This window comes from Chaetodon auriga, chromosome 9 (genome assembly GCF_051107435.1).
Source record: "Chaetodon auriga isolate fChaAug3 chromosome 9, fChaAug3.hap1, whole genome shotgun sequence".
Classification (NCBI taxonomy): domain Eukaryota; kingdom Metazoa; phylum Chordata; class Actinopteri; order Chaetodontiformes; family Chaetodontidae; genus Chaetodon; species Chaetodon auriga.
This window is the reverse complement of record NC_135082.1, coordinates 6,740,763-6,812,010: the sequence shown is the minus strand read 5'-3', so window position 1 is coordinate 6,812,010 and position 71,248 is coordinate 6,740,763. Positions and strand designations below refer to the sequence as shown.

The window sequence follows — 71,248 nt, the reverse complement described above, 5'->3', positions numbered from 1 at the left end:
ATAGGTCACTGGGGGAAGGGTGAGAGGGCAGAGCAACCGCTTACCTGTTGGTGATTGCACAGCACTTCGCTCAGGAGGTCACGTTTCTCTGCTTGTCTAATAGAATCTACAGTAAGTCCGATGATCCTGATGTGTAAGACAAATGTAGTGTGTTGATGCACAGTGTGGTTTTAAAGATATTGTACATTTGATTGTATTTTGCAATCGCAGTTAGAAAAATTCCAAACTCTGATCTCTTTGACCCCCGACCTTTACTATCTCATTGATCTTGTCCATGGATAAGTTCATTGATTGTTTACATTGTGTCTCTGAGTGAATCAGACCAGCTGTCTTGCCACAACCGGCCTATCAGAGCCCTCCCTGGAGCCAGTCAGGCCTTTGATTGGTGGACGGGCTGCGGTCACACATCACTGTGTAACAGAATCTGTGTGAGTGTTTTGTGCCAGTGGTATATCAGCGCGTCCTCCTCAGTAAAGCAGAGCGTGGCTGTTGCTGTAGCAGCAGTGACAACAGGGTCACTGTTGTTGGATGTTGGGCTGAAAAGGGAACGCCACAGTCCCACCTGGCTGCCGTCTGTTACAGGTGAGAGGGGAGAATAGGCTCTGCTGAGGTGGAGACACGTGGTCGTGTCGTCATCTGTCCAGCAGTTATTGACACCTGTTGACACCAGACCTCGTCCTGTACGGGCTTTTCCAGTGTCGAGGTTGGCGCTGTTCTTTGTCAGTCATTTTTGAAGCGTATTTATGGTAAACTTGCATTTACCCTTTGAGGCACCTCAGTGACTGGCAGCGGGGATTTGTGGCAATCACATGTCATTGAACAAATCCTCTTCTGACTGTAATGATTCTTCTGAATTGCCTAAAACAGAAATGGCTTTAAGAACATTTGCCTTTTAAATCATAGTCTGCGTAGGCTGTTTGTGAAGGTCATGAAATGTAATGAAATCTCTTGAGTCTGTGCAGTGTAATGCTGCACCTATGAGCTGTATTGTAATGCTTTGTACCATTTAAGGAGTGTTGTTTGTATTTTTACTTGCAGCCTTTTAAAAGCAGATTGCAAACTAGTATTTTTAAGGGGAGTCTCCCGATACTGTGATCACAGGAAGAACTTAAAGCTGGACTATGATGTGATCATACAGTCTTCATCTTAGAAGTGAGAAGTTGACCTCCGAAGCTAAAAACACACCTTTGTCACCTTTGTTCAGTACACTCGGGTTTGACTAGTACAGCCTTGCTTGGTCTGGTATGACCACTATCTTCTGGTGGCTAATGTCTGGTGATGTTAGCAAACTTAATCACTTCGGTAAACTAGCAACATGACTATTGGGCGACTGCTACACTTTTAACATTTATAATTATCTCATAATTGTGGCCGCTGTTCTGGAAAAGTTGCATAGGCTCACTTTAATTGCAAGTAATCACTGAAAAAATGACCTTTTAAAAATGTAACACACACAGGTTTAGTCAGACAAATAAGACAGAAGCATCAGAGTCCCCTTTCGTTAGCTTTGTCATTGCAAACAATTTAAATGCTAGCACTCCCCTGTGGCTATGGATGACTGATTGTATCTTCTGAAAATTTTTGTTGAATCCGATCTTGATATGATCAGTGTTGACTCTCCGTTTGTTGTGTCAACATAGAATCTGGGTGTAAGGTCATTGTATTTATCCTTAAGGTTCGCACGGAGGTTGTGTGCTCCCTGTGTTCCCCCACCCCAGACCCTGTTTCTAATCTGTGTATTCTTATAACAGCTGCTCCAGTCTGTCACCTCATCTGTGTGGGTGTGTGCTTGTGTGATTGTTACAACACTGACAACCTTACTCCACCTGTTAAACACAAACACACACACCCACACACCATGGGAACCTGGCACACCTGCTAGACTTGTCCACAGAGAATGGTTAAATATGTGATATATGATCTCATTAAACTGCAGTAGGAGCCACAGCTGAACAAGTTCACCTGCTGTTGTACTACAGTTTAGGCAGCAATACTGAGTGCTCCGTGCTTTATATCCATGCCTATTTTGCCATAGAGAAGGCTCGAGTGAGCAGTGGTTTCAATAAAACCAGACGGCCTGGACATCTTGGTGGCATCGTGTCAGGAGTTACACACTAACCTGAAGAGGTCACACTTATTGTGAAAGAAGTCCATTGCTTACACTGACTTTATGTAATGGATTGATGTGGCTGAGGCAACTCGTTTTGAACTCTGGTGGTTCCTTGAACTGTCCTTAACTTAAAGACCAACCTTCAATTGTTGCTCATTTAGTCATGAATATACTGTAGTTGTAGAGAAATACTGCAAGTTTGTAGGGGCACTCGGTCTTCTGCTGAAGGTGATTGCAGTGATAACTGGATCCATCCATTGTGTTGGGTTGTCAGCATAGGCCTCAAAGAGAGACATCTGAAACCTGAGCAGATGAACCTGATGTTTTTTGCATGAACAGATGCGTTCTTGCTAGGATAAGTGAGAAAGAGAGAAAATGTGTGTTTTCAGTTATGTCAGTAGCATGGCTGTGGGGATGGCAGTGAAGGTCAGTCCACCTCTTTGGTCCAGACTGAAATGTCCCAACAAGTATTTGATAGATTGCCTTGACATTTTGCAAAGACATTCACGGTGATCCATCGACCTTTCCTCTAGGACCACCAGGAGGTCGACACTTGTGGTTTAAAGTGGAATGTCTTCATAACTGTGGAATGACAAACGTTCATGTTCCGGAGAGGATATATTCTAAGGACTTTGATGATGCTTTGACTTTTCATCGAGCAGAACCACCAGCTCAAAATTCCAGTTTGCCAACACTCTGGTTTATGGCCACATACCTGCAATGCTAATAACATTCCCTTCAGCCTCAGCTGTGCTCTGTGTTTAGTGCTAATTAGCCCTAATCATTTTAGCATGCAGCTAGCAGTAGGCTAAGCTCGTAACCTTAGCTGCTAAACCTCAGTATGTTAGCATTGTCTCAGTGAGCATGCTACAGTGTCATATCCTTAATAACTGCTGTTGTCACAGTCCAAACACAGAGATGAGGGATGTGATTGGTTATTGTTTCAAAAGAACAAACCTCCAAAAACTACAGATTAAGAATACTTTTTAAAAAGTAAACAAACATATGAGCGATCTTCTCTTGCTCTCTCTAGGTCCCGTCCTGGCCAGCATCCCTCCACACACTCCGTCCTGTAACACGCGCACACTCTTAACCTCGCTTCAGGCGACGTTCATCTAACACACACACTCACACACACACAAACAGGTTCACTTCACACAAACACCTCTTTTACCACACCGGCAGCAACATGCTGAGCCAGGACTTCTTGCAGAAGCTGAGGTTGCCAGATCTGGATGATGTCAGCGAGTACATCAGGAGTGTCTCCACCCCCATGTTGGTCAGCATGGGGGCAGTGGCTGCCGCAACAACTTACTACCTGGCAACACGGCCCAAGGCCCTCCCACCCGTGTGCGACCTCCGCATGCAGTCCGTTGAGGTTCCGGTAAGTTTCAGGGCGAGGTCTGTCTGTCAGACTTAAGTATCTGAAGTACTTGAGTTGACTTCATGGTCTGTAGGGTCTGAAAACTGCATTCATATAAAGACCAATTTCACTGTGACAGTATCCTGCCTTGGTTTTTAAAAAGCACTAACAGCCAGTGTTTCTACTTCCTATTCTGCAGTATTATGCAGTATTTTGTATATTTAATATTATCTATACACAGTGAAATGCACTAAAAGATAACTAGAACATAAATTAAAGACTAACACCGCTGCTTGAATTACAATAGGATCAATGGTAGCTCTGCTCTCTTTTATCAGGGTGGAGAGTTTGCACGCCGATCAGTCCTTCTGAACGGAGACGGTCACTTAACACATATTTACGACGACGCCAGAACGATGTATGAGTTCTTCCTCAGAGGGGCCCGAGTCTCCAGTAAGTCACACATTCATCATGATGATTTTGAAATGTGGAGTTACTGTAGAGCCTCTCAGTGTTGCTGTTGATCAAGAAGTAGACATGTGCTTTAAACTTGACACCCTGCCACTGCAGTAAACTGTCCCTTAGGTCAGCAGCAGATCAGAAACTACAGCCTGTATGTGTGATGAGAAAGTTAATTCAGATAGAAACAGGACTGTTTACTTTAAATTCTCTCTCGCAACTTTCTGTTGTTCTTATACCACCCCCCACCCCCCCACCCCCGCCCAATCACTCTGCTTTCATCCTCAAGATAATGGCCCCTGTCTGGGCTCCAGGAAACCAAAACAGCCCTATGAATGGATGTCCTACAGAGAGGTAAGTCTCACCATGAGCAGCTCCCCCTGTAAAAACATTATGGCCTGCAGCGGTAGAGCTAAAAATGCAAACAGTTGTTGACATTCAGTGGTGGTCCTGGAGTTTGACCAACACCAGGGATTAATAATCAGAGTGTGTGTGTGTGTGTGTGTGTGTGTGTGTGTGTGTGTGTGTGTGTGTGTGTTAGGTAATGGAGCGAACAGAGAATCTGGGTTCAGCATTTCTTCATAAAGGACACTCAAAGACCGCCGACTCCCACATTGGCATCTTCTCTCAGAACAGACCCGAGGTACAGATGCACACTCTTTACCCATAATGCACGATTGCCACAATTTCTGTTTGAATTGTATTTCTTTCTTTACTCATGAGTGAAATCTGAACACGCAGACAAACATTATATTTTTATATTCAGTGTGACTCACACTTTCTGAGGATATCATTATGTCAGATGTCCATTGTGAATAAACATCCAGAAATCAGAAAGTGGACAGAACAGATGTTCCTCGTGGCTCCAGACCTTTCCTGAGAATCATCACATTTTGAAGTTTGCTTCAGTATCTAAAAACACTGACACTACCCATACATAAACAGATATTTACCCTGTGTTGAAAACCTGTATACTGTATATACTGTCTGTAAACTCAGAGTGACAGAAATTTGGTCAAAAATAACATCAGCCCTGACATTCTCCTGGTAATAACTGCACCATTTCACAGCAGCAGTGGACGTACAGTGTCTGTATAACCTTACCAGTGTTGGTAATGGATTATCCTTTAATGCTTGTTTATGTGTGTAGTGGACCATCAGTGAGCTGGCATGTTACACATATTCTCTGGTGTCAGTCCCTCTGTATGACACATTGGGAACAGAGGCCATTGGCTACATTATAGACAAAGGTAACGCACAGCAACAACGTAAACACATGCCTACACTTACAGTGACAGGGCTGCAGGCGACCTGATCTGTGTCTCCATGTTGTTTCTGCAGCTGCCATCTCGACCATAGTGTGTGACGTAGCGGACAAAGTAAACCTGGTGCTGGACTGTGTTAAAGACAAGGGGCACTCGGTGAAAACCATCGTGCTCATGGAGACCCCCAGTGCCGAGCTGGTCAGCAGGGGCCAGCAGGCTGGAATCCACATCCTCAGCCTGCAGGAGATGGAGGTCAGCAGGCAGCTTGTGTCCACACCACTGTTTTTCTTTTAGTCCTGAATCAGGTCTTTGCCTTTTTGTGTACGTTCAGGCATTTTTTGTTTCGTTCTTTTTTAGGTTGGAAACATTCTGTGTTTTTGTTCGCTTCACAGTTTTTGCTTTCTTCCCCTCCCTTTGCTCTAACCTTCCATTTTTTTTATGTTACTCTTCTTTATTTTTTACCTCGTTTTTGCTGTCCTCTCTTGTTTTGTGCTTACTTCCTGTTTTATTGCTATGTTGTGATATTGATTTGCTTCTTTCCAGATTTAGATTTCCTTATGTCCTCTGTTTCTTCTGTTTCTTGCTTTCTTGTCATTGTCTTTGTCACTTTATAGCCTCCGTAATGACTTTCTGAATGTGCTCTTCTTGTCGTGCAGGCTCTGGGGAAAGCCCACCATCACCAACCAGTGGTAAGTAAACACTGGCCTGTTAAAGGACCTCTTACGGTTAATACTTCAAACGTTTGGTTTGACTGTTGTCACTCCCATCCCTCCAGCCTCCACGACCTGAGGACCTGGCTATCATCTGCTTCACCAGCGGAACAACAGGTGATACACACACACACGGAGTAAAGTGCACCCAGTATAATTTCCATGAGTATCTGAAATATACACGCCAAATATATACGTATATACTTTAACTCAGAGGCTGTGTGTGTGTATACTTTCAGGAAACCCAAAGGGAGCTATGCTGACACATGGGAATCTTGTGTCTAATTGCTCAGCCTTCATCAAAATTACAGAGGTGAGGTGCTGATGGAAAACTTGAGCTACGAGTCACAGTGAAACAACAGTTTGGGGTTTCCTCCTCTACTTCCTCCTCTCCTTCTCTACCTCCTCCGTTCCTCCTCTACCTCCACCTTTCCTTCTTTACCTTCTTTCCTTTTCTACCCCCTCCTCTCCTTCTCCCAATCATCTTTCCTTTTCTACCTCCTCCTCTCACTCTGTATCTTTCCATCTTCCTTTTCCTTCTGCCTCTGCCTTTCTTCTCCTCCCTCACTTGCATTGTTAGATCAGGGAGTGGAGGGCGAGGGAGGAATTAAATGAAACCTCAAGTACATTCTTTTGGAAATATAAACACCGCTCTTTCATTGCTGTTTAGATACTGCTTTGCTTAACAACTTGACAGCTGACACAGGAACGCAGGCTTAGAACATGAAATGTTTTTTTTTTTTTTATTTCACTTATAACCTTGCTGTAACTGACAATACTATTTTTACTACTGTACTTTAACAGCTAATATTGCCAACATGACTTCAGCAGATTTACTGAGGAATACATCAAAAGCGACGCCAGAAATTACAACATGAAATCAAAAAAGGAGCATATATTGTTGAGATAATGATCAGTTTCTGTTTAATGAAATTCAATGGCAGGATAGGCAGCAAAGGGGAGAGAGAGAGAGGGATGTTAGAGCAAGTTGACTTTGATTTAGCTTTATTGGTTTTAATGGATGAGGGGGCAGAGAGCAGGAAAGGAGGAATGGACGTCCGGTCTGTTGTACTGACAGTTCAAACCCTCCACTGATTCAGGATCCAGACGTAGAACCACACGTGAAGAGGAAGAGAGAATAGTAAAGCTGTGTTTGTTGGCAGAGTGAGGGGCTGTGGTTAAGTCTTTCCTCTTCTCTCCAGTCTTACGCTCAGACCACCGCAGACGATGTCATGCTGTCTTTTCTGCCTCTGGCCCACATGTTTGAAAGGGTGGTGGAGGTACAAACATTAACACTGACCGCTGTCCCTTCGTGTCTGTTTGTGTCCATCGTGTGCGTTTGTGTCCCTGTCTGTCTGCACGTGTTTTAGGTTCACTGTCCGTTGTGTCCCAGTGATGTCCATATTTCCTTCCTGCCCTTGGCTCATATGTTTGAGAGAGTAGTACAGGTATTGTATGCTCCCTTAGCTCCCACAGTCACCCTTTGTTGTAGACCCATCAGTATTCCTACAAACCCTTTGTGTCCACCTCGCTTTCGTTTCACATGAAGCAGCTCTGGTCATCTGCTAACTGTCCCCCTCTGACAGGGAGTGATGCTGGTGCACGGAGCCAAGATTGGCTTTTTCCAGGGAGACATTCGTTGGCTGACAGATGACCTGAACACCCTGAAACCTACCGTGTTCCCTGTGGTACCCCGACTCCTGAACAGAATGTATGATAAGGTAGGTGGGCACGATGATGATAGCCACATAATCGTGATTGTTAATGCGGAGCTGAGGCAGTGTGCATGCCTCTGAAACTGTGACGTCCACGCTGGATGAATGCAGCATAGACATTAAGGATGATGATGATGGTGTTCCTAATAATTACTGTGAGCCTTCGTGTGTGCCTCTGCAGATCTTTGGGCAGGCCAACAACTCTCTGAAGCGCTGGCTGCTGGGATTTGCCTACAAGAGGAAGGAGGCAGAGATCATGAAAGGCATCGTGAGGAGAGACAGCATCTGGGATCGACTGATCTTCAGGAAGGTCCAGGTACACAGAGCCAGCAGTGTTTTACATTATTTACAGAATTTGTTGGGGATGCAACTGATAGAGCTGTCAAGTATTAATGTAGTGTGCTGCCCTCTACAGGCCAGCCTCGGTGGTCGCGTGCGCCTCATGATAACAGGAGCTGCTCCCATCTCTCCCACTGTCCTCTCCTTCCTCAGAGCTGCAATAGGCTGTCAGGTAAATCGAGCATGCTCACATTGACCTTAACTCTTGTTTCATATGTTATCCTCTCTCTCTTCTGCCACCTTTAACTGGAATTGTCCCCCAGTCATCCACACTGATAATGTGGTGGTAATGATAATGATCGAAGTGTCTCCTCTGTGTCAGTTCTATGAAGGCTATGGACAGACAGAGTGCACTGCTGGATGCACCTTGACCATGCCCGGGGACTGGAATGCAGGTAATAAATAACAAAGCTGCTTAACTTAACAATTTTACCACACGTATTTTCTTGTTTGTAACTTTTGGTATGTAGCCTTGTTAAATTGATGGACTGACTGATTACTGAGCTTCACAAGAAGTTAACTTGAGCTCATGTCAACAGGTCACGTCGGAGCGCCTCTGCCCTGTAACTTAGTTAAACTGGTGGACGTGCCTGAGATGAACTACCTGGCTGTAAACGGGGAGGGAGAGGTGAAACACAAAGACAAACAGACGTCATGATTTTGAAATTCCAGATAATGTATTTGATTCATGGCTGTGTATGTCCTTGGGTTTCCAGGTGTGTGTGAAGGGTCCTAACGTGTTCCAGGGCTATCTGAAGGAGCCCGAGAAGACTGTGGAGGCTATTGATGCAGATGGATGGCTTCACACTGGAGACATTGGAAAATGGCTTCCGGTAGGTTCAGTTTTGTTGTTTGATTTCAACCTCACGCATATTGTCCCTCTCGACGTCACACATTTATTTCAGTCACCGGTTTAGTTCATCACATTCAGCGAGATTCTGTCAGCCTGGAGGCGATTTGTGAATACAGGGGGACAAACATGAATTTCTGTGTGCATGCGTGTTCACAGAATGGCACTCTGAAGATCGTGGACAGGAAGAAGCACATCTTTAAGCTGGCGCAGGGCGAGTACATCGCCCCTGAAAAGATAGAGAATGTCTACACAAGGTGTGATGCAGTGGCCCAGGTCTATGTGCACGGAGACAGTCTGCAGGTATGTGGAGGAAATTCTGAGTGTGTGTTCCAGATGTGTATGTGGAATTTTATCCTGTTTAACTGCCATCAAGCAAATGAGGCCCCTTTGTTGGAATGCCAGTGACTTTATTAGATGTGTTGTGTTCGTCTCAAGGCATGCCTGGTAGCAGTGGTGGTTCCTGACCCTGACTTCCTGTCTAGCTGGACCAAGAGGACCTTGGGACTGGAGGGCAGCTACCAGGAATTGTGTGGCAGAGCGGTAATGTTTTTCAGAGTTTAATTACAGAACACAATGCCTTCAGACTGCACATTTGCTGTTTCCTGAGCCCACACTGCAAAGCCATTTCCCTCCCTTTGATCCATGTACACCAGGAAATGCTTCTGCAGGTGTTTGTGCATGCATGGAAAGACTGTGGTATAATTTGGGAAGGATCACCTGATGAAAAAATCTAACATTTCTAATCTATTCTATGATGAATTTAAAAGAACACATTTACAACATGACTAGTGGCGTTGATGACTGAAGGGAACGTGGCTAAACTGACTGTAAATGTTGCCTCGAACGACTCACTAAGAGCTCAAACTGAGTGAGGATTACAAGGGAGTTGAGCCAAACACCCACTGAACGTTGATTTATCAAAAAACAATAGCGTGTGAAAGAGCTTATTAGCTCATCAGTCTGAGGTACCTCCCTGTTCTCTTCTGTACAGGAAGTCAAGGCAGCCATCATGGAAGACATGGTCCGAGTGGGCAGAGAAGGAGGCCTCAAGTCCTTTGAGCAGGTACAACTTTAACTTTGTAGTGTTCTAACAAACTTTGTTCAGGCATGGGACGCTGTTTTCCTGGAAGTGAAACATTATCATCTTCTCTAACCTGCCAATGCACTCGTGTCCTTTAGGTGAAGGCCATCTGCATCCACACTGAGCTGTTCTCCATCGAGAACGGTCTGCTCACTCCTACACTGAAGGCCAAGAGGAATGAAATGCGACAGCATTTCAGACCTCAGATAGACGAGCTGTACGCTGGGATTAAAATTTAGAAGGACGGGAGGAGAGCAAAATGAAGGAACAGACACAAGAGCTGTACCAAAGGTGTTTTTGGATGAAGAGAAAAGGAAGAGACAGAGGGCGTAACAAGCTGAAGCACACAAAGGGAAGCAAATGAGGAAGTCCTCTCAGACCACAAGGATCATCAACCTGTTTAATCCTCATGAACAGTAGCAGTAGATACAGAAGGAACGTGAGGTGAACTTGATTTTAATGAAACTTGATTCAGAGAATTTTGAACAAAATCAGTGACCTTCAGGATCTATGGCACAGAATGCAAAACCTCTGAGGGGTCCAGAGTAGATTTTATGCTTAAAATGAATTTTGCGTATATTATGTACAGTACAAATGATGTGACAATGTGTTGATTCTAATCAGCTGTTTTGTAATATTAGCTTCATGAAGGGCATTTTAAAGGGAAATATGGAAATGCATCTCTGTAGCATCAAATATCTCAGGACTTCAGTGTGAAGAGCCACTCACTGTACCTCCTACTCACACACACTCTCACACACACACATACACATACATACACTTTAAGGATAAAGAGGGAAGACACCGGTGACACAGGTTGACTAAGAGTTAAATTTGTATCTGGAGCCATATTAATCACCCAAACATGTTCATACACCGTAACTTCAACTTTTTGGTGACTTTAAGGATTTTTTTTTTGTCACATATGTTTTTATTTTATGATGTTACTTGAGTTTGCTCAGTAGAAAGTTAAAATCCACAATGGATAAGGGCATTGTTTCTGTGGTTAAATGTTTTTATGAATAAGCTTGGGTCCAGTGAGGATGCTGGGAATCAGCAGAGAGAGCCATATTAGTCCAAACAAAGCTAGCTGTACATGGGGAATTCAGGTACTACAGAACAATCAGGGCATAGGGAGACTATGTCAGGTGTTTTAATTTATTCATGATGCTAACAGGAAGAGATTTGTTGTAGAAATCAGTTGTTTTTAAATTATTATCTAATAATAGGATGATGCAGCACAGCCTGAATGAAATCCTATTCAGGGTTTATGGTTTTAATTTCACAGAAGGACTTTTGGGGTCTTGTTTTAGTTGTTTTGTAAAAAATGTTATTAAAAATCATCAAAAGAGCTGTGTGATCTCATGTCTTTTGCTTTATTTGGGCGGAATCCTGGAGAAACGTTTAGCAATGTGCTTCAGCTTCAGTGAGTACCATTGTTTAACACCAGGGATAGAATATTTGGTATTCATGAGGCTAAGACAAATTTGACCCTAATATTATTTATTTAGTGTGGATTTTATTGTTTGTATGCACAGGAGTAAGATAAAATAAAAAACATCATCCATTTTTCTTGCTTAGGTGTAGAAGCTGGAATTGTTTGTGTTGGGTATTTTTAACTTATTAATTACAGTGTTCTTTATAAAGTTACGTACGCTTCTTTTTGTATACATATATAGAATGTGTTATTTATACATGTTGTTTACATTTGTTATGTACTTTTGGTAAGCGTTTTTTTTTTGTTTTTTGTTTTTTTTTTTACAAGGAAACAGAGCAAAACCTAACTTAGGTCCCCTGCCTCGCAAGGGTTAACGAATCGCGAACCCTTTCGCTTTCCGTAGGACCAACATTTAAGCGAAACTACTCGGGTATTTATGTATTTATTTATTTTTAGCAATCTTTCAGTGCAAATGTTTATTTTGAGTATAATGTGGCCATACTATATTGCAGTAAATCATTGTCTGAAATTAGTAATTATATTTAAAGAAGCTACTTGTAAGCTGTAACCTTTTCGCTGTAAATAAGTACCATCTCCACCCCTGTGTATGTGGATTGGTACAGTCCCAAAACTTGAAGCGTTTTGCGGGAAGCTGCTTCAGTTCTGAGCTCCGGACTGTTTACAAACTGACAAGCCATAGTTGCTCAAAATGAGGTGAGAAGCAATGTTACTAGTTAACGCTATTCGTTTAAAAGATAGCGAACATCCGAGCCGTATCTCTGTTACTCTGTCTTGTATTCTGGTAAAGTCACAAATTTCATTTGACGCTGGCTCAAAATCTTTGGAAATAACGTCCCCCTGCTTGTGTAACGATACTGGCTAATGTAATTGTAGCTAACCTTAACTTACACATTCAATATGAATAACAGTATAAGGTTAAATGATAATATACAGCTGGAGATGCTTTACAACTTGTTAAAGTGATTGGTACGGTTCGCATTGAGTAGCAAATGTTAATTTGGAAGAAAATGTGTGTGAAAAAAGCGGGCAGGCGAGCGGAAAAAATAATGGGCTTGCTCCTCTGAAGTGTTCTTTGATGGTGACAAAAAATAGCCAAATGGTAGAGGAGCTGTTACTTAGTCCAAAACTACTCTGTGACATTTGGAAGGAAATTAGCTTTGCAGTAAATACATGAATGTGCTATATTACTGAATAGAGTTTGGTTTGAGTTTAGCCACATAACAGCTGTGAGATTTGAGGTCAGCATCAAGCACTAGCCCGATGTTTTGATGGGGTGTCTGTGCCTCTTCAGCACCACAGTCATTTGGTGGGTGGTGTCACCTGGTGAAACAAGAAGTTGGGAGCCTGATGATGGATCACTGGGTCTGTCCTCTTTGTCTCCACAGTACCAAAAAGAGAAGAGGAGCCAAAATGCGCAAAGTACCACAAGATGAGAGCCAAGTGAGTCAGTCAATGGTCACTATAGTGTTTGCACTGATGAAAATTTGTTCTAATATTTTTTTTTTTAAAGGGATGAAAATCTATCAGCCCAAGAGGAGGGAATTTCCATGCAACACATTCATGTATATGTCTGGAATTGTGTTCCTACACATTGCTGTAAAATTAGCTCAATGGACACTAAATGATGGAATTTGTTTGTTGTCCTTGTTCAAATCCAGAAAGGTTCAGATCAGGTGGATGCTCCAGACCTGTCTGCTATAGAGAGAGCGAGCTTCCTGGAGGGACTGCAGCTCTGTCACGGTGAGTGTTTACACTGTAATGCTCTGTCTTTACCCACATCAGTCTCATTGTGTCTCTGATAGAACAGTAAAACATTCAAATTTAACACCTTAAAATAATCTAATGGCTTTTTCAAAAAGTGCTTCTGAAAGCCAAAGACACACACCCCAATAGGGTTGCTGAATCTTTACTGATGCAGCTGTATTCTGAAATTTCCCCTCGCGGGACAAATAAAGGAATATTGATTGATTGATTGATTGAACTATATGTTGTAAATGGAGGGTAGCACTATTCTAATATTTAATTGAATCAGTAAAATACCATGATACTATTAGAAATGTATTGATGATGCATTTGCCGTGTGTTTTCCATTCTCTTCCTAATCGTGTGTCACTGTTTTGACAAACTAAGCTCAGTCTGCATTATGTTACTGCAGCACTTGTTCAAGCAGATTTCATTGTCACTGGCAAACAGTTTTCTTTGTCTTCATTTTTGTATCTTTCAATGTTTTATTCTTTTTATTGATTTTTTATGTAGCTTGGCCTAGCATAGTGTCAAACCACCAGTCTTATGCTGACCAGAGAACTCTTGTGTGTCTTAGATAACCCTCTACACAGTACCGCCATGGAGGAAGATTTAAATGTCTTACAGGAAGAACAGACAAACAAAGGAAAAGCTGGGAGAAAAGACGTTGCTCAGACACTGAAGACTACTGTTAAACATAGTGGAGCTGCTGTGAAGAGGAAGGAGATGGAGAGGGGTGAAGAGAATGAGAAGAAGAGGGGGAGGAGAAGTGCTGGAGAGAAGGTCAAAGCCAGGTGAGGTCAAAGGAATGTGTTTGCTACTGTTACTTTCCCCTTTGATACCACTGCAGCCAGAGGAAAGCTGGTCTCTGTGAACTCCAACTGTTCTGTCTGTGTTGAACAGGCCTGAGACGGAAGGAGAAACTAAGAGAAAGAAGGGGGCACCTCAGGGGAAAAGAGGAGAGTTAGATGTGGAGAAGAAGAAATCGGACCCAAGCGCTGTCCTCCTGAAAAACAACCCATCGACTCCACCAGCCAGCAGGCTCAAACATTTGGTTGGGAAGAAACCATCCAAGAGGAGGAGTGCCGGACAGACGTCTGCAGCGAGGTGAGAGAGGTTGCTCTCCAGTCTAAGATGATATGTCATTCATCATGAGGTCATTGTGAATGCTTATCTCTGTGAAGACACGACGCAATAAAAAGTAATGGAAACACATTTCTTTTTTTGAACTTTTTTGAGAAGCATTGTTTAACATTTTGCTGCTTGTACATGATGGGTTTTTTTTAGAAATACATAGGTGAAAGACAAATTATGACAATTTTATCAGCACGGCCCAACATAACACACCACTTCACAATTGGCTTTGGAGACCCACACCAGAAACAGTTGCTGATGGGCTCTCAAGGATCAGGAAATGGTCACTGAAAAGTCTTGAATAAAAACAGATGAAAGCTGAGGAGAGGCTGTTTCCCTTCTTTGAAAGACAAACACAAGTGTAAAAATGTATATGTGCAAAATACAACAATTGCATTACAACCCATCAAAAGGAGTATTAATGTAAAATATCCAGTATAAGAGTTGTGATGAAATGCATCATGTTAGGGGAGTTTGGCAGCGCTTAGGGAAAAAAGTCAGTTGATAGGAGAGCTATTATGGTGCATAATAGTCTGGCTGTGGTTGCAAAGCCCTGCATTGTTTTATTCTGTTTGTTAATATCTCAGCCCTAAGTGCATCCTCTTTGCTGATGGACTTGACTGTAATGATGTATTGATGTTTGTGTCTTTCTGTCTTTTCATTTTTTTTCATCCCTCTCTGTCAACAAGGCCGGGGAAGAATCAGCAGATGAAGACAGACAAGAAGAGAAAGAGTGAATCAGGAAGCGGAATGTCAAGTGACCAACAGTCACATGTAAGAAACTGAATAATGTTGTCTCCAGTTACAGAGATAATGGCAGGTATACCACAGTGTCATGATGAAAGCAAAGAGACTGTACATATGCTGATTCATTGTTATGCTGTGTTTTTTCTCTTCCAGGAGGAATCTGATACTGGCATGACCCAGCAGAAACGCAAGAGAGTCCAGTCTCCTGATGAGGAGATGGTGGACGAGGACATGAGTTCGGTATGGACTAACTTCAGCAGACTGCTGTAGCTGGGAGCAAAGCATCCACAAGAATGTGGCCTAAATTGTGACTTTCACTTAATTTGTATTGACCTTTTTCTTTATGTCATCTATTCAGAATCAAAGTCCAAAGAAGGCCAAGGTGTATAGTTTGGACAAAACCAGCAAGTCTTCATCCATTAGGTCTAAATCCAGAAAGTCTTCATCAGGTAAGGGAAAAGAGCACGAGGCAAGCATCAGTTGAGACTTCTGGCTGAACTGCAAACTTAATCATCACTGTATCCTTCAAAATGAAATTTCAGATTTCATGTTTCAACCACTTTTAAAGGAATATTTTGACATTTTGGCAAATTTGCTGCTGCTTTTTTACAGATAGGTAAAACATCAATATTACTCTCATGTCTGTGCTACAATACGAAGTCAGGAGACAGTTTGGTTAGCTTAGCATAAAGACTGGATACAAGGGGAAACAGTATAAAAAATATATGTGTATGCATGTATGTATATAGTCAGTCAGGCTAGCTGCTTCCCCCCTTTCCAGTCTTTATGCTAACTATCTCCTGGTGTAAACTCCTGCATTTCTTAGGTTGTTTTAACATATTTTTTACTGTTCTTCACAAAACTTGAACCATGAAAACCTACTTCTTCCACCTGAAGGCAGTGCATCTGCAGAGGCAGACAAGATCAACGCCGATACAGAGAGGAGGAGGAGACGTGGTCGTCGGGGAGAAACACAGTTCGACGTGGTTCTGGATTCCTTCCTTGACTTCTGTCAACAGTACAGGTAAACCAAGCCAGTAACACTTGTACTGAGGGTGCAAATCATATACTTAAGTAATGACTTAGTCCTCATAATAGGTCATCATTAAGGATTGTGAATTCAAAGTTACTTCATATTCGCTCCTTCACTCACTCCTGTTTTTTTAAATCAAACTGGTCATTGAATGCATGTAACATTTACATAGTAAATGAGCATCAGTCAGCTCACCCTTACATATCATATCACCATGTAATAACTACTTACAGTCACAGTTTTGATCAGTGTGAGGTGGTTACGGTGTTTGTGTATGTGTTTATTTTTCAGCGAGTCTGTGGAGTCTAACGCTGTCAAACAGTCCATCGAATCTTTCTCCTCCAATGTGAAAGAGCAACTCTTGGAAAAGGTCAGACTTTCCAAATTCTGTTCAATTTGTGAGGAGCTGAAGAAGTGGAAGCAAAAGAGCAGCTGGAGTCTGTAGTTTGTGAGATGTTTTCACTTGACATTTAGAGGTTTGGGCTTATTTTGTTCACCTGGAAAAAAGTATCACCACAAACTCAACTAAAGCAATAGGCCTCTGAGAGAATAGTCCACGATTCCAACCACATTTTTAGACCATTTTGTTGTTCACACAAGAATTTGTTAAACAGATTTGACTATACAGGAGAAACTGTTACAAAGAAATTATAGTTGTTAAGTGTTTCTCCTAAAAATAAGCCCCTGAGACACTGGAGTGAAATAAATCAAGTCCATAGTAAATGTGATCATACATATTATAATGTATTCATCAAAATGATATTAATATCAAACATGCATGTTCTCTGGTGTGTTTTCTCTTCCAGATCTCTTCTCACAAGGAGTTCAGGGCTCTAAAAAAAGAAAATGCCAAGGTAACTATGGAAACCAGCTTTTAGCCATGCCGGCGGTGTGACTCGAGGCATGGCTGTGTTGGTTGGTCAGTGTGCCACTAATAACATTCGCATTATCCTGCACTTTGTGTTTAGCACTAAGAAGCAAATGTTAGCTTGCTAACCTGCTAAACAATAGCGTTGAACATGTAAACACAGTACCTGTTAATCAGCCTCACAGAGCCACGAGCATGGCCATAGACTGTTGGTCTTGTTACAGATGAAAGGTTTGACGGCAGCGTGTATTAATTGGGCCTTCTGTTTTATTGGTGTTTGTGTCTGTGTGTTTCAGGTGGCATCTTTGATCCGGACAAAGACACAGAGACTGTTGGATGCTAAATATGAGCTAACGAGGTGAGAGGCAGCTCAGAGGAACAAACTTATCAGCCTTTAATTCCACAAACTCGTGTTACTGTAAAGGTGTAGTGTCGGTAAACTAAAAGGCACAACAGCTGTCTTTTCATTGTAAAAAACCCCATCATTATTACTCCTCATTACTTACAACTTCCTATTAGTGTTGTTTACATCCAAGTCCTCATGATATGTTTGGCCAGGGCTGAGAGGAAGGCATGGTTACTGCAAAAGGAGAAAGCTGAACTCAAAGTCAGATTAGCTGATCTGAGACGAGGCCGAGCCTTTCTGCACGACATCAGTGAGCTCAACAGGCAGTACCTGGAATTCCGACACAAGCACCCCAGAGAGCAAGAGACGGTATCAACACACACACACACACACACACACACACACACACACACACACACACACACACTGATGATGTTAATACTGAAATAGAAATGATGACCTGAATACTGTCTGGTTATTTGTGTGTGTCAGCTTTACCAATACAGTCTTTAACTTACTGGAGTTTTACTGGACAGCTGATGCTTTTGAAGACTTTCAAAAAAGCTCTGATGGTCACACACCCACCTTTCCTCTCCCCCTTCCATCCAGTATGGGGCGTCTAGCTTGCCAGCTCTACTATTGGAGACCAAATATATCCAACCTGCAGTGCATCAACTGGGAGGGAAAAGGGACCTGAAAAAAGACTGAAGAAGAATGGGAAGTGCAAAGAGTAAATATTATGAGCAATAGTAAGACTGCTGGAAGTGTTTTAAATACTGTCAACATAATAAATTCCAAAAATAACGTTTCTTTTTGTGTTTTTTGTGTTTGACATAAGAATATAGAAAATTGTATTTGAAGGTGATGTTGTATGCTTTCCTGAGTGTGAGTAAACTGTAAAGTAATTATAAAACACATGTATTATGTATTTGTTAAAAAGTGTTTTCAGTCTTTAAATTCTTCTAACGTGTACTCACACGCCGAGGTATTGATAGTGACAGTTTTACAAGCCAATCAACTGCTCCTTTAGGACAAGGTGCGCCCGACCGCTTTCGGGTTCTCCCGCCCACATAGAGAGCGGCGTTCCTGATTGGCTGAGAGTTTCTGGCCAGTGTATTATACAGTTTGACGTTCCCTTGTAGTATCCGGACGAAGGGCTGGAACCGTACATATCCACCACTGTGTCATAGATAAAGGTACGTTTATTTTGAATTTATTATTATTATTATTCACACGTGAGTTGAGACGAAATATGACTGTCATGTCAGTTGCAGGTACCAGGACGTGACAACCAGCGGTCGTTTGCTTTAGGTTACTAGTGTTGTTAACTATCAGCTGACAGATGGGTTTTCACATATCAGTCAGAAGTTGGAGGTACTTATGACTTCAGTCAGAGTTTAAAACTTTAATATGTTTGGCCCAAAATTATTTACCCAGTCTGTCATGACATATATTACCCGTTTCTTGGATGTTGTCAGCTCGTATTCGCAAGTCACAGTAGCTTTATCGTTACTTCCTGAAGGAGGATACTACACTTGGATTCGTTTTGAATACATGGCGGGATGTAAGATACTTGAACATTACAGCTCAGTGCGCCGAGCTTTGAACATATGTTCCCATTATTCTCCTCCACAGAAAACAGCGTTTATTAACGTGTTATGTAATTAAACTTCAAAAACTAAATGTAAAACTCTCTATATGATAGAAACTGTGACTTGTGTCTATTCAGAACACTTCAGGGGTCATTTTCCCTTTTTCCGGACATGTCGGCTGATAAGAAAAGCCGTAAATAATTTCCTGTTTTGTCAATGGAGTTTCGCTATGAGCCGCGTCCTGTGTTGGATGTTCGTTACACTCGAACGTTTTGTTTATTATGGGATTTATACTGATACATTAAAGCTATGTTATGATGTAATATTGCTATAATATTATATATTATGGGATATATATGTATGCTCAGCTCCCTTCCTTCATCAATGAGCCTAACCACACTGAGCACAGTGTGTACTGGGAGGAAGACGCAGTCTGGTTCCTGTGGTCAGGTTGAAACCGTCAGGGGTTCACTGGGTTCCGGTTAAGACGGCATCCTGTGCCCTAAAAGACTCAGAGTTTTTGCGTTCTGCTGACTCACTATCAGTGGATCACCTCAAATGTTCTTTAAAAATCGTTAAATGTAAATCATACAGTGCATTTAAAGGGTTAGTTCACCTAAATTACCAAATAATGATAAAACGCTGAATGAAACTGTTCTGGTTATTCTGGGTAAACACCACACACCTAACTGTCAGTAGTTTACACAGGAATTACTATTCTTCTACCAAAGAAAAAGTCCCTGTGTTGGATGAGGTACAACTTGTGGTGAGTGAGAAAATGTTTGAATGATGATGTGAAGAAACCCTATAAAGGACGAGCTAAGTCCCAATAAATATAGCAGTGTTTTCTAGAAGAGAAGAGATCGACCACCTCGCCCGAAACAAAGGCCACCACCCTTAAAATACAATTACAGTCGTGAATTGTGAAGTTGCTTTGGCCGGTATGAGAAAAGATTATTTTTAAATAGAATTGAAAGTGATGAACCCTGCACAAGCTTTGCCAGACTGCAAGAATACCAGGAACTGGAGGAGAAAGGTAGATGTAAATCTACAAACTGGTTGGTGTTTTTTCTGCTGCTCACACCACTCTGTCCTGTGCATTCTTATCTGCAGGAAGATGGCTGAGTTTCCTGGTGATGGCGACGTGCAGGGGCAGGGGGATACAGTGGATGCCTTAAAATTTTTTTCAAAGAAGTAAGTACTGTCAACTGATGACTATTTAACTGACCTATGGTATACAGCTGAACCTGTGTGTTCTGTCCACTGAGAATAAGGCCATTACAGGCCCTGCACACCTGCACAGGTGTTTGCACTTATCTGGCTGATTAGACATTTTTTTGAAGGAGGGCAGAGCTATGCTGTGCATTATATGAGGTCACTGGACTCTGCACCAATAAGAAAGATAAAGGTGTAGTGTGCACCTGAAAACAGATTAAACTCAAGTGTAAAACTCCCAAGTTTCATCTTTTACTTGTTTTCTAATTCACCATCTAGTTAGAAATTTGAGTTAATTTTAGGCCTGAACACCGAATTTCTTCATTTATGAGAAAGATTTTTCTTTCCACACTCTGTCATTTCCCCCATTAACTTTCATTATGGACACAGTTAAAGTCAGAGAGGAGAGTCTGTCCATGGTTTCCATTAAGTCACATGTGAGGCTCATAATACCTCATAATACCTGATCAGGTTTGATATAAGTTACATCATTTCAATGTCCCTGAACCATTTAGCCTGATTATTACTATACTATACTGTTACATACTGGATATTTTCCAGTGTTCAAGAGACGCCATAATCATATTCTGGGAAATGAAATAATGATTTCACATTCAGAATATCAGTAAATACAGATGCAAATAATGAATAAATAATATAAAGCTGTTCTGCCAGTAGAACTGGTTCCTGTGCATCTGAGCAGGACTCAGTACACAGTATAAATACAGAAAGCAGGTTGCATTCATGTGCTGCCGTCACCAGAAACTGATGACCACATATTCTCAAAAAGCTGAATGGCCACCCAAGTAGATGCAACAGATGTGGAAATGCTAAATTACACAAGAAAGATAGAAAAGAAAGAAAAATCTGCCACACGCTTTGGTTCAGGTTATGTATACATTTATAATACCACTACTACTGCTTTGACACATCACCCTGTGTCATGAGATACTCCAAAAACCATCAGGTCTTCTACATGTGTGATGTGTGCGATTGTGTGGAGACTGTGGTTTAACAAGCCCCTCAGGTTGAGTTGCCACTGTGCTGTTTAAGTGTGATGATGCTAAACAAGTTCCTCGAGTTTCACATAATTTCTAAGTGTGTGTGCATGTATGTGTGTGTGAACAATCAGGTCGAATGCAGGGCCCACAGGCAGTGGTAAGATTGCAGAGGAAATGGACTCTGCCCCCGTCAGCGACAGTAAAGCAGACCCTTACCGCTATAAGATGGACTACCCCTGCCTCGGAACCTGTCTGATTATCAACAACAAGAACTTTCACAGAAGCACACGTAAACACACCCGTTCAACAAGACACACACACACGCACACACAAACAAAATATATTCTCGTGAGTGTCACCCAGTTGTAGCAGATGTCTAAAACCATTAGTTATGCATGAGTTCTACAGTAATTGGCCGCAGGTGATAAAAAGGACAAGAGCTCCAAGCAGATAATGTTCTCCACATTTCGTACATTCCTGCTCCTAGTGTTTGGTGTGGTGAGTGTGTAGCTGCACCAGTGGAGAGGTGGTATGCTTGCAGAGGAGAAGCTCTGAATAACACCTGTGACAGATGAAGTCGAGCTTTTATTCTGAAAGACAGTTTGACAAGTCACAGTAGGCAAATCAGAGGTGTGAATATTAGATTAGACGAGTCTAGCTGCTAAACTCTCTGCTCTCTTGGGTCTACATAATAAAGCCCCAGTATTAGTTGTGCAAAGTTTCACAAACAGGATGTGTGAGTTCACTTTATGTAGCATGAATGTTAGGCTCAGTGCTCAGGAGCTCACGTCCCTGCTCTTTGGCCTATGACATAGATTGAAAGTCTGCTACATGTCCGCTTGTGTTTGTGTTTCTCTCCAGAGATGAGTGCTCGTAATGGGACGGATGTTGATGCCGCCAATGCTGTGAAGACCTTCTCCAGTCTGGGTTATAAGATTAAATTTGTCAATGATCAGACTGTGGAACAGATGAAACGACTGATGTTAAGCGGTAACAGAAACTCCAGTTTTTCATTCATTCATTCACAAAGAAGAACCCTTTCCATCCTCTCACACTTTCATGTTGAATCAGTTTGTCAGCTGACTGAACAAACACTGTGTTCACCGTCATGTTAGCGTCTCATTTAAATGGTCCGGTGTTGTTACTCAGTGATTATTAGGTGAAATTTGCCTCATTTGCTCACCACAGCAGCAACCACTAGATGGCAGTGTCTCGGAGTGTTTCCCTTTCAATTCCTGAACACACTCATTAACTTTAATGAGTTTTGGGAAGTGTTGAATAGTCATCCATGCTAGACTTGTAGATTCTTGCAGTGTGAGAACTAAAACTGCAAATGCTAAAATACCAGCACTGCCCTCAGGATGCTATGTTGCCCAACATTTAACATGAGAGAAGAAAATGTGTCTAGACTGGTCATGTCACTCTGTCTTGTTGTCTATACTTGTGTGTGTCTCTAGTATCCCAGGAGGACCACAGCAGAAGTGCATCATTTGTGTGTGTGTTGCTAAGTCACGGAGATGAGGGGGTGATATATGGAACTGACGGCCCAGAGGAGTTTGAAAACCTGACTAGATACTTTAAAGGAGATCGCTGCAAGAGTCTGGTGGGGAAACCGAAACTCTTTTTCATACAGGTTATTACACATATGCACGCTACCACATTCACACACACACACACACACACACACACACACACACACACACACACACACTGGACTCATATGTGCAAGGTTTGTTAGAGTGTTTGCAAACGGACTCTCAGTCAGACTCAGAGTCAGGTTCATTGCCAAGTGGGTTTTCTCATACAAAGAATTTGCCTTGGTGTTTTAGTTCATAGCAATAAAGTCAGAGAAAATTAGGCCTGAAAATTAGAGAATGTGCAAAACATTGACTCAACAGGAAAATGTTGATGGGGTGCCAAGGTTTGAATAAAAGAAATTCTGGTCTCACTGTGACACCATCAGAGATGTGGCTCCAGTGAAATGTGTCTCTCTTGAGGTAGAATGGACTTTAACAACAACCACTGCTGGTTGTTAAAGTGGCTTTTATACCACCTTTCCTGTCTACAGTCTCCGTACAGCCATGAAACACTATCACAGTCAATGCTCGTACATATACCTGCATTTTCTGTCTTTTTCAGGCGTGCCGTGGCTCAGACCTGGATGGCGGAATCCTCATCGAGACTGACAGTGTAGCAGAGCAAACATCGGAGAGGATTCCAGTGGAAGCAGATTTCCTGTATGCTTATTCCACAGCTCCAGGTGACTGATAGCCTTTCCACAAAGCTGCATTACATTCATGAAATGAGACATGGATAACGGCCTATAAATCTGACACCCACTGTGTCACCGTGCACCTTTTCCTCAGAGCATTAACACGGTAAATTGTCCTGCAGGCTACTACTCATGGAGAAACACATCCAACGGCTCCTGGTTCATGCAGTCTTTGTGTGAGATGCTGCAGCGTTTCAGCGGAGAGCTGGAGCTGATGCAGATCATGACCCGAGTCAACCGCAAGGTGGCGCTCTGCTTTGAGTCTTCTTCCAGCCTACCTGGATTCAGTGGGAAGAAGCAGATCCCCTGTATTGTGTCAATGTTGACGAAAGACTGCTACTTTCCTGCCCCGGCCAAGTGCTAAAGTTTTGGGATTTATTGCATAATTCATGTGAAACAAGACAATGTTAGTTTTAATCTGACTACCAAGAGAACCCAAATATCAAAGAGTCTTGGGACCATTTCCAGGGATGCATTTTCAGTAAGCCTGTTAGCGTGGACTTTACTGCATATGGAGTTACTACACAAACCTATTACTGTTTATTTCTAGCATAAACAGTTAGTTTACCACATACAACTTCTCTGTTTTTTACCATAAATAATAAATGCACACACACAAATAGATCACTGTGACTGTGACCTTAGAGTTTTTAAAGCTTGTGAGTCTCCAGTCTGAGTCTCATCCAAAGTATTCGACCATGAAAAGGCTTTTGGAACTGATCACTGTCTCTGATAGTGTGTATGTAGCTGTGTGATGATTGTAAATCTACCAATAAAATAATATTACAGCTAACATAATAAATATGAATACTGATGTGCAGTTTCCAGAACATGTCTTTCCTTTTTCATGTGATCGTGGATCTAGGTGTTATAGTTCTTCATTTTTTATACTTCTACATTATATATATTCAAAGTACAAGTTCATTTGTGAAACATGGTGTGCTCTGAAGTTCGCCTGCACACTGCCTCAACCTGTTTGCCAGAGCCATGATTCCAGCCAATCACGGAAATAAAGCAGGCCATTTCTGATTGGCTGTTTTTGTCTCCAATCCGATCATGAGAGTTATCAGTCGCTAAGAGAATGGCAGCTTGATCAAGCTGTTGTGGAGGTTATTGTTGTGCACTGTAGGGGGATGACAGCAAACACAGAAATGGATTTATTGGGCAAATATTTTTTTTGTTCGCTCAAATTATTCTTTGCAATGTTTCTACAACACATAATTCATGTGCTCAGGAAAAGTTTTTCAGAATGTCCCATCGCAACTCAGGAGTTGACACAAATGTAACTCCATCAGGTCATGCAAGATAGGTTAAAAAAAACTTATGATTTACTGTTTCACAACTGTTTCTTTGCCAAAGGCTATAAGTCTCTGCCAGTCTGCTGCTGCTTCAGAGATGCTGGAGGCAGTGTGAGAAAATGTGTTTTTGTCCATGGAGCTCCTGAATCTGACAGTGATAATGGCTGAACGACCTGTTGTTGCATAATTATGACAATCTCCGATAAGCCTCAGATAGTTGGGTCAAGCAACAGAAACTGCATTCTTTTCAGGTTTGTATGTAAGCCCTCACTTAATGTGAGCAACTCTTCTTCCCACTGAACAAACATTTTTGAAAACATACAGGTCCCTTAGCCTCTTCTTTTTTTTTCTTATAGTAACCTGAAGCTTACTTTTACTGACTTGTGGAGAATTTCTGCACCAGAAGGTGGCAGCATAATCAAAGTTGCATTGAACTGAAGCCTTTTTTTTTTTTTCATGTTGCCTCTTTCAGGGCTGCTTTCCTGGTCAGCATTTAGTCCACTGACAAACAGCGGCCTGGAGTTTAAAGAGTCTATAATGGCTTACTATTCACAGTGCGTCAAAGGTTTGACTGTCATTGAGCCTGCTCTTTTTTTTTCTATAAAAAAAAAAAAAGATGGCTTAATTTCAAGATCACTAAAACATCAACTCACCGCTTCAGAGTTTGTGTTTGCACATCAGCACTGATAAAGGCTGTAATTGGGCCTGTTATGAACTTTGCTTTGGAGCGTGGTCGAAAACTCTTTATGAATGATTAACAGTTGGCGAGGATTGTTTTGCAAGTCAGTGACAGCATGTGAACATGCCTCCACAAGAGGAAGCCAGAGAAACATTCAGTGTTGCTGTGGCAGCCTTAAATGAATCAGCAGTAGCAGATCTTTCAAGTTCACGCACTCTTCCAGGAACTGAAATTCCGTATAATTTAACCCCTCGATGCACAGATCGGACCATTTGGAAGTGCTGAAATACAGATAAATAAGGTTTTCTTTGTGGTTTTTGTCTGTGCAGTCACTCTTGTTTCTGTGTGTCTCAATGATTTGAACAAGGGTTAAACCTCCTATATGTATGCTACACACCGTCTTTCTTTTACCTGTATATATTCCCTCCTGTATTCATGTCTGCTTTTGTTTTTGGCCCATCAGTCTTGCGGTTAAAGAACGTATTTCTCTATCATACCTTCCCTAGTCTCAGCTGCAATGTGTGTGCGGGAGATTAAACGTCCCACCTGCTGTTATTTAGACAGTGCAGACTCTCACTTTATTTGCCTACATTGAACTGATGTTCTATAGTTAGAGCTGTGGGTTCAAACACTGACCAAAGTGCATTTTATATTGAACACAGAGTTATAATTAGGATGTTTTTTTTTGTTTGTTTGTTTGTTAACGGGCCTATCACTGCACTGTTACACTTTGTGATGAAAATGTGGACATGATTAAAAATGCAGCTGTAGCTTAATAGTGTGTTATGAAATTGGTAATATATTTCCAGTAATGTGAAGATATGAATTTGGTTTTAACATCATGAGAATACAACAAAGATACATCAGACATTTTAAGCTTTTGCAAAGGTTTAAATTATTATATATTATTATGATTGACTTCATTCACTCACTGTCCGCTTTAAGATAAAAACACATTAATGCATGAACAGCAGCTATTCCGCTTTTAAGATGCAGGCTATCTACATTTTTAGATGAAGTTGCTGTACGATCATGAAATTTCTGTCTTTTCTGTCACATGTCTGTCCCTTCAATGCTCTTTCTGTTTACGCTAAAGAGAAAACAGCGTTTGAAAATTACAGGAACAACAAATGGGACGTTTGAAAAGCGCTGTTCTCTACTGAGTACAAGCTAAAGACATGCAAACTGTGTCAGGAGGCAGTTTTGTACAGTCATTCTGGGTCCTGTCACAGCACTGTGGACCAGCAGAGATCTATCTGCACAAGGTCTGGGTTATCTCTTTCTGACACACACACACACACACACACACACACACACACACACACACACACACACAGAAAGCTAGACAAAAGTTTCTGGTTTCGTTTCCAGCATCAACGGTGCAGAAGGGGTTGGATGGGGGGAGGAGGAGAGAGAGGAAGTGAAAATGAAATTCAGCCCAAAGATCGTCTATGTTCCATTCCGTTTATCGTTACTATACAGGAGGTTCAGGAAGACAACGACCCAAAAGTAGGCGTTGATTTTCACCTCACGCTCCTCTTGCAGTTAAACTTTGACCACGTTATCAGAAGTAGTTCACGCTGTAAGTTGTTTTACACAACCGTATGATTTTAATGACAGGTATTGTAGCTCTGTACAGGTGGAATATCAACTATGTTTCTCAACGTTTTGTCCAATAATGTTAAGTCAGGCAGTCTGTAAGGTGCAGGGGGGAAGAAATGAGAACTAGACACAACACTCAGGGATAATTGATCAATCACAATGGAGCATTTTAATCACAGATAAATCACAAACAAACAATTATGCACACTCACAGAGGAAGATAAATGAACTTAAATAATAAGTAAAATTGGGAATTAGATATTGAACTAAAACCGCAGCCACGATAGTGCCTGCTAGCATATTGTGCACTGGTAGTGTAAAATACAAATGTTATTTTAGAATGCTATGACAAGGGACTTCATTCGTGTTGCATTGATGAGTGTTGAGAGTAACAAGTGTGTATCTATCTGTAGCAACTGATACGTGAGGTAATAGAATTAAAATTTTGTGTTTTTAGGGTGACAGTGTCATATACTCGGGGACTACAGACGAAAAACAGCCTTCTTGCAAACACTGGTACATTTACATTGGTATGTATGTTTATTAATGCGCTAAATAAATGTAGCACTAGAAGAGGTATGCGTGGATCTTCGTGGTACCACGAAATAAGGGCAGAGTGAGACCTCTTCGCGACTGTTTTATCGTGGGGAGCGCGCACGCGGCCAAGAGACTTCCGCGACGCCGCTCGACATCGACCCAAAGCGAGAGCACGAGAGCAGGAGGGGGATTTCCAGCTCGAGCGCCCACTTCCCGAGCCAGCCGTTGTTTTGCTTTCGGTCTGGACACAGAAACAGAAATAAACGACACATTTTCCCCTTTCCACTAGCAACCACAATTACATTAACTTGTCCAACTTCAGCTGCGCTTGTTATTCTGACAGCAGGACTGTGAAGCTACAGGCCGTCCAAACTGAACAGGTAACGTTTTATTTCCGCATATCAGCGCTGTTGACTAACGCTCACACCACACAGACTTCCTACAGGACGACATGACGGATCCCTCTGCTCGCTGTGTAAGTGAAAGTAGTACTGTAGTTTTTCTCCGCGTTTGTTGACTCGGTATGGCATTTATTTTCACTTTAGGCTCGGTTGTTGTGGGGTCAGCACGCTGGCAGCACGCAGACAAACAGACCGCGTTTGACTCAACCCGTATTGCTAGAATGAAGCTTTAATCTCCTCCTAAAGCTGAACCTATCATTTACCGAAAGTCAGTCGTAATGTGGCTCTAACTTTTTTTTAAGACGTTTATAACATGCATTATCAGAGAAACTGGTTATGTTAGTGTGAAGTAACGTTTCAAATATGTTGTAGTTATAACTGTATTTAATATGTGAGTGAACAATATTTATGTTGTATTCAGGCCTCCCTGCACGTGTTAGTAAATCACAGTTCTTAAAGTAGTGTCTTATTTGAACTGCACTGCAGATAACTTATCCAGTTTTGCAACTTAGAAATGTGTTTTGTAGACATTTAAGAGATGAAATATGTATTCAGATGGTTGTCAGTAAGCAGGGCAAGTCATGTCAAAACACTTCAAAATCCTACTTAACCTTCTATCATTTTATTGTTGTAACAACAAATGTATCACTAGACTTTGATAGTTGTAATTATAGTGATAAAGTTTAATCATGCAGACCCTGTAAATATTGTTCATTTTTGATATTATTCATATAACCTGGCTGCTGGTGCAATTTACTTACTTATTTTGAATCAAGTAAAGTGTGTGCCGTCATTGTGCAATCAGAAAAAAACACATAGAATTATAAGTAGCAGTGCTGCTCTGACACTAGTTTAGGCTGAGTTAATGACTTACCTACATGATTTTCTTTTTTGCATTTTAGTCATGATTCACCACTTTTGTCACCCATACAGTCTTAGCAAAACGTCTGATTCAACATACTTAAGTACCAAACAATATAGAATTTATACTCCCACCTTTTCAAACTTATGTAGTTCATCGTAAAACAGAGCCTATGATATTGTGCTGCAGTCATCCTGTATGTGCTGTATGCCGTGTTTCACCGAGCAGTAAGCCGGATGCAGCTGGAAGTTTCAACCCTGTGGCTCATAAAGGATAATATTTTGTATTTGATGCTGTGCCATGTCACCCTGTTTGACCTGTTCGGGAGCTCACTCTCGCGTCAGGAGGCAGTGTGTTGGCTCACTGTGCCGTGCATCGGGAGTGTCGAGCTCAATGGCTGACCTGGCCCACCGGACTTTGATCGCATCAGCGATCTGCGGGGATCATAACTCTGATCTTAAATCAAATGTGATGGGTAAAAATTGCTCTCACTGTTTTTTAAATAAACACGCGGTATTTGTTATCTTCATTTAGATCTCTCGGTTGTCCTCTCTCTTGGTTGCTCTGCTGAAATCATTTATATTAAATTGGATTTGATCAAGGAAGGTCAGTTTGGGGTTGTGGATGGGAGTGGGTGAAGTGGCTATAGTTACAGACATGATTGGACCGTGAATGACATTTTATGACACATGTTCCTCACAAAACAAATTGTACAGTGAACTTTATCTTCACAGGAATTTTATCTTTACAACCACAGACAAAATGAATTATATTGTCTGCTTTGTTTTGCTCACAAAGGATGATTTCATGAAAAGTAATCTGAAGTGTTTGTTGCCTCTCACTTTAGTCGACCACATGCTGTTTTATTTTGATATTTGCATCGCTGCCTGTACTGATTCCAGCCTATTTTTCTTATGAACTTGTCATAGTACACGATAACCATGACTTTCATGACACATCACTTTGTGTGTGTGTGTGCGTGTCTGAATTTGTGTGTGGTCACAGGACACAATGCCAGTGGAGAGAATGAGGATGCGGCCGTGGCTGGAGGAGCAGATCAACTCCTGTCAGATACCAGGGCTGAAATGGGTTAACAAAGTAAGTGTACACTGATGCATACACACATACACAAACACACACGCACACAAATACTGTAGTTCAAGAGCTGACAATATGTAAATGTCTCTAGGAAAAGAGGATCTTTCAGATCCCGTGGATGCATGCTGCACGCCATGGCTGGGACCTGGAGAAGGATGCTCCGCTCTTCATGAGATGGGCCATACACACTGGTACAGTAACACACAGATCCACACCGTACGCTCACTGCTTCTCCTTTTCAGTGGTTTTCATTTTCATGCTTGCCTGACATCACAGCAGGCTCTGCCTCAGGAAACTTTCGATTTACAGAACATTTTGGGCGAGAAATCAAAATCATCAGGTTGTTGGAGTGTCCCATTCAGACAGGCCTGAGGAAGCTTCTGTTAAGGTGCCTTTGTTAGGAAGCACAGTGTTTCTGGAAGAGTAGGAAATCCCATGACTCCTCGCTGCATCAGGAAAGGGGCAAATGTTCTGAAAATCAGTTCGGTTCTTGCCAAGAGGATATCCCCAGGGTCGGACAAAAGAATCCAAAAATGAAAAAGAAATGGCAGCTCACCTCTAACATTTAAAATTGTTTTTCAGTTCTACAATTTAGGTGTTTGGAATGTCAGTGAAATCAATCACTTTGTCATCAGCCGGAGTGTGTGGAGTAGCTTATTGTGGATATCAGTATTCACTAGCAATATTTAATTCAGTGACCTATAAATGAACTCATTTTACAGCATTAAGTGTATTTGTGACACATTTTTCATAGTCAGCATCAGTCATGTGTTCAGTCTTCAGTGATTTTCTGTGTGTGTGTGTAGGTAAATACCAGCCAGGTGTAGACCGTCCGGATCCCAAGACGTGGAAGGCTAATTTCCGCTGCGCCATGAACAGCTTGCCGGACATCGAGGAAGTGAAGGACAAAAGCATCAAAAAGGGAACTAACGCTTTCAGAGTATATAAGATGCTCTCGTCCTCAGAGAGAAGCATGAAGAAAGGTGAGTCCTCAGCTTGGAGTGGTTAGAACTCCATTACTTTTCTAGATTTGATCTATTTCTGTTGGCTGGATGTAGTAAAAATTCCGTATTCACTGTTTTAAGAGACTTGCCAGATAACTCGCACCTTTTAATTCGATTACTGAAAGATGTTTGTTTCTGTCTGTATGTCCATTTAGGAAAGAAGAAGACAGACAAGGAGGGGAGGCCCAAGGGAAACAAAGAGGTAGATAAACATGGAAAAGTCCTTTTCCATATGAAACCCTCGACCATATTAAATACATTCAACATTTTATATTGGCTCACCATAATTAGCAGCACTGTTGAACAGGAGCATGATGGGAAAGAATAATACCACAAAAGAAGAGTGTGTCTCCGAATTCTTACTCAGGCCTCGCAATTGATTGTCACCCTGGCTAGTTTGGTGACATATGAGACATCACAGAAACATTTGCTGTGAAGTGTCGTGCTGAAGCAGAGCAAAAGAGTTCTGGAAATCTCACCCAGTCCTGAGCTGAGTATCAAACGTGAATAATCTCGTTCCCAAATGACACACGCGTTTGCCAGAGTAGGTGCGGTAACTAAGCCTTCCTCCCCCGTTTGGCTCTGTCTCTCCAAGCAATGCACAAGTTAAACCGGTAGCTGGCACCTCTGTTGTGAATGAAGAGTGAAAGGATGGAATTGGCTTTTTCATTTCCGGAGTCAACAGAAAGGAATAAAAAAACATTCACCTTTCTCCAGAATCTCCTCCATTCTGCAGCTAAATTTACGTTTGAGCATAAAGAGTACTTCCTGAAAATGGACTTGCTTATTCCAGATATAATCTAATATATACTTAAGTCTATTTAAATAAACACACAAGTATGGAATTTAAGAAATAATAAAGAAATAAATCAGTAATAGGAGTCAGAAATACTGCAATCCTTATGACAACTGTTCAGTCTGTTAAACAGGGTGCTGAATAGAAATAAACAGGAAGACATCACCATTGTTAAGTGCTTGTTTAATATTTGGCTGGTTAGTTTAGTGTATTGTGGTCAGTTCAGTTAGTGTGTTTAGATGGCCGAAATGCTCCAGATGTCTGCTCTGTATCCTGGTCTCTTACAGGTGGACTTTTCTAGCTAAACACTGAGCAAGTCTCCGCGCTGTCACTACGTCCCAGCTGTCTGATTAGAGTTTCTCATTAGCGCAGGTGGAATGTAATGAAGTTATTATAGTGAGGATACTGTATTTAAATGGGCATGTGAATATTGGGCTGCATGTAACTTGTAGAAACTGATTGAATGAAATGTTTTCTACTCGATGCGTTCTGCTGATAGTGATTTGGTTGTTCGTCCCTGTGTGATGGCCACGCGCACAGACATTTTTGGACACAAACACTGCAATGCGCAATTGACGATCCTGCATAATTATTGGTCCTATTCTTCCTCTTTTTCCCATCAGGTAGCTTCTCCATTTCCAGACAGGACTCTTCCTGATGCTCACGTTGGACCTATTGACTACACCAAACAGCAAACGACCAAACAGGAAGTGATCAAGCAGGAAACAGTAGAGCTTCCAGTGACGGACAGTGTCTCAGGTACTACACCAGTCCTCTTTATTAATAGTTTGAGGCTATTTTGGGTTCTACCTTTCTTTAAACTTCTTGCTTGGATGTATTGATATTGTGAAAGAGTTGAAGCTAAGCACAGACATGTTGCTAGTTATCATGTTTCTGGCAGTCTGGCTGTTGACTTGAACATATCAGCCTGTCATGACGAATCTTGTCTGTCCACTCACAGCCATTCACAGTTCAGTAGAAGACCATGTGATCACCAGCGAGCAGCTGCCATTCGTCTGTCAGACAATTGAAGTGACCACTGAGATGGAAGAGCAGACTGTTAGTTCCTCCCACTCGTACCCGCTTCAGATCTCTCCTGTGTCTTCATGCTGCGGTGAGACAACACACAAATACATGCACGTACACACACGAACATACCACGCTTTACAACGTTTAGATATGAGAAGGAGCATCGATAGTCACATGGGACCAGGCTTATAGAAGCAGTCGATGCAGAAGTTAGTGAGAACCACAGTTTTGACCACAGTTATGAAGACTGACATGGACTGTGTTAAAACACACGCCTTCATCTGACTGTCACATCAGTTGTTTTTTGGTTTGATTCATTCTGAATAGCCACGAAAAAAAACAAAACAAAAATGTGGTTCAGATGGTGACCCGATAAACTCTTCTTATCTGTCATTGCATCAACCCCTATTACACCATCCACCTAAAGTGGCATTTTCTGAATTACACTCCTCAGATCTTATCTATAGATTTGAAACATAAAAAAATGATCATGATTGTGAATGCTAATTAAATTAGATTTGTTCAGGCTGTTTTTGAACTTGTAGCTGGAATAGGCTTTTGATAGAAGATAAGTGCTTGCAAGAAAAAATAAAAACGTGCACAAGGATAAAAAGACTAATGCAGGATCAGCATCAAGTGCAATATGAAAGGTGCTTCTGTTGTTAAAGAGATCAATAACCATACAGACTCAAATTGACATGGTGATGCTGAAATAATAGTCTGAAATCTGTTTATGTCACCTCTCTTTGTGTATCCATCTTCCCTCTTTTCAAACCAGTCATTCAGGCAGGGTCGGCTCTACCGGTTTATAGTTGTAATCGTTCCATCTGCCATTCTTCCTCTCCCTGTGCGTTGAACGTTTTGTCATATCTCTCAGTCATTAACCATGACTTGAAGAGTCAGGCTTCAAATTTAAGCCATTTATCTCCTCTTTAACATAAACATCAAATTTTTCGTTTGTGTTGTTTGTTTGCATTTAACTGTGCTGTTGCATCCAGATGTTTGCACTCTTTAAACTGTACATGCACTGTTGGATGTGAGCCGTGTCACTTTGTTTTCCTGCTCAAAATCAAGCTTTGATTGAACTCGTTCTCCTGCTCTCATCTTTCACTCTGTCTGTTTTTCCTCCCTCCCTGATCTATGTGATCTAAGGATGACTTATTACAAAAAATGCCATTTCCTGCATGCTAATTCATTAACTGTTTGTCTTTATATCCACAGGCAGTGACACAGACAGCGACACAGAAGACACCAAAGAGGTGAGTCTCCTATAATACACACTTGTACACAGAGGTGAGAGTGATGAATGAATTATTAACTGCTCTGATCTTCAGATAAACAGGTTTTTACCTGTTTCAACCTTACAGCTGAAACAGGGTGTGTGTGAGTGTGTGTGTGTGTGTGTGTGTGTGTCTCTCTCTCTCTTCCTGTAATATTGCGAGAGACTGAGAAAAGGGAGGGCCTTGTCAGGAACTGTGGCTGTCAAACATTAACAGTTTGATCTGAGGTTGTCCTCTGTAGTACGCTGTACCAACAGTGAACTCTCTCTCTCTCTCTCTCTCTCTCTCTCTCTCTCTCTCTCTCTCTCTACAGTGTTCTTAAGTGTGCCGTGGTGAACTGTTTTAATAGTAGCCAGTAAGAAAGAGTTTTTGGCCAGTGTTTGACACCGTGACATAGACATGTTTTACATATAACGTGCAAATGTTCAGGCTGTATGACAGAGGCGCTGATTCAGCCCTGCGATCGTTTCTGCACTGCTGATTTTGGTGTTCTATTCATGCAGTAATCGTGCACAATTTCACCACAACAGACGTCAGCTGTGCCCCTGCTTTTTTTGCTTATGCAGATATGTTACTTTCCTCTTCTTCTTCTCCTTTTTCATTGTTTTAACTGACAGGGTGTCAGTGCAGTTTGGAGGCGGGACTCTAGCAAATCAGTTCTCAGGGTTCCCACATGTTCTCTTCCTGGCATGGCCACCTTCGTCAGCGCGGGCAAACCCAACTTCAGGGTCACCAGCACGCGGGACCCAGCCCCCCTCATCAGCTACCACGCTGACAGCTGGACGCCGGCCTACAGCCAGAACTCTCTTGTGTCTGCAGCGACAAGCCACACCCACGAGATGCGCGCAAGTGTCATTATGAAAACCTCTGATGTCACTACTTCCTGACCTCTGACCCCAGATGAGGGAGTATTTTCACTGCTTCCAGGGAATAGGAATGAAAAAGATTGTGTGTTTTGTCCATCAGGGCCAAGTGGAGCCAAAAGAGGGCAAGCTTCAAAACCTTTGACTTTATCGTAGCTTCTGTCTGGGCCATGTATTCTTTCACTTTACCTTTTAATTGGAGAAATTGCTGCCTGGTGTTAACCAAATAAGCCATGGCTTGACTTGTCCACTCACTGGTGAGCCCAGTTTCTTTCTTTTTTTCTGCCTTTGTGTGGCAATGAGGGTGTGCGTGATGTAAATGTCATCAATTTGGACCATCTGTAACACGTGTGACCAAGTGGACGCTACACGCCGACCGACATGTATACAGACATTTGCAATCAATGCGCCCACATGTCCACATCTGTTTTGGACTGCATCTGGCCTTTTAGACAGCATAATCATCCGTGTGTCACTGGTGGACCTGTTTCTCTGTTGCTTCGTGCTAACACTTCAGCAGACACCATCAGCACTCAAATCTGGTCGGTACCCAGTGTGGGCCAAAACCCAAAGCCCACACATCGGTATGGGGGCTCAATGGTTGGATCGGTACATCCCGACCTAAAAGCAGAGTTCATAGTTGTTCACGGGAAATTCTTTTTGTATTTCATACACATTTATTGAATCTCCTTATTCACCATCGAGCATCAGAACCTGCTGTCAAAACAGTGTGAGCTCAAGCGTTAGCATGAAACAGCGTGCCGAGTAATAGGACACATGGCTGAAACAAAGATCATGTTTCCCTAGAAGCAATCTGTGTTCATAACAAAGCAATGAACACGAACTTTAAGGGAAAGTTAGACCCCTTACCATCAGCAAGTTGCAAAAAGAATCAAAGGCATGCTGTTCTATCAAGATAAAGAATGGCAGTAATTATGAAGTCTTGATTTGCCCTGCAGTGGAAAGTAGGCGTGTGTGTATCTGTCTGTCTTTCTGTCTGTCTGTCTGGAGACCTCAGGACAATGTATCCGCCAAAACACAGACAGATGAGCAGACAGAAAGAATGACAGACTCACTGACAGACAGACTGACAGACTGTGAACAATGTATGTCTTCTCTCTCCTGCCTCCTGGTGTTAATAATGTATATAACTCATATGTATGTGTGCCTGCAAGCCGCTTCTGCACCTTACAGACAGCACTGGTGTGTGTGTGTGTGTGTGTGTGTGTGTGTGTGTGTGTGTGTGTGTGTGTGTGTGTGTGTGTGAGAGTGTGTGTGAGTGAGAGAGGGAGAGAAAAAGCCTTATTGAAGATGTGTGCCTTTGATCAAGTGTGGCTGGATTCAAACTATCTGTCCTTTAGTCTGCGAGGACACAGGCAGGTAGCTTTCAGGAAGTGTATTCAGCCCTACATGTGGATTGAGACAGCAGGCAGTGTTTTAGTGAGGAGCATGGAGGAATGGAGAAGTGACTCACGTTGGCTGTATGTCTATGCACAGAGATTCTAGACATGGTTACCGCAAGAGGAGTGAGCGCAATATGTGTTAAATTGTGTGCATTTAAAGGGAGAGTCTTGTTATGATAACAAGGCACAGAGAAGTCTGGGCTTGAGATACGTTGCAGAGGACTGTGTCATCGGCAGAGGCTGAGCTCTGTTGTCTTGAAGCCTGCATGTTTTTTAACGTCTTCTTGGCTCAAAACTTCCCATTTCCCGTTTGACTTCAGCGCACACGCAGATGTTGCGGTCTTCTGTAACATCTGTGTGCACCTCTCCATTCTTCCTGGCTTAGAGTACAGTAGCCACTCGCCTTAAGCCTGATGTCTTAAAGATAAAATCGTTCTTTTGACACCTTAAAGTACAAATATATGCACAGAATGATGAACTGTGGCAGCAAGTGGAAGATATTTCTGATTTGTTGTCTATTTTACAAGACGTAATTAGAGCAAGCTCAATGATTTCAATATTATTTAGAATAATATATTTACCTAAAAAGTATCAAAATTATGAAATGTTCATATTAGGACCCCTGAGAGTCGTGCCCTCTCAGTTATGAACTATGATGAGTGTGCAGTGAGCAGGCTAAAGCACAGGCTAAAGTCCCAGCCTGCCTTTAGGGAACTCCAGTGGGAACAGTTCTAAAAGTTCCTGTAGGGAAACAATAGGACAAGTAGGAATCTGCCATGATTTGTGAACCAAAGCACTAGAGATTTACACTGGACACACATCACTATCATGGTGAAAGTATTTAAGATTGTCATTGAATCAAAGGGGTTTGGATGAGGAGTAGGCTTCACTTTACCAAGTGTTTCCTCCTTGTGCCTTTTATTGTTAGAAACTTGCATCACATGCTGAAAGATTGCGTCAATGTCTGTGTGGTCATAGTTCTCGATGGGCTGCAATTCACAGGCAAAATTGAAAGCAGTGTGCTAATAATTTTGACAGCAGCCATTAGAAGCACCCGTCTTTTTAACCGTGCATTTGTCCTTGTGAACCCTTTTTTTTTTCTTCAGCACTGTCCTAGTAGCCTCATCCTCTCTGAGCACAATATTGAAGAATGACAGTTGGGATTGACATCACCCTGTAGTTGTAATGATCACTGTTAACTGTTTGTCAACCTTTAATGTGCCTTCTTACTTTAAGTGTAGCTTGGCATACAAACAGCGTGATCCATATTAGGACTTCACACCAGTGCAAATGTATTGAATTAAATAAAGTTTATGTTTTCAATATTTAAGCCTAGGTTGACCTAAATGATCAAGACTTCCATTACACACATTGCCCCAAAAGCCTGACTGCGTTATTATTATGAAGAGATTTAGCAAGGACCTGTCAACACTGAGATTTAAAAATAAGGGAAATTTTCTGGCACCCCGCCCTGAGCCATCCCACCACCCTAAATACTGTCCACAGAGCCGTTACATTTACACCAGTGTACACACAGTGAATCCTAAAATCACCGCTAAGCGACTGCTTGCTTTAAAATATCAGAGCAACAAGGATTGAGTGAACTAGTTCCTACATGAAATGACTACAGTTAGCTGATCAGAGAGCAGATATGTGGTTGAAAGTGAAATGCATCCCTGCATTATGTAAATGAAAACACAAAGGGGCACGTAAAGCCAGCACTGAGTTTATTTGTGTATTAAGGATATGTACACATCACCGACACATTATGCTTCAGTTGTAATTGTGAGGCTACTGGCAAGTGGTAGTGATTATGAAAATGGATGGCAGAGATAGTATAAATGCAGTCATTGGTGGAGCATGTTCACTAAAATCCATGTGGCATCTTTTGCAAAAAGCATGATTTTCACAGGCGTTGCCCTTCATGAAGTACGGGTAAGAATCCTCCCATTTGGTGAGATAGATGCTACAGCTAACGTTCTACACACGGCCGCCTGCATCAAATAGGCCTCTATGCCTCCCATCAACATTATAGCCAACTTTTTTTTTTGGTTTGTTTATTTTAAGTAGACTCCGTTTCTGCTCTGTTCTCTGTGTAGAAGGACGCCATAGCAGCCAGAAGTTAACAGGGAAAGCTGTCCAATGTCAGGGAGATGTAATAAAACCAAGGTGTGTCTCAGTCAAAGGGACGGATCAAAGGACACCATGACCACTCAGTTCAGACAAGACAAACCGAGGTAATTGCTTAGCTACTCACAAAGCAGCAAAGGTTTTCACTGCAACATGTCCCCGCTGTTCATTGTCTGTACATTATGAAAACTACATGTGAATCAACATGTAAATCTGAATAAAGACTTGCTTTTGTATTTAGTCATGTTTAATGTGCTTTATGACACATGGAGGGAATTCATGTTGAGGACATGCTGCCCCTCCTCACTGGAGGAACGGGGTCAAAGCTCAGGCTTGATAAGAGAAGAAGGTTTGGTGCTGATGTGTGCATGTCGGTGCATGCCGTGACTGCAGGGGCTCGTGAGGTGAGTGCAACATGCTTCTTCCGTGCGTGTAGTTTTAGGGTTTTGTCAGAGCAGATGTGTTTCTTTCCCTCTCTCTCTCTCTCTCTCTCTCACACACACACACACACACACACACACGCAGCTCATTCAGTCTAACCAGAACACTAACTGCTGTTTCGGTTTCAGTTGCTCTTCTCAGTTCTCACTCTACTTCCTGTTTGTCTCTGAGGCCTCGCTCGTCAGTTGCCCTGACAGTATACTTTAGTATGGTATATCAACTATATTCTGTTCTCTCTGTCAAGTATCCACATGCCTCCTCCTGCCTCCTGTCCTCTGCTCTAATCCTCAGGACCAGTAACAGAGCATTTCTAAAAAGTCCCTGCTCTACTTTCTGTTCCCTCTAACATAAGTTCTTCAAATATTGGAGGAAACAAGAAACTGCTACTTTAAAAATGCCCTTAGTTCTTCTTCAGTGGACAGTTTCAAAGGGAAACCCCTTTGGACTTTATTTATTTTGATAATGTGCTCTGCAAAGCCAAACCACCTGCTCTTTTCAGGATTTTGCACCATATTAACACAAGAAATTACAAGGCCAGCATAGTCGTAGTTATTATTCAGTTATAGTCATAATCATAGTGTAAATGTTGACATTCTACATTCATATAAGATGTAAAGGTTTATGTTGAACCAAAGAAGGAAGGTGAACTGTTCTGCAAACAGCCTGCAGTGATGTCTCATTTATGCCATCTAGTGTTTGAAAATGGATCTTCAGAAGAGGAGCAGCGTCTTCATACATAAAATCAGCACGATATGTATATATAATCACATTTTCGCACAGCAGCCACATTTTCCCTTTAAAAATATTATATAGGAACACTGTTGTAGATTTTCTTCATTTCAAAGGTTTAATTGTCACATACACAAGCAAAATGTGTAGGCTTTGAGTTTAAACATGCAATGTTGCATGATGCTCCTAAGACTGCACTAAAAGACTAGTGTGAAAATTCAAGTTAACATGGATATGTGAACTTTTTTTTCTATTTGGCAGAATCTTAAGGCAAACTGTGGCATACCTTTTTGTACACACTCCAGTTCAATAATGCGACGTGCATGGAGCAGAGTAGTAGTAAAAGTATCTATTATGCAGAATGGCATACATAAAATGTATATCACATAATTGGAGTATAATTACTGACAAATGAACGTGCATCACTTTAATGTTGCAAGTGGCGAAGGTGGAGCTCATTTTAATGACTTTATATACTGCAGTGTAGCTGAACCTAAAACCCTGATTATGAAAAGTTGGGACACTGTAAAACAAGTAAGTCAGAGGGTGGTAATTTGCTGATTCTTCCCTGTACCAATATGGTGGTCTTTCCCCAGGACCTGGTCTGACCCTTCTGTGTCAGAGGGTTGCCGATGTTACATCTTCCTGCTTTGTGAGTGGTTCGCCTGCGTTCTCTCTCCTGTGTTTCCATAGCCAGCGGTGAGGTTGACAGTGAGGACAGCATGGCGATGGTGAGGGACGGGCTCAGTAACCTTCCTCTGTCCAGTAATACTGGATGTGTTTGTATTCCATCCTCTTGCAGGGGGCAGTTCTGACGTGATCCCTCTCTTCCCTTTCTGCCACAATCTGTGAATACATACATGTGCTCCAACATTATGTTTGGTGTGTCTCAGAGAGTCCAGCCTTGGAGCTCAGTCGTGTGGCTGTTCCCCTCCAGAGAGCTCAGACCTCTGCTGGACGATTCTGTGGTCTAGCCAGAAGCTCATCTTGAGCTCTGATGGTCTGTCCCAGAGTCGGCACCTGTGTCATCAGAGTGCCGTGTGTTGTCTCATTCTCTAGTCTCTGTCGCAGTTTGGTCACAACGGCTTTTTGTGCCGCCGGACAAGACTTGATCTCCTGGATTTCTGAGGATTTCAGACAACTTTTTTCCTTTTGAGCTTTCTGCTGTTGGGATCAAGCTGCTCTAAAATCAGTAGTTTTTTTTTTTTTTTTTTTTTTTCTTCAATTAGGTCTGCAGACTTCTTCAAAAACAGCTGATGGTCTTTAGTTCTGATCTCTTGTTGAAGTTTCAGTACCTGGATCTCAGAAGCAGTTTTATGCTAGTGTCTTCTTTGCATGTACCCTTGAATCTCAGTGATGTGGTCCTGAAGCTCCTGGATTTCCTTGTTTTTCCCCTGAGCCAACATGATGTTTGGCACCTGGAACCCCAGGGCTGAGTCAGCTAACGGTACAGGAGCAGTATCTGGACAGCTAACTGAACCAAGTAGCTACAAGCAGCTACAGTTAGCAATGTAAATTATTCAATCATTTAATGACTGTGTGACAAGTGTAATAAAAGTTAATGACATTTTAATGACTAGTCCAAACTGAATAACTGCAGTTTTTTTTATTTATTCATTTTTTTTTATTTGCAAAACCAGTTGTAGAACCAAAATAATAAGCTATAAAATGCTGAAAAAAAATGTTGAGCTCAAGGGGAACTGCAGAATTTGGTGCTAATTCTCTGTGTTCATCAATGCAAGCAACGCCTTGTTGTTGATATAAGAATATGAATCACAGTAGCTTTAAGCAAATATCAAATCCAGAATCAATAAGGAGGCTACAATAGAACTTCTCTTGCCTATTTGAATTGCATCTCCATCTCAATGTGTCGTCAAAATGTGCAAATGTAAATGTGTCTGAAGAACTGAAAGTTTTGCCACAGCTTCATTTGGCCCCCAGACTTTAAGCTTAGCAGCAGAAAATTTGCCTTTGTTCCATTTACAAGATGCTGTGCCATCAGTACCCTCCTTTGAATACCAACAACAGCCTCAGCTTTCATATGCTTCTAAATATAAAACAGACTTAGGATGACAAATCAAAATAGATGTCTCCTAGCTTGCAGGAATAACAGAAAATCAGATTGTGTTTTATTTATTATTGAGAATGCGGATATGAAGATAGAATAGCTAAAGCCTGGAGGGAGATTTGATCCCGGCCCTGCAGCAGAATGCAAGGTTTCAGAGGAAGGAGTCGCAACAACAATACACAAGAGACAAGGAAATCACACTGTGTCTGGATGCTGTCACTCCTTTGCTCTGAGCTCACTCCCTCCTTGCTCTCCATGCTTCTACATTTCTTTCTATTATCCTCATTGGAATAAGTGTAGGTGATGTCACAGTAGGTCATGTGTTGCCGTCAGGTGGAGGGTCCATGTGCATCTTATGTCAAACATACATACACATACGTACTACATGTTGAGATGTTTTCCTCTGAGTGCTTATATTGTAACAGCATCTATATGAGCATCTTGTCTGTTTGTGACTCTATACTTGGCTATGCGTGTGTGTGTGTGTGTGTGTGTGTGTGTGTGTGTGTGTGTGTGTGTGTTTTAAAGTGTCATTCGTGTCCTCCAGCTCTCTCTTCTGGCTTCGGAACGCTGGAATCCACCTGGAAAAAAGGATGTATTTTCAGCTGCTTAGGTGATGCTTTATGTGGATACTGCACCAAAGGAAGCAGAAGAAGTGGTGAGGAAAGAGGGGAAGGAGGTGAGAGAAGTTTTAGAGGAGATACAGCTGATTTGAGGTCAGCTGAGCAGAGTCAAGGACAGACATGCAATCATTTCTTCAGTCCACTTGACACTCTGAGATTTGTCCTGGCTCAGCCACAGATGGACTCTTCTATATCTGACAAATATGCTGGCATAACATAAAGATCATATTGTGTGTCACCATATTCTGAATCCATTTTTGCAGTGTTTCCAGGAGAACAGTCAAGTTGCATGGGTGATTTCCCTTTTCGTTCTATAAAAGTGGTGAATACAGCGGTACAGATGTATATGGACACGCAAGAGGGGACTGCTTTATGCATTCAATAGGCAAGTAATGTCTTTTATTCTGTTTCCTGAGGGCCTAAATTTGTCCACGGAGCTGTATGATTCCCCTGCAGGTACGAAATAACACCAAGTTCCTCTCTGAATTATAGGTACAATGCGTTCAGTGCTGCTCTGAGATGATGCTGTATAATGGAAAAAGCCTCTCATGGTTTTGTTGAGATTTCAGAACTAAGTGGTGCAAAGCCTTTCAGCTCTGAAAGGTTTCAGTTGTCCAGCAGGGACCTGGCTGGCCTTATACACTGGGACATTCAGTGTGCTGGCTGCTGAAAGTTAAACACATTTTGACCTTAGCAAAAAGTGCTGCGTGCTTCCTTTCCACATTCATAGCAGCAGATCAAATACTTTCCAAAAGCATGTGAAAGCTGGGAATCAAAACAAATGTGTTTGGATGAAGATAGGAGCACATCTTTTATCTTATGAAACCCAGATAATTTGATTGCATTGACATGTACAGTAGTCATGGACAGATCAAATTATTACTATGGCGCCAAGGGCAAAAATAAGAAGCGCCATCTAATCTGACGCCCCATCATCATCAGTTTTACAATGCGATGGTTAAGTTTTGGTTAGGTTTTGGGAAAGATCATGGTTTGGGTTTAAATAAGTACTTTTTCAAGGTAAGTAAATAAAAGCCAATGCAATTTGACCACAGAGTGAAACATCATATAGGCCTGTTTCCAAAAGGGTTGGATGCTATATAAAACATAAATAGAACACAATGTAATGATTTGCAAAACACTGGCACAAGACAACATATCAAATGCTGAAGCTGAGAAATGTCATTTCAAAAAAGTTGGGACGGTGGTGACAAAAGAATGGAACAGTTGTGAAATGCAAAAAGAAAACAGCTGCCCTCTGATGGCACTGCACCTAAAACAGACACGATTCTGCAGAGGACATCACTGCATGAGCTCAGGAACACTTCCAAAAACCATCGTCTGTGAACACAGTTCATCACTGCTGAAACTCCACCATGCAAAGAGGAAACTGTTTATAAACCAGGTCCAGAAACACCTTCCATGGTCCCTACCTCATTTAAGATGGACTGAGGTGAAGTGGAAAAGTATCCTGTGGTCTGACAAGTCAAAATGTGAAATTCTTTTTGGAAATCATGGACGCTGCGTCCTCCGGGCTGAAGACTTTATTGGAAATAGGGTTGTCATATTGAAAGAATAATATACGTCATATATATGTGAGAGGGAGTCTGGGCCATTTCAAAGCCTTGTCAGGTGCCGCTGATTGGTCGGGAGCAGACTGTCATTGGTCAGTTGGTTGGACGTCCTGAAACAACCAGAAGCAGAGCAGCCAGGTAACTGGGCACACTACATCATGTAACATCATCATCATCATCATTTTGGACACAAATGGAACACCATAGCTACAGGGTGTGTTTTAGTGTAGGCTGCTTTGAATCCAGTTTTAGAGCTACACCTGGTGTCTATCCTGGTGTGTCAATGTTGTATAGTTTAAAAAAAACTCTCTCACTTCACTGCTCACCTCTCTTCAAAACGTTCACACACACACACACACACACACACACACACACACACACACACACACACACACACACACAGCATTAATTGTCCTGAAGAAAATATCCTCCTGTACTGCTTGCGACCAGCAGATGGCAGCGTAACACCATTTATCACCTCAGCCCGTCAGCTCTTTCTCCTTTTCTGCCTCTTCTTCTCCCACTAAACAAACTTTTGCAGTATTCTATAGAAACATGCATCAGCTGGCTTCATTGTGCAAGCAAAGGCTCAAACTGATGCACTTCACAAAAACCTGAACCCCCCCCCCCCTTGGAATACAGTAACTTGATAGTTAAATGGCTGAGTTTTTCACCATGATTTCAGCCCCAAATCCTCAGTTTTGATAGGAATTTATATACACACCATTACTATTATTCTAATACATTCATTAGACCGTCCCAGTTTTTCTTCACTGTGCGTATCTGTCACCCCCCTCCCCGTCTCACCCATTAATGAAATATATCATGACACAGAAACAGAGAAGTAAAAAATTAGCTATTCAGTCAGAGAAGTGCAGAGGCTCAGCAGGAATGATGACAAGTGCATAAAACATGTGAATCTGAAATTCTACGTACAGCGCTGAACGGAAGCTCATTCATTTCTAATGAGGGGATCCTTTCCCACCGCACATTTCCAACACCGGTATGATGCAGTGAAGGTGTTGCACCGAGTAATTCATGCACAATGTCAAATAAGTGTGTCAGTGATTAGCCCTCCCAGTGACGCCACTACAGCTGCACACTGCAGCTGTGTTGCAGTGCAGCGAGGCAACAAGATACAGTATGGCTTGGCACACACAAATGCACGCACGCACACACACACACACACACACACACACACACACACACACACACACACACACACACACAAATTGGAAAGTAACCCGGTATTGTGAGTCATCAGCAAAGCTCTGTATAAAAACCTGACTGAGAGAGAGACAGATGGATGAGAGAAAAGCAAAGCATGAGAGGAGGAGTAGGGGGAGGAGGGGTGAGAAGAAAGTGGGAGAGACGGGGAGCGAAAGAAGAAAACAGACGGAGAGATAGAAAGTGTCACCGAGGGGCGAGTTAAATGACATTAATGATGCGTTGGTGTGAAGTGGCTGTGAATCTCAACACTCTCCCTCTCTCTCTACTTGTTACCATGGTTGCTGCTGCTGACATCCTGATCGCAGAGCGCAGATAATGAAGTCAGGTGTGTGTGTGCATGTGTGCGTGTGTGTGTGTGTGTGTGTGTGTGTGTTTGTGTAGGAGGAATAGAGGAGTGAGAACAGATGAGGGGTCTTCATTTTGCATGTATGTGTGTGTGGAGTATCATATCACTCTACATATGTATAACGTGCAGTGGTGTGGCTCTGAGTGTGTGTGTGTGTGTGTGTGTGTGTGTCTGTGTGTCTGTGTGTGTGCCTGCGTGTGTGTGTGTGTGTGTACACCTGTACTTGCTATATAGTGAGGACTGGGACAAGTTTTTCCACTCACAGAATGGGGACATTTTTGGAAAGTGAGGATATTTTGACGGGTCCTCACAACATCAGGGAGCTGTTTTAAGGTCAAGACTTGGTTTAAAGAGTTAAGTTAGAATGTAGGTTATCTTTAGCGTTAGGGTTAGGTTAGACATGCAGTTGTGATGGTTACAGGCATTGTAATGTGCCAGGGCAGGGCTGAAGGGCAAATCAATCCGGAGCAAGTTCGGGTCATGAATGGGATATAATCCATTATGAACTGTGTTCATTTTCTGCTTTCTATTTTGTAATAAATTGTCTATTGATCATATATTTTGATACTATTGTCATGCCCCTCTCTCTCCCACCATTTCCTGTCTGTCTCGTCACCTTACTCTGTCCAATAAAGGCAAAAATGTCTTCAAAAAATAAATAAATGTGATCTTATCATTGCTAATCGGTCCACACCTCTGACCTTGAACAGAGTCGGACGGGGACCTTTGAGCAATAAGTCTGAGACTCCCTGGGCTGGGGAATTATGTCAATGAGGGTCCTCACAAGTATAGAAGCACAAGTACATGGGTCCCTGAGTGTGTGTGTGTGTGTGTGTGTGTGTGTGTGTGACTGCCTGATGGTGAGTCTTCTGTGTCCTACTCTATTCCTCTTTTCATCTCTCACTTTCTCCCACTTTCCTTTTGGTCTGCAGAAACAATGAAACTTCTCTATCCCTAAAAGACAAATGTGCGCACACACACGCACACACACACACACACACACACACACACACACACACACACACACACACACACACACACACACACATGCTCTAACAGTTTGAAGACCTACACCAGCTTGGAAAGTCTGGATAGAAAAACTAAAGGGAAAATCTTCATCTAACTACAGGTAAAAACATGAAGTCAGACAATAATGAAGGTTGGCAAAGGTTACAAACACACACACATGCGACGCAGACAACACACTCTAGGTAAGCGTTTGATACACACACGGAGTGTTGCAAGTAGTAATAAGTAGAGCACTGAACTGATGACCGTATGAATTAATGTCAGTTACCTTGGCAACCACAGCTTGTGAAATACAAAGAAGGCAACGGAGGAGAGAAAAGAGAGAAGGAAGAGACAGGGAAGGAAACAGGAAAGTAAAGGTGAACAGTACGTCTCTGACCCATCAAACTGTCTGCCAGTGCCTCAGTCCAGTGGAGGCGATGCACAGATCAGTGGAACACTGATTCAGCTTGACGTCCTATTTTATTTTTCCCCATCACCCGTCAATCAAAGCGTTATATCCAGCAGTGTCTTTCTCTGCCTTCAGGAGTCTTTGCAGGTGCTGCTCTTCTCATTCCAAACTGAGCCTAAAGAGCGGACGAATCAGGGAGCGTCCGCCTGTGCAAAGGGAAAGAAGTTTAGGAAAAGCGATTTCGCTCTTGTTTGGCTGGTTGCTGCTGTGTGGCAGTGAAGTTAGAGGGTTCTCTCCCTTCATTTCCTCTGATAAAGATGGCCTAAATATTATAAGAAAAATATAAATGAAATGATCGTTATTTCAGCTATGATGCACAGCAGGAAGGGACACAACAGAGGTTTGACAGCTGAGACACAGCAAAGGTACCGAGCTGTGTGTGTCCCACCTCCTTCCAGATGATGCCTGTGATCCACAGTCTGTGTCAGCCGAGCAGGAGGAAGACGTGACTGAACTGAACATTTGGAAGTGATCTGAAAACGCTGATGATGCTCAGTGTTTTCACATTTACTTGGCTCAGTGTCAGCATTGTCTTCTTCTGTTCAGCCACAGTGCTGTCTCATTTTGAACAAACCGGAAGCATAAAGGGAATCTTTCCCTTTGTGGCAGGAAGCAGCAACCATTTAGGAAACAAGGAGAACAGCGTTTACCAAACTGGTTGGAAGCTGAATTTCTACTGGATGTCACTATCAGTATTTGAGCAGAACCAGATGGACATTTTATCTAAGCAGCAAGTCACGCAACAACTACCTGAGACATGAAACAGCTCCGTTTTTTTTCCTGAGAATGATGAGAATGATGAAAGGATCATTTAATCAGGGCAGCTTCAGAACCTTCAAACATACCGTGCTCTCATCTTGATGCTTCTATAGTTTCAAGTCAACAGTCTTAAATGGAATGAAAGGAGTTCAATGTTCCAGCATTTCACCGTATCATGCTGCAGTATGTTTGCATGGAATGCAAGAACAATTAGAAGAAATCAAATGACTGATATCCAACACTTCAGTTTAATGTTGGCTTTCTAAAATGCAGCAACAGCAGATCAGATTTCCACGAAATGAAAGTTTGTCGGATGCTGAGACAAACTTTCTACACGCATTTACAACATACGCCTCCTGCATCATGCTCTAATGCAGAGTTTATCATACTGAAGAGAAAAGCAGGATATTAGACATTCAGGGTGATATATATTTCTATTAGTATGAAAATGAAAAGGAGCCTTTGAGACTTCCTGCTAAAATGGAAAACACTCGGTGAAAGACAAAAAAGATTGGCTTTGTGTGTGTGTGTGTGTGTGTGTGTATGCATTTGCTTTGTTGTGTTGTCTGTGGACGTGTGTCCATTGTGCTTGTGATGTATCTGTGTGTGTGTGTGTGTGTGTGTGTGTGTGTGTGTGTGTGTGTGTTCTAATGCCAGGTCAGGAGGACATGGCTCACTGATGCATCATGTCATTACGACCCAGACTGCCGTTAATCATCCATCTATCCATCCTCCCTCTGCCTCCATCTCTTCCTTCACACACTCCTCTCTCTGCTTTTCTTTTTCTACTTTTCTTTCTTCTCTTCTACCCTCTCCTCCTCTCTCCATTCTCCACATGTGCTAGTCTCCCTTTTAAAGCGTCATGTTCCTCTTCTCTATAAAATCCTTCCTGCTTTCTCGTCCTCATTCTCTTCCACTTGTCCCGAAGTCTCCAGCCTTTTTCCTCCATCATTTTGTCCCCGTCTTTGTGCTTCTCCACTTTACACTGACATTTCAGACGCTCCTGTTTTATCCAGCAGCTCACAAAAAGACGACAACTCCCCCCTCATTTTAAGCTCCTCTCGCTCTTTGAATGCCTAGCAGGATAAATCAAGCATGCCTTAAGTTGCTGAAATGCTCCAAATTATACAAGCACGCATAAAATAATCATCAGAAAATTTCAAGTTTCTTCAATGAGCTTCTTTTCACTGTTGTAGTTCACTTCGACCCAACTGCTAATTTTGACACAATCTGTCCTATCGCCCATTAAAAGTTTGGCTGAACTGAAGAGCATGTTCACAGCATTTGGGGTAAGCATTTTAACGCAATGTTTCAACAAAATTTTCAACAAGGTTTTAACAGCCTTATCAATAGATTCAATAGCAATCAGTCTGTGAAAATGTAAGAACTACTTTTCCCAGACTTCCATGCACATCCAACCAACAAACCTGATATTTACATAATCCTTGGTTTTTAAAGTTTGTGACTTTTTTTTGAAAGCTGATAATCAGTGTATAGACTTCTAATTTACATTCGCTATGCCTCATTAAATTGTGTGACTAATCTCAAATTAAGGGCCCATTTAGGTACGCTCAGTAATTGCCATCAAACTGTGAGATGTCTCGACAAATACGGCTGGATTGCTGTGAAATGTGGTACAGATAAGGGCCCCAGATGATGTGTCTTGTTGTCATTTTTCATCTAGTGCATAAATAGCTCATGATTTCCATTTATCCACCTCTTCAGACAAAATGCCTAAAAAATCCAAATGACCAAATTCCCATCACCCTCTGCTGTCGGCTACTTTGTACAGTGCTAACAAAGCAACCGCTTAACGCTTCATGTTAATGAAGTTAATGGGCTAATATTAGCATGTATTAACACTTCTTCTAAATGCAGCTGAGCTTATACACACGGAACTGAAGTGTTGCTTAGACTGATGAAATGTGAAGTCTGTAATATGTACGTATAATATAAAGCTTAGCCTGCGTGTGAGATGTCCTACAAAGACCAATGTTTCAAGGACAGACTTTTTTCTGATGCCACCATCAGGCCAGACATTAAGTCTAACTAGTGGTAAGATTCTCAGAAAAGTAAAATTAATAATAACACAGGGTAGGGATTCATTTGAGATCAATAAACCAAACAGGAGAAACGATCAGACTGCCTTCCACTCATTGGTCGGTCTGTCACCTGCTACATTAACCGTCCGCAGAAGATGAATCCTAATGACGTTGGCGATCCCCTGACAGAAGACTTATGATCACATGCTAAACTAAGAGGGAGAGCTTAGTAAACCTTATACTTGCTCAACATCAGGGTGTTAGATCATCAGTGTTTTTACCTCACAGCACTGCTTTACCGAAATATAGCATCAACTATAGCGTGGCTGTGGACTCTTAGTCTTGTTTCTTCACAGACAAGACTGGTGCAGACCAATAGTATAATAGCTGATACACCGCAACTGTGCTTTATATCATAAAGTCACATTAAGAAGGCATTAGTGTGGCACCAGGCTACTTTGCACATTAGCAACCTGAAATCACAGCACGCTATCACAGTTTCAGATTTATGGAGCTCCATATCTGGATATCCTGTAAAATGATTTCAATAAAGTGCACTCAGGACATTCATCTCTAACAAGCTCTCTCTGTGTTCTCACTCTTTAGTATTGATTTGTCACATTCTGTGCAGAGTGGATTCCAGAGACTTCAGTGTACCCAGGCCTGCTGGGCCATCACAAAACCACTGTGTTCAAATATAGTTTTGGACAGGACGGGTGCCATCAATTACACTAATGCCACTGAGCTAAAGTTGGTTCCATTCCTATTCAGCCCACTGTGTGTTCAGCCAATGGCATCTGGCACATTACACATCCAGCTGTGTTTGTGTGTGTGTGTGTGCGTTCAGATGTCTGTATGCTTACGCAGTAAACCTAGTTGCCTCATTAACTCACATACCGTCTTACTGGCACAGGGTGTAATGACTTAGGTGTGTGGTTGTGAATACAGATCATGGCTAGTTTTGTAGGGTCATAAAATGTTTGTTATGACTTTTACACTCAAATGAATTTGATTTCATTGTCCTGTCCTGCACCGTAAACCAGCTTCATAACACCAGCAGGGTACTTTCATGTATCCACAACAATGGTCTGAGTTCAGCTCCAATAAATACCCACAATGGTGGAGTCCTGGGTCTGCTTTCGCCAGTTTGGTGAAACACTTCGATGTTTGTCCTGCTGAGATACTGGAGCGCCATGAGCTCTCTTTCCTGTCTTTTTTTTTTTTTTTTTTTTGCTACACTCTTAGACTGTTTTGTGTTTCGGCACTGTGTGTAGCACATGCTGTCCCTGATCCCTGATGTTACTTTCTGGAAAAATTCTTAAAAATTAAATGAAATGGTACAAATTAGCAGATGTGTCTGAACCTTAAAGGCCCTGCACACCATCACAGGTGTTGTTAATAGTTTTTTGATACCCTGCTAACGACCAGTCAGACCGACAGACACATACAGAACATAAGCAGATGGGTTGGCCCTTGACAGATGGAATAATAATACAGAGTAAATTGACTTGTAGGGTTACACTAAGAGCCGCTCTGCTATTAAAAGAAACTTTAGCGGCATCATCATTCACACAGATAGAAGGTGAGAATCTTTTTCTCTCCTAACTGTGGCTGTTTTGTCTCACCGCAAAAAGCCATTGTAACAAATAAGCAGGTAGATTACATTAGCTGACTACTGTTATCAGGATGACTGATAACAGGTTGCTCCCTTATCGGGAAACCAGCCAGCGTTTATGAATAGATAATTTCTCCACAGACAAAGTGTGAAGAAAACAATATTTAGTGAATGAAAAGAGCATCAAATGTAGCTTAGCATCCACGCAGTCATAAGATAATTAACTATTTACGCTATCTGCATTTTCCCTGCAGCAGTCCTCTCCCGCCTTTGGATCAATTGTGTTCATTCATAATAGTTCATTGTTCATCACACTAGTTTGTGTTTTGTAAGACGGGCCTCACTTGTGGGAAATAGAGGAAAAAAACTTGAACCTTCCAGCTGAAATGCTGGGTTTGGAAGACAAGGCGCTGTGAGTCATGGCATCTCACAGGAGAGTCATTGACTCAGTCACTGTTTCAGGAAGACATTCAGACACAAAGTCCTCAGATCATCCAGAAGTCCACTGCCCAGCAGACACTGGTTAGGAGTCCTCTGTCAGGCTGGATTGGTGGGCAAACAGCCCAGTGGGTCGTGTGTGTTCCTGCACCAGTCTGTGAGTAATGGAAGTGATCACTGATGTTGTCACCCTGGAAACATGGCCACTCCATAACACGCACACACACACACACACAGAAACACAGAGAAAATGTCTGTCCTCTCAGTGATTGCTATCTCCTGCACTTTTCTTCTTTGCTTTCATCTCCTCCCTCCCCCAGCATGCTTTGCCCTGCGTGCTCTGACACTAATAAGCTCTTATCACTAATATGGATAACACCATTTTTGCCGGTGAGCTACTTAGCCAAGATACCTGGCAGATTTGCTTCAAGGCACAACAACAAAGAAATATCATCCACCTCTTCAGTCTCAGTCAGGATTTTTCACCTGTTTGGCCCATCACATTATGTAGCCTCCACATTTAAATATGCAAAAATTCAATTTAATACATTTTTTTTTATTGTAGTCTATCTAACCTGCTTCCTGAAATGGGACTGCAACAATGACTAGTGTTACTATTCCCTCTATTATCCTGCACCTGGTTTAAATAAAGGAAGGGCTGTGCACACCACGACCTTTCTGCACTTTATTTTAATACCTAATACAGCGTAGGAATATATGGAGTCTAAGGCTGGGCTCAAACAGCCTGGGTCAACAGAACAAACAGCTGAAGTTGTGATGTCTGACCAACAATTAATATCAGAGGTGAGTGACTGAATGAATGAAAAGTAACCTTGCAGACTTGAAACATGGTTTTAGTGAAACTGGGATGAGAAAGGTGACAATGGCATCCTCTGAATGAAGTGGCTGACCGATGGAGGAAAAATGAATTAGCAAAACTTTTGATTATCAATCTTTTTCAGTAATTTAATCAGCAAAAATACTACACATTTTATGGCCCCAGCATCTCAAATGTGATGATTTTCTGCTTTTCTCTGGTTTAGATCATTGTAAATTGCATATCTTTGAGTTTCCGGACTGACTGAGAAAACATGACTTTGGGCTCTGGGAAATGATTCAGGAACTGTTAAAATTGATGAATTATTATGTTTCACTGTTATTTGATAGACTGAACTTGGTGGCTGTGGGTCTGGTGCTGCCGTGAAAATGGCTGGCATTAATTGGAAATGTGCTACAAATGAAATGAATGCCTGTTATGGAAAGTGCGTCATCACGCCGCCACTGTGTGGGATTTTATATAGAAAAGAATTGGTGTGGGTGTTGTGACGCGCTCTCAGCTACAATGGCTTGATAAGTGAGTAACTTATGCCTCACAGAAAATGATTAGGGGTGAACTTTGCTTCAGGATGCATCGCTTTTGGCACTGTTGCTGTGCCAATCAAAGCTAAAGTTAGCTTTCTTTGGAGACGGTAAATGAATCACACGGATGCCATGTTTTTCAATGACAGCTGGGAATCTTCACCAACAGTTTTTGCTGCTATACTTTTGCAATATGACTGCTATTTAGGCCTCACTGATTTTTTTTTTTCCTTCTGTGTGGCAACTGTGTGAAACTATAAAGCACACACACACACACACACACACACACACACTCAGGCAGCCTGATACTTGGCACACTCCCGTGTCACCGGCTGCTCTCTCAGAGATACAAGTCACGGCTGCTCCAAAAAGCATTTTGGCTCTACATTTGTAAACCATCTAATTCTTTTCTTATTGTTGACACAAAAATCTCTTTTGTTGAAACACCAAACAGGGATTTCAAGCATGTCAAATATTGACAAAGACAGAGACAGAAGAGGAGAGCATCATTGATCTGTCACACGGCACAGGATTACAGAGAGGAAGGCCATCTGCGTCTGTGTGTGAGAGAGGGACTCTTTCTTTCTTTATCTAGTTGGAGATATGTCTCTTAAAAGACACGCTGGAATACAGGATGATAAATAATTGCAGGCGCACAACTTTATCTGACAAGTGAGACAGCTTGCAGCATTGTCGTTGTGTTTCAGAGCATAGAAGCAGCATTTGCACTAATGGCCAAAAGAACCCTGTGGCTGTGCATTTCACCTCATTCAAACACAATCCATCCACGCCGAGACTGAATCTGGGAGAACTCCCTGAAGGGAAGGGCACATCAGCAGCATCCTCTGGCCCTTAAAATGTCTGCTTGGAAAAATTCTGGTCCTTGGACAAATGTAATTGAGGATGTCTGACCTAAGGGCTTGAATTTAGATCTTGACCTTAAACTGTTTTCTAAGCTGTAGTTGGAATAAGCATTTTGTACCCTGCTTTTACAGTTTTTAACATTTTTTGATCACGTCTCTCAAGAGTTCGTATCTGTTGATGTAACCTTCCAAATCCTTCTTCCGGATTTGTGTGCTCCCCTGAATGTTTGATGTTTTGGATCTAATATGTGTTTCCTGTGTTCATTCATCATTTTTCTCTGGTTTTGCCCTTTCCAGAGAGGCATGCTTTGTCCCCTGTATTGGACTATCACACAGTGTCCATTTGATCTCTGTTAGATCAAAACAGCATTCAATCAGTACAGTGTGCAGATCTCTAGTAAATGTAATGAGTCATAGCTGAACCTTTCAGGGTTGTTTAGCAGTCTGTTGAAGGAGAAATGTAAATGACCCCGAGATCAGTCGTTCATTCATAGTCAGTCACCCACGAGAGTGTGGGGTTTTTTTTGACGCTGTGAGCTCAGGAACCTGTATAGTTGAAATTCACCTTACAAAACCTCCGCTGGACATGTGAGCTGGCATGACATTTTGTTTATTCACTCTTTAACACAGTGTGGTTTTGTATGAACTTCCTGTCTTATGCTCATGTTGAAGAGTGTGTCCGTCATGGGACTGCCCATTGTTCCACAACAGTCAGAAAACCGTCCCACTGGACCGAAGGCCTATTTGTTCCATGGCCTGTTATCCCAAAACCAAAAACCCACTGCTCAGCCCGTTGTCTTGAATACACAAAAACACACTAGAATTTTTTGCACTTAATATCTTGGTGTATTTCTACATGCAGGAAAAGACAAAGTCAGGTGACCAGCGTCGTCAGGCGACCCTTGTCGTGGTATCAATGCCAAACACTGAATGTGTTTGGTAAGCCCTTGGTAAGTGGAGTGAGGTATAAGCTGTGAAGGGACTTTTACATGCAGTGTTCTCGAACGTTACTGCTTTATTCTCGGGTGCCTGAACAGCTGGATATGCTGATTGAGCAGTGTTCACAGTGCTAGAAGTGTTGTTGGTCATGCTGCTCATAATGATGCCAGAAGAATAAAATGATAGATTGTGTCAGTGTTGTGTTTACAGCTTCTCTCCAAGTCGCCAAAAAATTTATTCATACAGGTTAAAAGGATGATGTTTTCCAGGCTCATCTACTAAGTACTGCAGTCCCCCCAAGGATCTGGTCTGGGAACACTGAGAACAAATGGGCTGATAGAAACATGTAGACTACACCAATTTTTACTTAGTCTCTTTTTTTTTTGCATCCAAAACTGCCATCAGAAAAGAGATGCTATGATCACATCTAATTTAGACACAGATTTTAATTAAATGAAATCAGTGGAAGAGGAAAACCTCTGTCTAAAGCCACACGTGAGGCTGCTTCATCATTCTTTTTTCTTCTTTGAATGTTGTAGTAATCATATGGATGTGGATTTCTCATGTGGCAGTGCCGTATTACATTGTCTCCTTGCCTTACAGCAGGGGCAATATACAAGAAATGTACATTAGAATGCAACATAGTATATATTTTAAAGAAGAGTTATGACTCACAAGACACTTCAATGCAGGGGAATTAATGGCACCCATATAGCACCAACATAAACCAAACTAAAGGTCTGTTTTGCTGAGTGCAAAACAAGGTGAAATTGGAAATACAGTTTGTGCTGGAAGCAATAATATCTCCATTAGATTTAAAGGGCTGATTTATTGACAGTGGGAAGCTCTGCTCCTATTGCTATTGCAAATCAACCAAAGTGAGGAGCATCATGAATCCTTAGTCTTCTGTCCCAAAGCCACAGTTTGGCTTCTGCACAGCAAGTAAGTGTGTGTGTGTGTGTGTGTGTGTGTGTGTGTGTGTGTGTGTGTGTATGGGGGGGGGTGGGGGGTGGGGGTGTGGGGGTGTGGGGTGTTTGCATGTGTAAACTGGCCAAAGTACTGTCCCAGTAGAGTCACTGAAGACTTTCGACTTGAGTCATTGATTCTAATTATAATTTCTTCTGGGAGCTGTAGATTTAGAAGGAAGAAGCCACTCACTCACACACACACACACACACACACACACACACACACACACAGAGTATTACAGAACACACACACAGTTGATTTGTATAGTCCAGTGGTCCTGCTGCTATGATGCTGGGCATCTGTTCTGACAATCCGGTTAATGCCGTCGCCATCGCCAAACAGAAACACACGTACAAAAGTGAATAAATATGCACACATTTACTTATCAATGCATACAGACCGAAAACTAACAGGCAACAAAAACAAACTTACGATTCAAGCCACCAGAGCCATGGTTACAGGATGAAAGCTATAATTACTTCAAGTGCTGGCAGAGCTGGTGCTGTGCTGGATTAAAGTAAATTATGTCTTTAAAACAATGACCTCTCTTAGCACAGAGCTGCTTTTAGCGCTTGGAGGAAAAACTAACTGGGCACATCCACCATGGAGCCCAGGAATGGTTCCAACAAATGTACTTTGTTGGTTGGAAGACAAGGTCAGAGGTGAGAAAAGCGAGACTGATCCAGGGTATTTCAGGGTTAAAGGAGTTGGGAAGTAAGTCAAAGTGCTTTATTTGGGAGTTACGTGATCTGACAATCCTGTATTTCTTTCTAGTTTAGGATAAATTCCAGAGGACGCTGTTATAGTTCTTATTAGTATGTTGCAGTAAGATTACCTTGAGTATGAAATTTGTTCAGTGATGTTATTTGGTGTGTAGCTGTCTAACTTCATCACTCCCACAAGAAAACGCCAAGCCCAGCACAGCAGGGAGTGATAAGATTAATCTCCCCTTGGTGGAACGTAGACTTAAGCTGGAGTTAAGATCCTCAATGATTCACATAAAAGCCACTGTGAACCTACACAGGGAAGAGTTTTATGGATAACTAGGTTGCAGGCACACGCACACCTCCCACATCTCAACTGTACCTGGGCTTCAAGCAAGCCGATTGGTCGCTTTGTTTTATTAAGCCAACTGAAATGACTAGATTAATGTGTGTGTAGGACATACAGCACCGACATTTGGTGTTTAGGCTTTGAACTTGTCACACCACGCTCAGCACAGCAGGGACTGACGATAGCAGCTTTTATGCATGTTTGATAATTCCCAACTAACTAATTTCTGAGTGCAAACTGCCCAAATCAAAATATAAAGGTTCAGGTTTGTTGAATTGGAGGCAGGTTGACCTTCACACTGTATACCACGCACAAACACACTTTACAGCTGGAGGAACATCGTCCTCCCCTGCAGTCTTTCATTAGATAAAGTAGATGAAAAAGTGCCTGCTTGCCTGTTTGTGTATTTGAATGTGTACATTAGTGTGTGTGCGCGTGTGTCTTGTGTGTTCTAAACAGCAGCATTTGAAAAACTCCAGGTAATTACTGCCTCCTTCTGTTCTCGCCACAGGAAACACACTTCCTTGGAAACAGGGCTTCTGACGTTGACTGTGTGTGAGGGGCTCTGCTGCGAGAACACGGCCGTCTGGGGAAAACACCAGCAGTCTACTAACCAGCCAATGCTGAGTTTAGTGTGTGTGTGTGTGTGTGTGTTAAGCGGGAAGAAGAGCAAGCTGGCTGAGGGAGGGCCTACTGGTATGTGGTGCAGCACTTAGTGTTGATAAGGCAGAGCTAAAGCTTTGCTCTTGAGATTCGTGGCTAGAGCGGCTTCAAGCCAAAGTGATCATCGTGAGTTCATTCTGAAAACAGCACCCCCTTCTGTTTCAAGTAGGGCTGTGAATGGCTAGGTACATCACCATAATGCCACGCAGTTGCACAATGGATTCCAATGGGTTCCCTCCACTCTCCCTGCCTCACACGAGCAAACTCAGCCGTCCAAATGAACCTTCGTGAATGCCTTTGAGAGAGATTGTCTGAAAGCGAGTGCCATTATCTCCATATTTTAACAACTATCACATCTGGCCCCTCTGTATGGTGAGGAAAATATCTGGCTCCTTAGCTGCTAAATGCGCTGTCCACCATCTAGCTGCAGCACCAGTCAGTTTATAGAGCTTTTCCTGCTCAAAACAGCAGCGTCATAATGTCAATATGCAAAAAGAGAATGCAGCAAAACAGAAGAGCTGTGGGCTGGAAAGTATAAACAATGAGCTGAAGGAATAAAGCCTGTAGAACTGAGAAGAATGGCACAGTTGGGTGATAAATCTTTGCAGGTTCATCACTCTGAGAAACACCTTTCACATTACACAGAGTCATTTGATCCTTTGTTATTATAAAAATATGAATTATAGCTGCTTTAAGGTTAGGGGAATGTCACATTTATGCTGGATAGAAGCCACTGCTTCCTGCACCGGCACATTGGAATTGGTCTTAAATTGTAATGTGCATAACTGTCAGATATGGCCATAATTCATAGGCATCAGGTGCTGCCTGATGGTTGGCCACTGATAAAATATCATTGTCACAATCACATGATCATAAACAGATCCAAATATTTAACATACATACAGTATTTCTACAACGTGAGAGAAAATGTGATGTTACCTCGTTTACTAGGTGTTATTTTGTGTCATTTTCATTACTGTTGTCAGTAACAGCACTGCTAATCTAATTAGGCCACATATCATGTTAAACAGCAGCAATACCAGCAAAACAATGTAGTAGAATCAGTCAGCAAACAGCAGTTTCTGTGATTAAAATAGACGCCTTGTCGGTAGAATCTCAACTTTCCAGAACGTTGTAAAAACTTTCCCTCTTGCTCTTTCCCCTTCATCGCACCAGTGCTTAGATTAGGTTTGATCCATCTGAAAGTTAAAGTACAATCAGCGGTTCATCCATGTGTGGGGAAGCACTGAAGCACAGCGCAGAGCTGTGGTCGGCTACATAACTTTGGGGGATTAAAACCACAGAACAATCAGACACTCATTTCCACTGTGGCTCACTACTACAAGACAGGACACGGCAAAACCACTGAACAATATGTAGGAGACAAAGCAAGACACTGGAGACTACAGCGCCCAATTTATCACTCTGAGGGGCCAGCTCTCTACTTTCATTGTCACTGTTTTTCCTGCTTGTATGGTCAAAAACAAGATTACCTAAGTAGTATAAAAACATGATATTCTAACAGCCAGTAGATTATGTAACCACACTATTCTGAGATTGCTTATCTAGTTGAAAAACATGATTGGTACATTGCATTTTTCCTTCTGTCATTACGCAACATCTTTCAACATGCTGTTATATGAGCAGCAGATCCATTTTTCCTTTAAAAGCCATCAGGGCTTTCAACACTTTTCAAATCTTTCAAAAGCTTCAGACAGCAGATTGTGTCTACTATTTCTGAACTGAGCATTTGCTGTACTCCTCGTCTCACAACATTTGTCAAATCATAGCTTTGAAACCATAACTAGGAAGGGCAGGCCAGTCAAGATGGGGATTTTGACACATAATTAGACAATGTGCATGGGGCTGTAGTAAAAGGTGAACTCTGCTTTTAAAGAATTTGGAGGGTACTGTTTTTTTACCTCTTCTAAAACCAAAAACACAAGGAGCACAAACTGTATGCAGTACATTAATTTGTGGTGTACGCGTTGCATTAAAGAGCCATGCTTTGACACATCTCTGGATGCTATCACAGTTTAGGCTGTCTGTCGTGGTCTTTAGAGAATTCAGGAAAGTTTACAATGTGGCAAAACTGATGTTGCCTGAAATAGAATTACATTTGCCAAATACATTGATTATTCCTCATTCTGTCCTAAAAACTGTTACTGTTGTAACAATGGAACTAAAAACACATGAAAAATTAAGTTTGAAATTACAATCACGTATGTAAGTATGAGTATGTGCAATCCATCACGTATGTAATGTAACTTAACTTGTGCACGTAACTTAACTTTCCTAACTAACATACTTATTTTAACCCAACCATGATTGTTTCCTAAACCTAACCAAGTAGTTTTGGTTCCAAAACCAAAGCAAACTGCAGCTACGTGACGACCAAAGTCCGGTACACCTGTCGCTGGGACTCTCCCACCGTCATAGTCCGTATCGTTTCGGGAGTCATTGGCAAACATCCCGTTATGTTGTTTAAGAGTGAGGACTTTTGCACAACACTAAGGGCCTTTCACGCTTGCCTTGTTTGGTCTGGACTGTTGGACTTTTCAGTTTGTGTTGAACCAAATTACGTGTGTGAAACCTTCCCAAGACCACATCTATACCAAACAGCTGAACCTTGGTCCGACAAAAAGAAGTGGAGTCGGTCTGAATAGAACTGAACCATAGTTTGCTTTATTTGTTTTCAATGAAAACATTTTCTGGGATGCTTCAGACTTTCAGACCTGTTACAAAGCAACAAAACAAAATGATCTGCAGTCACATCGGGAGATAAGGAGAGCACAGACATTTGGTCTGTCAACTTTATTGATTCAGTCGGAAAAACTCACATGAAATCCACTTTTCAATTATTTTCCAACTGGATGAGAGTGAAAGAGAGGAATTGAATTGAATTTACAAAACACCAGTGTCAGACCCACATCCATCTACAAACCAACGCTGACTTGTTGCCTGGGACATGCAGCTTTGACCTCAGAGTTCTTTTACATGAGTCTCATTTCAGAACAAGTCAGCTGGAAATATAACAAAGTCAGCCGGAGACACTTTTAACAAACTCATGGAGCCATCGTTAGCGTATTTAGCTTGGTAGCTACGGCTAGTAAAACCTGCTAGGCAAAAGCTTGACAGGCATAGCAGCAGTAAAGGGGGGGTGGGCCTCAGTGAACCTTCAGTTACGAGCATTTCAGTGACTCTTTTGCGTAGCTTGTACAGGTTGGCTCCTCTTTTCACTCTCCAAAGCTTACAGAGAAAATTCAACACTAACTCTTCCTCACAGCACAGATGAATCTGTGAATGCCTTTTTTTTTTTTTTTTTTTACCCTGCTCTACTTTATCCTCAAAAAACTTTAGACACAAATCCTCTTTTTCAACATCTCTTTTTCTATTTCCCTCACCCTCTCCGCTGTAAAAGGGGATGTCAAGTGTTTCTCTTTCTCCTTCTAAGCTCTCAGCAGGAAAGGTGCGAGCTTCCCTCTCATTCTTTTTAATCTGTCTCGTCTGATTCTCGCCCTCTTGTTCAGATAGGACAGATTTGCGGACAGATAACCCATCTGAACCCTTAAACGGGGTTCATCCTTTGGCAAATCCCTCTTTTCGTCCTCTTTGCTCCATCCCAATTTTTTGATTTCCTTCTCTTTGCTCCTCTTTTTATTTGTCACTTCCTGCACCGAGCTGGCACTTTCCATTCGTCTTTCTCTTCTGACCATCACTTTGAGGGCAATAAATTGTTGCATCAGTCAATAACTAGCACTGCAGAAAGTATCTATAGGTATGACACATTAGTATATAAAAAAGAAAATACCATCAGTTCATTTTCTACTCTAAATAATGGCCGTGTACATTTAAATGAATACTGTCACTTTATCAGTAAATGACATACACCAGAGAGCACCTTTTATCTTGTGGGTGTCAGGTGATTGACAGTTAGCAGAATGTAATGTAATGCGGCAGTGATATGAAAACACTCCACTCTAACGCAGTCAGATAATGCCAATGCACAAACGCTGATAAAACCAAAGGGATGCTCTCAGTGATGGATGCCAGGACAATTTATAAATCTGTCTGTGATTTTTCACTCTGTACAAGAGTGAAAGGCTGTAAATATATTATTCAAGAGCTATAAGACTCGGACATAATATATCCAAGCATACTGCATTCTGGCTGGGGATTATTGACCTGGGTTGGGCTGCAGGGTTGTCCCTTCTGGCTGGATGTGCAGCAACTGGGATCTTTGGCACCAACTGCACAGCGTTACCAGTTAACTCAAATACCACCTGCGCAATCTAATACACGTCACTAAACAGCCCTATGATATATCAAGTCTTTGTAAGTGAAACTGAAATTGTTCAGCATTTTTCAAAGTACATGTATTCCCTTTTATGACAAGAGTTAGACAAGAAGATTGATACCAAAGTTCATACTTAAAGTTCAATGGAAAACACATTTATTCATCCTTTTTTTCCTGTCAAAAACTATGTGTTTTTAAGTGCATTGCATATTATAACTGTATTTATTATGAAGGGAAAGTTCCTCCAGTAATCGTACCTTGATGGCATCAGTGCATGTCTTGAAACTTCAAGGTACAAGATGTCAGTGTGTGTTTTTCGGTTGCTGTCAACGTGCATGCTGTTCAGTTCAGTAAGTGAAATGTCTATTTTACCTGAATTTACTGACCTCTCCCGGATATGATGTCAAGGCTCTGCATAACATCAATGTCTGAGAAGCGGAGCATCTGTTCCTCAGCAGCCACATTAATAATGTAGCTTAAACTTGTTTTGCCCACTTTCTGCATGTATTACAGGAATAAATACACATCTGCAGCTCATTTTGATCAAGTAACAGATGCACTGTGTTTGGATTTGAATATGCCCTTTTGTTGCTCCTGAACTTCTCTGTCATCACTCATTTTAAATGTCAATATAGCCCATCTCACAACACAGCTGTTAACTGCTGTTAAAAACATTATGACTCATGATAAAATGTTATACTTCAGTTCAGTTGTCTGACAACAAAAAACAGATGTTAAAAAAAAAATGTACAACCCCAAATCACTTAGATACTGATTTGCAAGGTACTAATATTATGACACGGCCTCTGTGCTTGGCTAAATATGGTGTGTAATTTGCAGTTGAATTTGTACTTTGCAAATTAGGGACATGGCAGATTCACACGGGATTAATATCACAGATGACCTCTGTAATTATTACAAAGTACTGGAGGTCCCCAGCTAATATTAGTCCCATGTGAATAAGGTCTTTAGTTCACAACAACCTAAAAAGAGGAAACTTTTATTCTGATTTGACATTTTGCACGGCCATTTTCTCCTCTACCTCCAAGAGGGTCCATGATGTTTTCCGAACCAATATGGTGGAATAACTGTCTGCTATCACCTTATTTTAAAGTCAGGAACAGTACACACACTCAAAAGAACAGTGCTGACACAGCAGAGACTCAGGTCAGAGGCAACGTCCTTTCTACTTCTGCGACAATATCAAACCCCATTCATTATTTAGCATATCCTACACATGTTTGTGTGTGGGTGAGTGTGTGTGTGCTCCTTTAGAGATTCAGTCTTTGCAGGTTTAGTAATAGGGAGGAGGAGAGACGTGTTACAGCTGCTAGCATAACGAAACTCAGCTAACAGTGTAATAATCCTGTTAGCATAACACTTTCCCCATTAAGGTAAATGCTAAATCCTGTGAGCGTAAAAAGCCCTTTCTTATGTGGTGTGATAAAGGTTGCCTCTCAGCAGGCACTGGAGCAGCATCGGGCTATTTGGTCTCAAGAACAGGAAGAAAAAAACATTTCTAAAGTTCGAACGTGGAGTTTATTCTTAGTTTCACACAGTGTTGGCCTTTAATTTGAGGACTCCACTGCCTGGTACAATGGTGCCATACCAAAGACCTAACAGCAGTTTACTAGTAACTCTATTGTCAGATAGTGGATAAATTTACAAAAAACCCATTTCCATTAAATAGCACATTTTTTAATGTTAAGGCCCTCTGAATCACCCTGATGACTTTAGCAGGGTCATCACATTCATATACACACACATTTATAACAAAAAGCGTGCATTACAAACTGGAAATGCACTTTGAGAGATATGGACATTTATCAGGTAGGGTCCAACAAAAGATATTATTCACTTGCATCATGGGAAATGAAGGATCCAGCATTTTTGGAGTCATTAGAGACTAAAAGTCAGGCTATCGCTGATTTGATCATGTTTGTGACTGTGGCTCCGTTAGATGGTGCAGTGCATGAGCAGCATGCAGGCAGGATTCTTCTATCTGTGCATGACGACTGTGGTGCACTAAAAGTTAGGTAAAGATCATATTTAATGTTAAACAATACATAAATAAATACAATTTTTTGAAAAAAATATTGTAATTAAGTCAGATGTGCTACATGTGCCATCTTTATCTCCTCCCATTACTTTCTGCCTCCCTACATTGAGGACACGCTGCTACTTACACTGCCACTTGGGCATAAATCATGAGCTGCAGGATTGTCCAGTATAAACACACTTCCTTGGGACCCTGGGCTGACAGAAGCATAACAGTATGAGTTAATGCTAACAGTTTAGAGGGTTTAACACAAGTGTGTAGCTACAAGCATGACTAACCCATAACTGGTCTCACTAGTGTCACAGCAAAGTAAGACCCTTGTGTGTGTGAGGCTGATGTTAATACCCTTCTCATACAGGAGAGTGAGCCTGTGTGGCCAGTGGAGGTCTCTCTGCCTGCTGACACAAACTTGTGAAATGCCATCACTGAACCAGGAACTGAGCCTCTGTTTTTGATTTGCTTTGACTCTATGGCACACAACAGACTGCTGTGTGTGCTGCTTGCTCTGTATGGCATGCCAACACACACACAGTGGGCACTGACCATGCGATGCCTCCTCATTGCCCGGGGTGTTTGGATGCATCCAGCTGAATCATGCTGGACCTAAAAGAAGCATTGCTGTTCACAGGAGTGAAGGATTGGATTGTCTGAGTGTAGTGGTGCACAAATCCCATTTTATCACAAGCAGTTGGAATGGATGGATGCACAGCTCCCTCAAACTCTTGTCTGATGTCGTCCCCAGAAGCAGCTCTATTTAGACTGAGAGCAATTGAAGAGAAATCTGTTTAATAGACTCTCAACAGATCTTTGGAGAGGGCTGGGAGAACCAAAGGCAATCCTCACCAGGGGGATATGGATGCATTACTGGTCGACTTATTCTCTCCCTCTGCAGAAAACGTTTCAGGAGAGGCTTGACAAAAATGGCAAGAGAAGATTGCTCTTATATTCACATGAGATGGAAAATGTGTTTCTTCTTAAGCAGGCGCTGAAGGAAGAAAAGGCCTCAAATGAACAATTTGACACGTCAGTGCCCCATTTTACACAATTCACTTGCAAAACCCACTTACACTTACAAAACACTTTTTATGAGCATGAAATGTCAGACTGTTCCCATTTTGGCCGACTGCATTGTTCAGTCCTGGACATGCGGGGCTGCAATAGTAGCGAGAGAAAAGTTTAAGGGCTTATTTTTATTTATTTATTTATTTATTTTTATCCCAGTACAAAGTTCTAGTAATGGACAGAAAGCAAATTCATGAAAAACACTCTGTCAGCCAAGAGCTAATGAAGATAAGATCATCATTGAACGTGTGAAGGATAACAGGTGCTCCATCTCAGAGATGCATATGGGAACTATGTACAGTACTTACTGTACAGCAACACATCAACTCACAATGGGAAACATTACTTTCACTCCCATTGGTTCCTCTCAGTTCCACAAAGCTTTTAAGCGTCTTTGAGCTCCTTGTTTTGGTTTTATGGCTACAGCTTTTCACTCCTCCCCGCACTGGTTTGAAGCTGCAGCAGGGAGGTGTTTTCAGCTAAAGCGCTGTGATAAACCCACCGTATGCTACCTGCCCAGCAACAGACAGACAGACAAAGCAACTAGTTGGTGAACATAATGCAGCGTTTAGTAACTATAGTGCCAGTGAAGACCAAAATAGAGTTAAAAGAAGAGTGAATATTGCACTTCTATTCATCAGGTGGCCAGAAACACAGCTCCATATACAGTATATGTTTTATGTTGCTCTGCGTCTGCTGGATGCATAAACAGATCATTCTTTGTGTACGTGTTCATCATATCAACTTTATAAGGTGGTAAAACTGTACGTCAAGGTTGTGTTTACAGCATTGCATTTTGCATTACCCACAAATAGGCCCAAAATGAGTTCATGCAGGTTTAAACTGGCAGTAGACATGTTTTTTGCTTAAACTTATCATGACATAAATGTTGATGACACAATGTAATGGCTATAGAATAATGACACCATCAGCATTTAGACTGGTCTCCTATAAGCTTTGCTTTCACTCTGCAATTCTGTCTGCCACTGATGCGACCTCTCAGGAAAATGAAGGATTGATTCACGGCACAAAGCCAGGCCGAGTAGTTCGATTTACTTTACTTTGTAAAAATATAAAATAACATGAAACAAACTCAGTTTGCTTTTCTCATTACATAAAGAATGACTATATGCTTTCATGTCTCCATTTTAGTCTAATAGAATGAACAAACTCATGCTTTTCTCCTATTTTCTTCGATTCCACCCAGACACCAACCCCTGCTGTAGTTCCTGATTTGCACAAAGCCATACTCAAACTATGTTATTACTCCATAGAAAATTATAACAATTTCACTTTACCTCTTCAGTGAACATCATTCTTCCTTCTCTGTTATTTCCAAAGTGGTGCTGATCGTTTCTTCACTGAAATCTGGAAACAAATGCAGTGTGTCCTGTGTTGTTGGTAGCTGCTGAGCTCTGATGAAAACAGAAGCGATTTAGAAAACTCCAGCATCTTGGAAACGCTGTAAAATGCGGATTTTCACAGTGCAGAAGGAGCAGCAGGCGCAGCAGGTGGAGGTGAAAAGTATATATCATAAAAATGGAATGAGAAGGAGTACAGAAAGGAGAAGATGAGGGTGGAAACATGCAGAGGAGACAGGACAAGCAAGTGGAGGGTGAGGAAATAAAGAAGGATGGAAATAATAAGGAGAAGAGAACACTGTGCTGTTATGCAAAGACAATATTTACTTAACTGCTCACCACTGTTCACAATGAAACAGACATTTAAATATTTTCTGCCTTAACTGCACCACATTTAGCTCTGACCACAAGCCATTGCTCTCCTCTCCTGCATGTGATTGTGTGTGCATGTGAGCGAGAGAGAGCATGAGATTGCTTGGGCTAGATTAACATTTGAAGCCATTATTCGCATCCCAATAACAACTGCTTGGTTTCCAATAAGGTGCCACCAAGCAGAAAATCAGTAATCATACTCGCTTTTATTTCTTCTCTCGGTGGAAAAACAAAAAAAGACGGAGAGAGGCACGGGGAGACATACACAGCAAGACAAAGAAGAGAAGGAGGGAGAGCAGGATGAAGGCACACAGATGAAAGGAAATATTAAACTGATGATTAAATATTAGAGAGATGTTGAGACAATGTGCTCAAGCTGTTTGGTAAAATGGTTTGTTCCATGTCAGTAATTATTTCAGTTCACAGTAACGGCATGTGATCTTATTTCTCCCTTTTTTAACAAGCGATATATAGAGACATCTTCCATAAAGCTGGGGTTGGTAACACTGAAGAAACCAGGCACTGTCATCACTGACTGTATCCAACTACCTCAAGTCGCATTCACATGTAAGAAAACACCTCATGTTAACGTAATGAATGTACACAATGAACACGGCTGCTGTTTGTACTCACAGCTGTCAAGCTACAATGTTAATATTGTGAAATTTTGGCTGCACTCTCTCTGCCGTTCTTGTGGGAGCAGCTCACTGTAGCTTTAGCAGAACATCTGCCCAGCCTTGTGGAAGACTGCGGTTATGTATGATAAGTGCATGGGTAGAGTGTGTGCAGGTAGGCAGGTACGTATCCAATCATTTCATTCAGGCTGAACGAAATAAACCAGGTTGATGTTTTTTTTTTTTTTTGTCAGAGCATTTGATTTATTGATTGCTGTCAGGATCTTTCAAATCCAGTAAAATAACTGTTCCTTTCATGAAGTGTGGTGTTGGTGTTTTGACATGACGGATAAAAAAATAAAATAAAATAATGAATCAGTGACAACCTCAAACTAATTGACGTATCAATTAGTAAAGCAAAAGTCGAAAACCTGGCTCCAGGGTACCAAGACTCCACATGGATGCTTTAGCAAGCCATTTGATAATTGGAGCACAGATGGTGTGCAACGGAGTCCATCAACCAGCCAGTGAGGACAGCCTTCTTCACTGAGAAACACATTGAGTCTGCAGTCAGATCTAATGGAGTTTAATTTTGGCAACTCACAGGGAAAATTTAGTTCTCAAACTTGTTTCCAGGAAACAAAATTAGGATTTATCATCGCTAAAGCTCAACAAATCACATCCTGTGCTAAAACACTACTTTTTTGACACAGAATGTGTTCTATGTAAACCCACACACCTGTGGAGACGCACCGCTGTCCTATTTTCCAGCTTTGATGGCGGTCAACACTCTGGGAAGGCAGCGTTTCTTTCAGAGTTGTTATCTGGATTGGCACATCCCAGCTGCTGTACAATGCTTCTTCTCTTGTCAAGTGATGTCTTCTTCTGCGGGGCTTTAGCTGTCACAGTGGACGAGGAGAAAGTTATTGCTGAAGTAGAAAAACATCCATACCTCTACGAGCTACAGGCATGGATGCATATAGATAACATTAAAGGCAGACATTTCCTGGAGAGTCATAGCTGGAGACTGAAACTCCTTTGTGGGGAACGTGAAGTGATCCATAAATAACTCATGTAGTCAGGACAGCTCTGACTTCACAAATACACTCACTTACACACCCATTGTACATCAACACAGGTTTATGTTGCCTGATCAGACCTCTTCTCAGGACACTGAGGACTGCATGTCCTCACCCTCGCTCTCCTGTTTACACCTTATACCTCATAGAGTGTGGTGATATTGCATAATACCCATCATAGTTCCACCCAATCAACTTGAACAGAGGCCTAATCAGCCCTAACTGAAATTACATGTGTGGGTGAGCAGGACGATGAGCTCACTTAAACCGGTATGTTTGTAAGGAAATGCAATGCTTTATTCTTTTACGCACTCAGTCATAGTCGCTTTGCTAACCTGATCTTTAAATATCTGAGGAAAAAAGGTTCAGAGTAGTTTTTTAAGTAGTTTTTCAGCATGAGTCTGACAAACATCAGTTCTGTCAGTTCTCATCTCTCTTAAAAGGGAGCTTCCATAAAGATGGGGGACTTAAAACAAGACTAAGAGTCTACACCCATGCTAGCAGCCATGTACAGCTAAATGATAACGTTTGCTAAGTGACACTAAATACAAAGTGCAACTGAGGCAGATGTGTATGCCATTATTTTTCAGGTATTTGGTCATAATCCAACGTTTTGGAGCAATTTCAGTTTTGACCTGTTGATAGTGCTTGATGAATACTCAGAGCATAACCATCATTATTACAACTCTGCCTGTGGGGAACATGATTGCATCACATTTCATGGCAGTCCATCCAACTGCTGTTGGGACATGCCACTGCAAATGTCAACCTGCTCAGTCAGGGGATCAACAAAATCAGTATGATTCATCTCCTGGAACATGAATATGAGATATTTTAGTCTGTAGTGGTCGACCAATCAAAATTGGTAGTCTCTAGTATGGGTCAAACTCAAATGTTATGTTCTCTTTGTTGATTCAAAGCTCAACCCAAGATACCCCTGATTAACTACTGGTGCCAGTTGTCCTAACCCACTAGCTGATTGAGACAGGCTGTAACTGTGACTACACCCAAAGGATGACAGAGCTTCAGCTATAGTGACTACAGCCATGGCTGTGCTTTGGTTGTTATGATTATGTCTATGTCACATTAGTTATAATGAGTGTAACGCTAACTATGCAGGGTGGTGTGTGTGTGTGCGTGTGTGTGTGTCTGTGTGTGTGCAGTGAATTGATATGGCTGAGCTGGCTGTGAAGCTACCAGTGGCTTCAGAGCAGTGTATTCCTGAACTCCTGTGGTGTAATTGGTCACACATGTGTTATCTGACAGAAGCACCGCAGGTTCAAATCAGGGCTGCCAACTTTTGACTTCAGCTTGGAGTGAGATTTATTCTGTGTGGAGATGGGAATTGTGAGAGACCAGAAAACCCAAAAAGACATGGTTGTGTGTAAAAAAAATGGTCAGTGCTTCTTCTGTCTCATTGAAAAAGAATGAGAACTAGCCGCCATGCAACGGAGAAGGCCATCGCTAAGGTTTTCTCAGCTGCTAAAAACAACATGGCCCTCCACTCTCTCATCTGTCCAGAAGGCTGTAAGTCTACTTGTTGACTACAACGATGCTCTTTCAGGTGAAGCACATGTGAGTGCATCTTACCTGTAACCTGTGCTGCAGCTCTTCAATGTGGACACCTTGAAGCCAGAAGCTGATGACTCAGACCTCTCCAGAAGCATCAAGGTCACTGACATCAGCTATCTGAATGAAAAATATGATGATGCTGCCACTGATGACCTCCTGAATAGGACACCCTAGTGTATCCTTATCATCCTACATCAAAGATGACGAAGTTGAGGCTGTGAAATCCAGAGCTGTGGCTCAGATGGAGGATGAATGTCAGAGCACATCGCACATCATGCTCAGAACTACTGCACTGGGGGCAGAGTAGATGTTGTAGTTACACCAGTCAAAATGCTGTTGTTGCCTCTGGTCTTAGAGAGCAGCAGGCCACTGAGGCTGAACTGAACGGCTACCTGCAAATCCTGATGCACACAGCCAGACCATCCCCCTGGCATGGTGATGCTTGACCAACTCAGCATCATGCCCTGGAGTGATCCTCCTGGCGAAGCGGTACCACCTATTCCTGCCACCAGCTCACTCTCAGAGCATGCTTTGAGCAATGGTGGCAATATTGTGTCCTGCTACAGGACAGCTTTAAAGCCAGAGCCAGAGACACTTTTGCCAGTGTTTCTGGGAAAAAACCTAAAATGAGGTTACAAATGTTGTGCACCAACTAAAGGATGTAGCATAATGACTTCCTGTCTTCTACCTCTATAACATTTGAGAGATGTAAAACTAGCACATAATACAACTTTACTTCATCTGACAGTTATTATTATTATTAGAATTATTATATTATATTATGATCATATTTTTTGCCATACAGCCTGGCCCTTAAATGTATCAGGTGACGTGTCACTTCATCTTTCCTTTCTATTGTATCTGCAGTGCTTCTCTGAACTGGCAGTGTTTTAACAGTTCCATTGGATCAGGGGCAGAAAGTTATTTCTGGGGAACTCTAAAGCGGTCGTAATGAGCAGTCTCTCTCCTTTTTATTGTTTTTCCTCCAAGACTGAGGAAAAACATCACCGTATTCCCCTGTCATGAGCTCCATATAAGCACCTGAGCTAACTATAAAGTACCACTTTGTGTTTCAGTACATCACTGATTCTTTCTTCCCATACGCCTCCCGACTCTTTGCTCACAGGATAACAAAGATGTGAATTTTAAGTCATCTCCTCTCAGAAATGTTGGTTTACAGGTGGGTCAGCTACAGAACTGTGTGCTGGTATTCAGGGATTCAGTGTTTTTGCTCAAGGACACCTCAGCAGGGATGAAGTGTATTGGACCCAGTTCCCTTGTATTCATTTTATGTCTTTTACTAATGATCCTTCCTCTGATTTGCTTCGTCTTTTGCTGTCTTGTGAGCAGATTG

At 41.9% G+C, this 71,248-nt stretch overlaps 4 protein-coding genes across 5 annotated transcripts; all 4 read left to right on the top strand.

The window, feature by feature from the left end:
• Positions 1-3,143: 3,143 nt before the first annotated feature.
• On the top strand, positions 3,144-11,248 carry LOC143325683 (long-chain-fatty-acid--CoA ligase 1-like). The gene is made up of 20 exons (XM_076738939.1): positions 3,144-3,494; positions 3,812-3,926; positions 4,222-4,286; positions 4,474-4,575; positions 5,083-5,182; positions 5,274-5,449; positions 5,854-5,886; positions 5,973-6,024; positions 6,147-6,220; positions 7,278-7,355; positions 7,494-7,628; positions 7,804-7,938; positions 8,038-8,133; positions 8,284-8,356; positions 8,501-8,589; positions 8,678-8,794; positions 8,971-9,114; positions 9,250-9,354; positions 9,806-9,877; positions 9,994-11,248. Exons 1-20 carry the CDS (start codon positions 3,300-3,302, stop codon positions 10,132-10,134), a joined length of 2,097 nt encoding a protein of 698 aa, XP_076595054.1. The 5' UTR covers positions 3,144-3,299; the 3' UTR covers positions 10,135-11,248.
• A 740-nt stretch (positions 11,249-11,988) lies between these two features.
• cenpu (centromere protein U) lies at positions 11,989-17,954 on the top strand. The gene is made up of 14 exons (XM_076739727.1): positions 11,989-12,047; positions 12,740-12,794; positions 13,013-13,094; positions 13,675-13,891; positions 14,001-14,204; positions 14,921-15,005; positions 15,132-15,218; positions 15,337-15,427; positions 15,876-16,002; positions 16,303-16,381; positions 16,818-16,865; positions 17,176-17,237; positions 17,438-17,594; positions 17,835-17,954. Exons 1-14 carry the CDS (start codon positions 12,043-12,045, stop codon positions 17,931-17,933), a joined length of 1,398 nt encoding a protein of 465 aa, XP_076595842.1. The 5' UTR covers positions 11,989-12,042; the 3' UTR covers positions 17,934-17,954.
• Positions 17,955-18,315: 361 nt separating this feature from the next.
• Positions 18,316-24,130, top strand: LOC143326190 (caspase-3-like). The gene is made up of 7 exons (XM_076739726.1): positions 18,316-18,421; positions 19,931-20,011; positions 21,165-21,322; positions 21,895-22,023; positions 22,491-22,666; positions 23,173-23,293; positions 23,428-24,130. Exons 2-7 carry the CDS (start codon positions 19,935-19,937, stop codon positions 23,667-23,669), a joined length of 903 nt encoding a protein of 300 aa, XP_076595841.1. The 5' UTR covers positions 18,316-18,421; positions 19,931-19,934; the 3' UTR covers positions 23,670-24,130.
• A 3,447-nt stretch (positions 24,131-27,577) lies between these two features.
• Positions 27,578-38,527, top strand: irf2b (interferon regulatory factor 2b). 2 transcript variants are annotated; one of them, XM_076739567.1, is made up of 9 exons: positions 27,578-27,801; positions 29,690-29,782; positions 29,874-29,973; positions 30,589-30,765; positions 30,942-30,988; positions 32,206-32,341; positions 32,544-32,696; positions 33,833-33,870; positions 34,509-38,527. In XM_076739567.1, the coding sequence occupies exons 2-9, from the start codon at positions 29,696-29,698 to the stop codon at positions 34,776-34,778; spliced, it is 1,008 nt and encodes a 335-aa protein (XP_076595682.1). In that variant the 5' UTR covers positions 27,578-27,801; positions 29,690-29,695; the 3' UTR covers positions 34,779-38,527. The 2 variants fall into 2 exon arrangements, with proteins under 2 accessions (XP_076595682.1, XP_076595681.1); XM_076739566.1 differs by having other exon boundaries at positions 27,796-27,896; positions 34,509-34,892.
• The last annotated feature ends 32,721 nt before the right edge of the window (positions 38,528-71,248 follow it).

Bases quoted from the DNA above. Each gene is read 5' to 3' on its own strand.
- cenpu (XM_076739727.1), top strand. The intron at 15,428-15,875 runs GTAAGGGAAAAG...TTCCACCTGAAG, and splicing joins ATCCAGAAAGTCTTCATCAG to GCAGTGCATCTGCAGAGGCA. The intron at 17,595-17,834 runs GTATCAACACAC...CCTTCCATCCAG, and splicing joins ACCCCAGAGAGCAAGAGACG to TATGGGGCGTCTAGCTTGCC.
- LOC143325683 (XM_076738939.1), top strand. From the start codon at position 3,300: ATGCTGAGCCAGGACTTCTTGCAGAAGCTGAGGTTGCCAGATCTGGAT. The intron at 5,183-5,273 runs GTAACGCACAGC...TTGTTTCTGCAG, and splicing joins TGGCTACATTATAGACAAAG to CTGCCATCTCGACCATAGTG. The intron at 5,450-5,853 runs GTCAGCAGGCAG...CTTGTCGTGCAG, and splicing joins TCAGCCTGCAGGAGATGGAG to GCTCTGGGGAAAGCCCACCA.
- LOC143326190 (XM_076739726.1), top strand. From the start codon at position 19,935: ATGGCTGAGTTTCCTGGTGATGGCGACGTGCAGGGGCAGGGGGATACA. The intron at 22,024-22,490 runs GTAACAGAAACT...GTGTGTCTCTAG, and splicing joins GAAACGACTGATGTTAAGCG to TATCCCAGGAGGACCACAGC. The intron at 23,294-23,427 runs GTGACTGATAGC...ATTGTCCTGCAG, and splicing joins TGCTTATTCCACAGCTCCAG to GCTACTACTCATGGAGAAAC.
- irf2b (XM_076739566.1), top strand. From the start codon at position 27,873: ATGACGGATCCCTCTGCTCGCTGT. The intron at 27,897-29,689 runs GTAAGTGAAAGT...GTGTGGTCACAG, and splicing joins CGGATCCCTCTGCTCGCTGT to GACACAATGCCAGTGGAGAG. The intron at 33,871-34,508 runs GTGAGTCTCCTA...TTTAACTGACAG, and splicing joins ACACAGAAGACACCAAAGAG to GGTGTCAGTGCAGTTTGGAG.